General features: G+C 41.8%; 1 protein-coding gene across 1 annotated transcript; it reads right to left on the reverse strand.

Annotated features, from left to right (window-relative positions):
• Positions 1-27,583: 27,583 nt before the first annotated feature.
• On the reverse strand, positions 27,584-52,420 carry ZBTB10 (zinc finger and BTB domain containing 10; the record flags this gene model as incomplete). Its single annotated transcript, XM_079533288.1, has 5 exons — positions 27,584-27,889; positions 30,073-30,248; positions 32,311-32,484; positions 44,172-45,069; positions 51,503-52,420. 5 exons carry the CDS (start codon positions 52,418-52,420, stop codon positions 27,584-27,586), a joined length of 2,472 nt encoding a protein of 823 aa, XP_079389414.1.
• Positions 52,421-72,089: the final 19,669 nt, after the last annotated feature.

Here is a 72,089-nt window from a genome sequence, read left to right on the forward strand (position 1 = left end):
ATATGAAGCAGTAGTATAGGGGGAAAATTAGAATTCCAGACAGGAACTGTAGACGTAGACATAAATACCATTGTCAGTTCTGTCCAGGAGATCACAAGCTTGTTCTGTAAGTAACGTGGAGGTGGCTTTGCTGGCACAGCAAGGCAAGGGCTTGTCAGCTACTGGCTCATAGGCTTTTGTTTTAATCCATGCAAGTGTAGCAATCTTTGACCTTGATTGTACCAGGTTCCTGAAGCCTGCTACTCAGTAGAGGGCCAGCAGAACAAAAGCAGACTAGACAGTTGGTAATACCCCTTTTTCCCTTCCTCAATGAGTTACGGACTGCTGTGTTTGGTCCCTTTTTGGGGGGAGCAGTAAACAAAATATTTGTCATATGAACTCATTTTCTATGGACCTCAGATAGTTTGTATTTAAAAAATGCTTTCCATTTTGTCTTGATAGACAGGCTCTTCCAAATCAATTGAAGCAGAGTATATTGAAAAGCTGGACAAACAAGTCTGCCTACTTTAACTTAAGACATCATCTCTATGTCCTTTTGCAAAATCAAAACTGAAAGCATAGGAACTTCAGAATACTGAAGCACATACGTTCATGTAGGAAAATATACTTCATTCTTTTCTAGGAGAGAAATGATTCACTTGACTTACAGTAGAAAAAGGGGGTGATTTCCTCTGTTTAAGACCCAGCAGAGAATTCCTTATTTGGAAACCGTGTGCAGTTCTCTGTGTTTGGGAGAATCTGTATGTTGTTTCCTGAGGGTGTGATCCTAACTGTGAGAACAGGCTGACTTTCAAGGACTTTCTTCTCACTAGGAAAGCATTCTGACAAACTGCCTCAGCTGCTTCTTTATTCATATGAACGTTTATCTTTCGTTTGGATATTGAAGTTAGTTATCTTTTTGGTGACTATAGATTGAATGGTCATCTTGTTACTATGCCATCTCTGAATCCTAACCTCAAGGTTAGAACAAGCTAATGTAAGTTTTAGTCTTTTAACTGTAAAAAAACAGGAGTCTTGCCTAGGAATATAAAGGACATTAATTGATGAGAAAATGTGCAGCTGGCATAAATTAAAAGTCTCCTTGTGCAAGTCTATATTTACAATAACTCCAAGAGTGTTTTGCATTTGTTCACAAAAGTGACAGCATAGGTATTTGTAGAAAGGAGGTTTAATGCATGGCAAAAAACTGGAAAATGTCCAAATGACTGGGAAAAGTCCTTGGGATTATTTATGTTTTAAGTTGATACTTAGCCAAACTTTGCAGGATAGAACAAGGCAAAATGGTTTCAAATGGGTGTTAGGACAAGAAGAAACAGTTTCAAACTAAAAGAGGGAAGATTTAGGTTGGATATAAGGAAAAATCCTTTTACAGTGAGGGTGGTGAGGCTCTGGAACAAGTTGCCAGAGATATAGTGGAAGTCCTGTCCAGAGGCATTCAAGGTCCAGGCTCTGAGCAGCCTGATTTAGCTGTTGATGTCCCCATTCATTGCAGGGGAGGTGGACTAGATGAACTCTAAAAGTCCCTTCCAATTCTAAAGATTCTACAGTTCTGAAGTGCAACTGATCTGATAGAGTGTTGAAGCACACAGGTCAGATAGCTACTCTGCATTATAATGGTGGTAGTAACATTACAGCACCATCTCTTGGTAGCCTTGTTTTCAAAGCTTGGCTGTAAAATATGCCCTGGGAAACACCTCTTCATTATTCATATTTGTTGTTTAGCTTGAATTGCATTGAATGTTTGTTATTGGTTGAGCATCAGAATTTCTCCTTATGTACTGTGAGATTCCTTGGAAGAGATGTACATGCCCAGTGGCCAAATGGAAACTGAGCAGATCAGTGTAAGTGCAGAAGGAGGACATGCAGATGAGTGGACTAATGCAGTATTTCTCTTACTACAGTCATGGTTGGAAGTCCCCTCCCAGACTGAAAGAGCTGGTGAAACAGAGGAAGAAAAGTTACAGGTCTTCATTTCTTCATTCCATTGTGGAACCACTTTATCGGGGGGGGGGAGGAAGAAAAAAAAAAGGAAGTTATAGGTTTAATGCTTCATTTCCACATTCTAGATGTGGTCAGCAGCTGCATCATAGAAGGACAGTATATGGAAGCCACGCACTGGCTGTGCTATTCTGCATTGGGGTGAGATTCTCCAAGCAAAATAAAGATTCATTCTTGAAACAGCCAGGGACCACGCTGTACTGTCTGTTCCCATGAGGACTGAAGAGGAAATTAGTCATCTGCCAAGGAGCCGTAGGAAGGAAGATGATAAACTCAAGGAAGAAGAGTCACGTGCCTTTTTTTTGTCTTCACTTCTAAACTGGAGCATGCTCTTGACAAAAGTAATACAGCAGCCAGGAGTTCTGAATGCAGGAGGGACATAAGGTGCCTATTATATGTGACCGTTGATCTTACTTCCCTCCTTTCTAATGGAATATTACGTCTTTGTTTTTATGTCTGCACATCAGATCAGGTGAACTAGAGAGCGTATCTGTATAGTGCTGCAGAGAAACGTGAAAAATTAGCTACACCTAACATTGTCTGGAGCCCTTGCTACAGACCCACCCCATAATTTGGCAGCCAAGCAGAGTAGGGCTGTACCCACCCTTGCTAGGGGCACAGTTTCACCATTATAGCTCTGTAGATAAGATATATATTTATTTCCTAGATTATTCCTAACGATAGCAAGAAAATCTCTGAAACTTCACAGGAGCTAAGAGATGCTTAGACTGCTGCTTACACTAGGGCAAGGCCCTTCATTACCGGCTCTTCCATTGTTTCATGCCTTCCCCCAGATTTGGCCCTTTCAATCACTTCTGTATTGTTTGTTGGTTTTTGAATGATAGCTTTGTCGGTTTTATTTTCCTTCTGAAGAAATTGTGTTTATGAATTAAGTGCAAAAATCTCAGTGTAAGTCAGTCTCATGATTCCCATGAGATTGTAGTTTTGGCAGTATTGGTGACTTTGGAAGAGATCAGAGACTCTCAAGTCTTTAATATATAACTGCTAATTAGATACTGCTGCAATTAAATCTAAATGAAGATCTGCTGTCTAAGCTATTTAGCTCCATCAAGACAGTTTAGCCACCAAACAAACCTGCTTTGGTGTTAGACCCAAACAACCACATCACAGAGATTCAAGAATGCTTCTAGGATCATCGCTTCAGCTTTACATCTGAAAAATAAATCTGAATGTGCACTATTCATCCTGTTCTGATGAAATCAGCACGAACCTGAGCAGGCAGCACTTCTCACAGACCAAGAGCTGAATATTTGCTTTCCAGATTTAACAGCACTTCAGACAAAAGTCATTTTTTAAGCAGATAGTTATAATCTGAAGCCAGAAACATGAGATGACGATTAAGGCTGGCTGGAGCACAAGAACAAACATTCTGTCATAATGCTGCTGAAGCACTCCAGAAATAGCCTCCACTCAGATATTTTCGGAGCACATATTTGTGTGTGCTGGTCTGCTACTAATTTGGCCAAAGTTAGCAGTGTTAATTATCTGTCAATTTGGGATGGTAATTTTGACAACTGCTGAACGGTTTCTTCTTCAGCGTCCTTGTGATCATCTTCAATGATCTAATCCAATGTATTGTCTTGAAACTGAAATGCTTCAAGCCAGCACTAACTCCATAAATAAATTCAAAGCAGTAACGTGACGTTTCCTGACAAGTGGTGGCAAAGTTTGCTTTTACAGTTGCTGTCAGAATTAAAGCTCCAGGAAATGAACACGTGTACTGTTATCAGCTGTCAAACTTTTCTCTTTAGTCTCGCACCATGTTTTCTTCCCCTCCCCCATAAAGACTTGTTGAAGTTAAGATTCTGCAAGAATTCCACCTTTTAATTTCTTTGCTGTTATTAGCTCTCATCTTTATGAGGTGATTCTCAGGGCTTATCTCATGACAGTTCTCAAAAAAAAAGTGATTGTAACCCATAAAACATTGGAATGTAGAAATAAAAATCAATGCTTGAAGTTTTCTTAGCTTCTGATGCAGAGAACCTGACTTTTATAACTGTTCACTCTAGCTGGGACTGCACATGACTGCACAGGCACTAAGACGGCAGAGAAGCCAAAGTGGGAAGGAAGATTTCTAGCAATTTTCACAGTTTTCAGTGTTTCTATTCCTCTGTGTGCATTTTTAATAACAGGCATCACTAATTCTTAGTTTAAAATAAAGTGGTTAAAGTTGGAAAAACACGTTCCCAAGAATTCCACAGAAGGTCTGTTTGGCATTTCTAGTCACTTATCTCACAAGCACTCACCTGTGACAGACCACTGTGACTACTAATTTATGTCCCCAGCCTGTTTTACATTAGCTTGTCCTTTTCTGACTCCAATAACAATTGTTTATTTAGCTTGTGGCAGATGAGCCAAGCTTGAGGATTAACAAAATAGAAGTTCCCCCTCCACACATCCTCAGTCAGGTGTCCTGCACTAAGGTCATTTATTCTGAGCAATGTTGTTAGGTTCTTTTATTTGCTTTCTGGTTTCTGAACTTGAGGGTGGACCTGACTCACATTTTCCAAGTACTATATAAGCTGTAGAGCCTATGGTTTCTGTTCTGTTTTATTTTGTTTTTTTTCCTTAGGAAAGTTCTGTTCTATTGCAAGCCCTTGATTCTCTAACTCAAATATTGAGAAGAAATATCAAGAACGAAATGAGCTGTGACAGAAAGCACAGAAGCTAGCACCTTCCCATTGCTCCTTACTTAAACAAGACTGAGAGTCCAGAAGTGGTATGTGGCATTCTGTTTGCTGCAAATTAGAGCAGCAGCTACCCATTTATTTGCTGTATCAAAACATTGAATTCTAGCCAGCAGTAAGAAAATTTTGGTTAGTATACGATTCCAGTTATCACGTGAACTTTGGCAAAAACAAGCCTGTACTGCTCTATGATGAAGCCAACAATTCTTAAACAGTAATTTATAAGGAGAGCTGGCCAAAATGGCCAACCAAAAATCACTGCTCATGCAGAAAATGCCTTGTGGGAGATGAAGGTAGCTGTCCAATCCTAAATATTTACTGCTCCCTCTTGTATTAGATCCCTGAGGTGTGACTCTGCAGCTCGCTGACACTTGGCCTTTTCCTGCCCCAAGAAGTTTGTTCTCCAGCAGCTGGCCTCTGATGCTCTGTGTCCTCCTCCCCAACCAGTTTGACCAGGCAGTACAATCACCTCACTCTCTAGCCTGACTGACCTCATTTATTCAGTAACTGTTACAGTTACTGCCCTTGCAGTTCTGGCTCCAAAGCTATTATTCTGTGAAGAATTCGAGAGTGAAAACTTTGATCCAAGTGCACACAGTGAATTTCCACTCCCTCAGATAAAATAGCCTTGTAGGATTAATTCCCTCCCTTTTCTTGAGGTACGAAGGGGAAAAATATATTGCAACCTTTAGGAAAATTGCTGGAGATGGTAGCAATTTTCCCTCAGTTTGATCCCAAATACGCTTAGTTTCTATTTCAAATGTGACATCATGTGCTTGCTCATAGTGGTTTCAGTGCTTAGAGTGCTCTACCACGGTTTGAAGAAGAGCTCAGTTTTTACCTCCTAACTCCATTTTGACGTGCTGGCTGTCTGAAGTGTTAGCCCAATTTTTGTACAGTGTCAGGCGCTGCGACTCTGAAAAAGAAGGCAGCATTCAAAACTAAGTGAAAGGAGTTGTGCTGCTGGCATAACTAGTGCAGAAAGAAATTGCAGAAATCTTAGTTACATTCAGCTCTTAGACTACAGCACCACTAGGAACATATTGTTTTAAGGCACCTGATATACATCAAAACAGTAGGCACTGAACTCAAAGACATAAACTATCAGAAAAACGTCATAAGAGAACCTTTGGAGATGTAACTGAAGCAGTTATTTTTTTCAGTATGCTACACTGATCTAATTCTATATCGTTTCAAGTATCATTTAAGCTCTTCTTAAGTATAAAGCCACATTAAAAATATAACAAATAACAAATATAACAACCCTATACGATCTGATCTGCACTTAATGTAGAATCATCTAAGCTAGAAAAGGCCGTCAAGATAATCAGGTCCACCCACTAAGCTGTCAGTGCTCTGTGCACACATCTTCCAGGAATAAGGATTCCACCACTTCCCAGCATTACCCTGTGGTTTGGAGCCATACCATTAGCCACATGAGCCCATTTGGCATTTCAAGCAGAAACACCATTCCCTAGAGAAAGGGATGGAAGGTAAAGGTGTACAAACCTTGAAAGTAAGCTGTGTCTCTGTCTATATGCAGAAACATAAAACAGAGAACCACAACACTGAGCAAAAAGCACAAAAATACCTAAAACTAGTTCAGTACAGCCAACCTTTTTGACCTTCCCAGCCACAGCACAAAAATCTTCATACAAATCATTAGCTACAAGCAATGTACCTGTAATGAAAATGCTAAGTCACAGCATGAAACAGTGATTGAGCACCTGGCTAGGAAAGCAGGGCCTACCCAGGGAAGCTCAGCTACATGCAATGCACCTAAGTGACTAGAAGGGGTGGAGTCAGGATCCTCCCCTTCCTAGACCTCATTTAAGGGTTGGCAGTGGAGGTAAGGGTAGCTTATTGGAGATCTCTGCCTTTTTAAGAGGCAGTAGGGTTTTCTTCCCCCTTTTGTTTTTGTATCTACAGCTGTTGTACTTAAGCTTATCCTCACTGTAGCCTAGGACTTTACTACTTTGCTATTTCTGCTGTGCTTTCTGTCACACTGCAGTGTTACAGTACAGTATTTAACTGTGCAATCAGCAGTGAGGGAGCACTAGAAGTGGCTACTAGGGAAGAAGAGATGATGCTGTGGAGTCCCATTATTGCCTTGCGGGAAAAGCCTAGCTGGAGATGCAGGTGGGTTCCCAAGCAGTTCTGTGATGTTGCTCTAACCAGTGTGGCTGGCTCACTCCTTCCTGCAGGTTGTCCAGCAACCTGGATGCCAGCCTGGACCTGATCTATGTTGGAAATATTTGAATTACCACTGGGTTGAGTGGACTGAAGCAGATAAAAGATGTTACCAATAGCATTTTCCTCTACTGCTTTTTTCCTTTTTCAGGGTAAAACTTCAGTCTCTGATTTTCCATCTTTCTGAAAGAATGTAAACCAGAACACATTAACCACTAATGGTTTGGCAGAAGCATTTTCTTGCAGAGGAGCTGCCAGTTTTAACATCATATGTCACATTTATAAGTGTTAGAAAATCCTCAGAGATTCAGATATCCTCCAGGAAAGTATCAGTAAGTTAAATTGCTCATAGGTTAAGAAGTTCTAGCACACTGCAATGCTGACTGTTATATTTTAGTGCTGAAAATACTTAAGAAGTCTGAATAAACAAATAGCAAAAGTAGAGGCAGATGAGTGAAATTGGAAACTATTAATATTCTGAAGTACAGCAACACAGTGCATTAAGTGGTTTAATGTCTGTCAGTGTAAACAGATGAAGAATTAGCTGTGAAAAGAATAAGGTTTTATTGTTTCTGTTTCCAAAGAAATCAAAAATTTAGATGTCTGTGATAATATAAAGGGCAAGACAAGATGCCTCATGCAAATCTTACTCCTCCCTTTTATTCTCCTTCCTTTTAGTGCTAAAAGGGTTTACCCATGTGGTAAACCCTTTGTATGTATAGTGAGATGTTTACAGTGACTGCTTGTTTAAGAAGCTAAAATCTTATTAGCTGGGTCATGATATCTGTGCCTGCCTCAGAGCCACTGCAATGAAACTGAATGAGACTAAAGCATAACTTAGGATCCCTTCATTAATATTTCAAGAGCATCCTGTGATATTTGTGAATAAGTTTTATTTACTTCTACCTGGTTTTTGGACTGAGCAAGTCTCCTTTCAGTGCCTTTTATTCATTGAATAGGTAACAAAAGCAGTGTGTAGTGTAAGCAAAGACTTCAACACATGCATGTTCTCCAAAGAATCCAGAGCATGATGCACAGCTACTAGGTCTGTATGTACTTCACTCTTCTGGTGGAACACAGGCATGCCTAGTGATGTTGTCGACTGCCCCTTTCTTTGAAATGTAGGTCTGTGCTCTAGTGGAGACTTAATGCACCATCAAACTGCCTCTGGGGCATCTTAGTGGATTTAGCAGTTGTTTTATTCTTGTGTCTCCAGAAGTTACTTGTCACCTGTATGGGAACTGCTGAATCGCGGCCTGAACCTCTGTTTGACCACCTGAGGTGAGGAATGAGTCAGCCCTGGGAGCACAGATGAAGGCAATTCACCTGTGCTATTGGAAGAGATGGAGCCTGGCTCCACCTCTCCTAGACCCCATTTAAAAGCTGACTACCAGGGGGGAAGGATCTCTTTTGGAGATCGCTTATCTTGGAGACTTCTCAATGAGCTCAGGATGAGGTTAAGCTTTCCATCCATTCTTCTTTGGTGTGATAACCTGTTTAGCCTAACTTTCCTGTATATTTCTTAATAACATCTGTATATTCATCAGTTATGCATCACCTCTTAATAGAACAATCAGGATAGAATAAATTGTATCTTTTAATTTCTGAGTTCTCTTGCCCACAATACTATTACTTTCTGAATTTGTTCGCATGCTATTTTGTCAAAAGGCAGTTATCTTTTATACAGCTTAAGCTTTCTTCCAAAGCAAACTCTTAGCTCATCAGTAGAATGGATATTGTTCTTTGAGACAGGGACATGATCATTAGGAGACAATAGTGGCGAATGCAAATGTTATGCTATTTTAAACTTGCCATCCTGTTCTGTTTAAATCAGAACATAACTTACAAAATTGAAACAGCAGTACAGAAGAATTTTCTGGTGCAAATAATGACACCAGCCCTATTTCAAGAAGCCTACATAAGGAGCTCCAGTAGGTAAACCTATTTTTTTGTGTGTGTGCATGTTTAATGCATGCATAACACTAGGAAGATTGAGCCCTTTCACCAGGTGGTGATGCAGCCCTTTGTTACTGCTGATACATCTTTATCTCTGTAACTAATCACTTAGGAAGAAACACCAGCACTTCAGATACCGACATTTAAGATGATATTGTGATTTATAGTGCTTTAGCTAAAACTTACAGAGGGAAGTACCCTAGTAGCTTTCAAACTTCTTTGCTCCAATAATGCGTGCATTGTTAAATGCTAAAAGAAAGACTTCACTTTTTCTTTCTTGTTTTTACAAGCACTTGGCAGGTCATAAATAAAGCAGGAGAAAAACGAAGGAAGTAAAATTGTGCCAGCCCCCAAAGCACCTTAAGGTTCATTTAATTGTCAGGACTTTCCCAGTGAAGAGAAATTGCTTGTATAAAGCAAGATGTAAATCACTTGACAGGGGCAGCGTTCAGTTTCCCAATCTATCTTGTCCATTTTCTTTTATTCTACTGTATCTCTCTCTCTCTCTCTCTCTCTCTATATATATATATATAATGTTAGCAGCTGCATACTGGTTAAGTTCAGATTACCTTAGTAATGAATACATCCATAGATATCCCATATTTCTTCCAGTTGCAGGGGGTTAAATGCATTGTAACTGTAGATATAGTTGATAACTTAACACTTCTAATTAAAAAAAATATTTGTGGAACATACCTAATGAGGTTCAGTTGCGCTTGGGTCAGGGCAATCCCAGGTGTTTATACAAACTGGGGGAAGATCTCTGTGAGAGCAGCCCTGTGGAGAAGGACATGGAGATCCTAGTAGATGAAAGATGAACATGAGCCAGCAGTGTGTGCTTGCAGTATGGAAGGCCAACTGTGTTCTGGGTTGCATTAAAAAAGGGGTGGCCAGCAGGGAGAGGGAGGTGATTGTCCCCCTCTATTCAGCTCTTGCAAGGCCCCATCTGCAGTACTGCATCCAGGCCTGGAGACCCCAGCACAAGAAGGATGTGGAGCTCTGGGAGCAGGTCCAGAGCAGGGCCACTAAGATGATCAGAGGGCTGGAGCACCTCTCCTGTGAAGAAACATTGAAGGAGCTGGGCTTGTTTAGCTTGGAGAAGTGAAGGCTCTAGGGAGATCTCATTGTGACCTTCCAGTACTTGAAGGGAGCATATAAACAAGAGGGAGAATGACTGTTTATGAGGGTGGATTGTGATAGGACAAGGGGGAATGGTTTTAAATGGAGACAGGGCAGGTTTAGGTTAGATATTAGGAGGAAGTTTTTCACACAGAGGGTGGTGAGGCACTGGAACAGGCTGCCCAAGGAGGCTGTGGATGCCCCATCCCTGGAGGCATTCAAGGCCAGGCTGGATGTGGCTCTGGGCAGCCTGGGCTGGTGGTTGGGACCCTGCACATAGCAGGGGGGTTGAAACAGGATGATCATTGTGGTTCTTTTCAGCCCAGGCCATTCTATGGTACTGGAGTTCAAAGTTGGGCTAACATGTATTTTGTGAGAGGGCCTTACAGCTTCAGTAAGAACTGTTAAGCATTAGTAGTTTCTCTGGGAGGAGGGGAAAAAAAATAACAGCCTAAGCTTGAGGAACTTTTCATGACCGATGATCTGCACCTGCATTTCTGCATCTGTGATTGTTGTGTTTGTTTTTATTTGCCCACTTCAGTTTTATACAATTTCCTTTCTTTAGTTTGTTCAGATTAAGGGAAATACGCAAAAGACATTTGCAAGAGCCCATTATATTTGTTTATTTGATATTTAGACCTTCACAAGATCATCAATTCCAACCATCATTTGATCTACTGAATCTTGTCAGTAAAGCATGTCACTTAGAGTTCTGTCTGCACATCAGTACCTCCACTGCTGTACTGAGTAGCCTTTTCTTCTCCCTAGTATTTGTTATTGACACTGCCTCACTACAGTATCCTTTCAGGTAGGCATAGAGAGTGGTGAGGCCACCCGTCAGCCTCCTCTTCATCAGATCAAACAGTCCCAGTATCTTCAGTTGCTCCTCTTAGGTCTTGTTTTCTAGTCCCTTCACCTACTATATTGCTTTTCTCTGAATGTATTCTAGAAACAAAATACTCATCTTGCTGTGAGGGGCCCGAGACCAAACGCAGTACTCAAGGTGTGATCTCACCAGAGCGGAGTCCTGCAGCTCACACTATTTCTGGTACAGGTCAGGAGGCTGTTGGCCTTCTTGACCACCTAGGCACACTGCTGGCTTACAGCCAGCCAGCTGTCAACCAGCACTCCCAGGTCTCTTCCTGCTGGGCAGCTTTCCAGCCACTTTTCCTGAAGCCTGTACTGCTATGTGTGGTTGTTACTATATTGGTGCAGTACCCAGCACTAAGCTTTGTTGAATGCCATGCAACTAGATGTGGCCAAAATGATCCAGCCTATCCATATCCAAATGCAGAGCCTTCCTACCCTCAAGAAGATAAACAGTTCTGTCTACCTTGGTATCGTATACAAACCTTCTGGGGGTGCACTTGATCCCCTCACCCAGATCACTAATTAGAGAAAGTGAAACAGAACTGTCCCCAAGACTGAACTCTGAGGTGACCAGCCACCAGCTGGGTTGACATCCACTCTTTGAGCCTGTCCACCTAGCTAGTTCACACAGCAAAGTGTACATCCTTCCAAGCCATGAACAGCTAGTTCATCTAGGAGAATGCCATGGAAAACAGCATCAGACACTACTAAAATCCAGGTAAACAACATTCACGGCCTTTTTGTCATCTACTGAGGAGGTCATTTTGAGAGAGTTGGGCTTGTTTAGCTTGGAGAAGTGAAGGCTCGGAAGAGACCTCATTGCAGCCTTCAAGCACATGAGAGGAGCTTACAAGGAGGAGGAAGACCAGTTTTTTACACAATCTAACAGTGATGGGACAAGGAGGGATAGATTTTTTGTGGTGAATCTGTCGGTGTATCCTCATTCATCATCAGCTCCTCCATGTCTGAGAAATCTGTGAGAGATCTTTGAGATACCTTTGCATTGTGTACAGTATCTTGTGTAAGATCCAAAAGAACCATGTGACAGGACGTAATGTCTACAAATATCTATTTTATCCATGAAACCCTGGGATCTATCTTCTGTCAATGGAACAGAAATGAAACTTACTTAGAAAAAAATCTGAATCCCAATATGCAGCAGTTTTAGTTCCAAGTCTAAAGTTTCTACATAGAAAACCTAAAATGTTTGCACAGTTTTTGGCGAAGTCTGGGTCTACTTTAATAGGTTTTAAGTGCCTTCCTGCCTTTGAAAGATTGGAACTGTAGAAACAGCTTCAATTTGAAAAGGAATTAACAACAAAAAATTGCATGCATTTGTAAAGCTGTAGTTTTTTTAAGGCTGTGCTATTATGGAGCACAGTTCCTAGATAAATGTATGAGACTGTGCATGTGTGAGCTTCTTTATTAAGCATTTTATGAGCAGAAATGACAGACTTGACAATAAATTAATGGCTAAATATAATTTTATAGCTACATGTATTTTTATAGCTTCCTGAAAGTGAAGGTTTGTACAGACTTGCTTTAATTACATAATTATAAAACAATTCATAATGGCAGAAAGCTATCAGCTGACATTATCTGTGTATGTCAGCATCAGTTTGTTTTGCTGAGCTTTTTCTTAACTCATGAGTCCCTCTAATTATTATACTCTGCAAGTCTATCAAAGGTGAATACAGATTCTCACATGATAGATATTCTGATATGTTCTGCATATTATGGTGTTAAGAATGTAATTATAAGAAGCAAGCACTTCTAAGGAAATTCTTATCTAAAGAATTGGATTCCAATCTGAGGATTTCTTTGTCAGATTTAACATTGCCCAACTTTTTCTTGACTCCGTTTGCCATGGCTGACTCATACATTTACTACTTCAAAGTTGCCATACCGCTTCGTTTTTTGAAATGAAGAATAAAGAATAAACAGATTCTCTTTGGCTCTAATTGCTAACAAAAACCTAAAGCTCTCTGGATTGCTGGAGATGATTGTCACTGTCGTTTCCACGCATCCCTCTGTACCTCACAAATCCCATTTCCCTCAACAGAGAACCAGAGGAAGCATCATAATTCACAACATTATTTTTCTAGGCTGTTTTCACAGCAAACTCTGCTCTTTTGCCTCTTAGCCTCAACTTTTCTGCCTCTTGGACATCTAGAAATTGAAGGACACATAAAATGGAATTTGTTACATGATCAAATAAAGACTTTTACTCCAGATTTACTCAAACTTAGCTGTCTACCTATTTAAACTGTCAACAGAGCCTATGGAGTGATTCAGTTTACCCTAAAAGAAGCCCTCATTAACTCATAGGCTAGAAGGAATTCAGCAAACATCTTAGTCCAGACTTCCAATGCAGTCAGGGTAATGACTGGCTTTGTACTGTCTCTCATGCCCTTCCAATACTAGAAGGGAGCAGATAAAAAGGAGGGGGAACGGCTGTTTACGAAGGTGAATAGTGATAGGACAAGGGGAATGGTTTTAAACTGAGATGGGGGGGTTTAAGTTAGATATGAAGAGGAAGTTTTTCACGCAGAGGTCTGGTGGTTGGTGACCCTGCACCATAGCAGGGGGTTGAAACTGGATGATCATTGTGGTCCTTTTCAACCCAGGCCATTCTATGATAATGGCCAGCTTCCTTGGACGCAGATACTTGCATTTGATTTCTTGACATCAAACCAAACTCCAGCCTACAGTATTAATTTAGTCTTTAAAGCTCAAAAAAAGCACCCAAACCCTAAAAATTAAAAAAAAAACAAACCACATAGGACTGGCAGATACCACCTCGGGTCTATGTTACCCACAGCTTTCCTCAACAACAGTTGAAGGTCAAGATTCTCAGAAACATCTGAAACTGCAATAGCCGTGCTGGGGAGCTGAACTGAGCACTAGCTCCACTTGGAACGGGTTTATTTTATAATTAAAAAAAGCGTCTCCTGGGTTAAGCTTATCTTGTTGTACAGTAGTCAAGAGGAACAGATGAGATGAACATAGGCAGTCAGGGTGAGATGAGTCTCTGGTGCTGCCACAAATCCAGCTCATGCCTTTGTTTAAGAGGAAAAGCACGCCTGAGCTAAGGCTAGAGACTATGAATGTTTCATATATGTCTCTGTAAGTTAAGGCTAAGAGCTATATTCCCCAATTCTGATGAAAGTTTACTGTTTTAGTAGAGCATGTAATTCAGTTTCTCTTCCTTTAATTACAAATGCTGCCTGTATACATTTACTTGTTCATTTTACCTCAGTTTATTGGTTGTTAAGAAGGCTGGTCTCTTTCCAGAAGCAAGCTTTGATGTCTCTTCTAAGATGATCAGAGGGCTGAAACACCTCTGCTATGAAAAAAGGTTGAGGCAACTGGGCTTGTTTAGCTTGGAGAAGAGAAGGCTCCAGGGAGACCTCATTGTGGCCTTGAAGGAGTGTATAAACAGGAGCGTGAATGGCTGTTTATGAGGGCAGATAGTTAAAAACTATTCCCCCTTGGCCTATCACTGAAGACAGGGGAGGTTTAGGTTAGATAATAGATGAAATTTTTCACGCAGAAGGTGGTGACACAGTGGAACAGGTTGCCCAAGGAGGTTGTGGATGCCCCATCCCCGGAGGCATTCAAGGCCAGGCTGGATGTGGCTCTGGGCAGCCTGGTCTGGTGGTTGGTGACCCTGCACATAGCAACTTGGTGACCATTGTGGTCCTTTTCAACCCAGACCATTCTGTAATTCCATGATTCTGACTGCACAACTCAGGGAAACAATGAATTTGTACTTCTCATTTCCCCTTCAGCAGTAGCAGTCGTCAGAAATAGGTAACATTCAGCAAGAACTTGGGAAGAGAGATGGCCTTGCAAAGGCTGTAGGTATGGGAAATCAAACCCCATGAGAATGCCTGCAAACTCTGCCATGTGTTTAAACATTGCAGACATGGAGATAACACCTACCGGGTGCTGGCACAACAGCATTCCGTTCAGCAGAGGAGAGGATCATCTTTCTCTTCATGCGTGTGTCTAAGTAAGCTAATTACACGCAGAGAGGTGAAACTGTTTGAGAATAGTTTATCACAAGACAAAACGTTAGAAGGAGCTCAAAATTAGGCTGAGTAGTGTAAGAGTATGGCCCTGCCCAGAGTCGTGCTCTCCAACAGTGACCAAAGGCAGCTGCATGCATAGGAGTGGGGGAGCAACACGGTAGGCACAGCACATCCCTGAAATCAAACAGCACCTCCAGGGCTGGAGAATGGGAGACAGCGCTGAATGTGAGGAACACTGTGATGCAACAATGCAGCTAGCTTGAAAATCAATACTGATATTTGGCAGAAAGTAGGTGAAAGGTAAATGGCCTCTCTTGAAATTTTGTCAAGGTCTTTTATAAAAAATACATTTATTAAAAAAAAAAAAAAAAAAACACAAAGAATTGGGTCTTGCTGTTACTTTGTTTCAACTAATTCCGTGCAAATTCCTGCAAATCAAATCAAATGCACTTGCATCACTTCTTGACAAGGATCTAACACAAACACCTTCTAAGGAAAAACTTAAAAGGGAGTAAGAGTGGGACATCAGGAAGATATTTCATCTCTTAAAAGAATGAATTGTTCAATTACAGCTCAGTCCTAAAAGTGACATAAATTGATGATTAACGTTCTTTAACAGATTCTAATTTAACTGCAAATACTTGACTTTTTACTCCTCACCCTCTCGTTTTCCAAAATGCTATTCAATGCATGAATTTCACAGACAATAATCATTCTTTGTGCCAAACTAAAGAACACATATTAGAATCATAGGATCACAGAATGGCCTGAGTTGAAAAGGACCACAATGATCACCCAGTTTCAATCCCCTGCTGTGTGCAGGGTCACCAACCACCAGACCAGGCTGCCCAGAGCCACATCCAGCCTGGCCTTGAATGCCTCCAGGGATGGGGCATCCACAACCTCCTTGGGCAGCCTGTTCCAGTGCATCAACACCCTCTGTATGAAGAACTTCCTCCTAATATCTAACCTAAATCTCCCGTCTCAGTTTAAAACCATTCCCCCTTGTCCTATCATTAAAAATGTATGCAGCAGGTATCTGGATGACTGGTTATTTTACACAAACACAAGCTGCAGGAAAGTTGCTACTAACGGAAGAAGTTACAAGGCTGAAGGCAGTGGAGAGTTCCATTGATGACATCTCACAAAGAAGAAGAACATGATAGACCCAGCAAGGACTGCATGAAACCACTGCCATCCCTTGGAAAATGAAGTCATGTAATCTTTTCTCCAGAATTGAATTCCTAACCTAGATTGTTATCAGTTGGACGCAGGATGCTCAATCTGAAGTCTTCCAGTCAGCTTAACTAGAAAGCAGAGCAATGGCTTTCTCTGCATTCTTAGACTGTGGAGTTGCTCTGAAAGTAATGCCTCCTATTTGTTTCCATGGAAAATATAACAGATACAAAGAGCATGATAACAGTGTTTGATAGAGCAAATTCTCAGCTACTAACCACTATTTTTCAACAGTCACCATCATGAGTTACGCGTTCTTGGCAGAGATGAACAAGAGCCTGCATGCTGAATTCATAAAAATCTGCACCAGTGGAGGTGTCCCACTGCTTCACAGCTGCTATGACATCAGAAGATGCACAGAAGAATGTTTCTGAATGAGCTTTGCAGAATATAAATTGCTGGGTAAAAATTTACCAACATACCAAATGCTTTTGTTTGTCCTAGGATACAACTTTGCAGCTCCCAGAGCAGAAAGGAAAGTGTCCTGGCTTGAGAAATGGTGCTTTTATGTCTTTTCCCTCAGGAGAAGCCGATGGATGTGCAGCCTCTATTTGCTCTTCCACAGCCTGCAGAACCAGCAGCCAGAAGGCACCTCAGAGCCCTTTCCTAAAGCATTCTCTTTTAGTATAAGTGATTTAATTATGTGAGGAACTGGGCATGGATTATTTTTTATAGAAAAGGAAATGATTTTTGTTATTCTGAAAATAGCTGCCTAAGTACAGTAAGTTCTATACAGCTACAGCTTGGAATAAAAGGAGACTCATCCTTTCCACAACATACATGCCAGTTCTCTCATTTCTTTCTTTTAAATCACCATGACAAGCTCAAATTTTACCTCACTGAGATTTAACGACAGTAGCAAACTGATAAAGCTTAGGAGTAAAGTAGCTTATTAACATTGGCAGCTTAGCAGGCAAACATCATAAAAAGGATTTAAATCAGAAATGTAATCCGTGACCCTTGCTCTTTAGCTGATAACAGCAGAAGATATGAGGCACCAATAAACCTACAATATCAGTCACCAGTGACAAGAAGGAATAGTGGTACAAGTGTGACAAGAGTCTGCAAATCTGCCATCCATATCAGCTATCTCATGTGATCTCTATTAAAAGATAAAGCTTGGTATCAAATGTGATAGAGGCTGAGTGCACGCCATCTCTTGTGACACAGGACTTGCTGAATAACTGAAGTCTCAACACTATCATACTCTTCCTAATGTTACTTAAAGAAGGGTGCAAGTTAAGCAACAGGAATCCTCTTGCCAGAGAGAAGTACAGTGGCTGATATGCACGCATGTGTCCCTCAGGGGGAACGTCAGGAGAAAATGATGCTCTGCAGAAGATGAGTGCTGCTTAGGAAGACGCACGATGGCCAAGACTTCCCTGTTGCAGGGCTGTTGGATGGTCCTTTGCACCTCGGTGCCTGAGCTTCAGAGGTTGATTTATTATTCTACTTCACCTGCCCTGAAGATCTGCTGTACTTCTTGAGATACAGCCACATTGTCTCATGTTTTACTCACACTTACAGTGGTGCCTAAAGACACGCTGTTTGGCATGCAACCATCTGAGACACATGTCCAGGAGCTTTTATTTTAGCATCTGAAAAGCAATGGTTTGGTTAATTTTTCCCTTCTTTTTACCGAAATCGTTTACAGCACAGGCTTCACATGCAGGGTGTCCTTCAAACTGGATTTTCAAAGCAGAAGCAGGTGTGGTGGTGTTTTTCATGTTGTTGTTTCAAATTCAGAATTTAAATCAGGCAATCTGAAGACAATATTCGCCCTTCACATTGCAACAACAGGTTGCAGATAAAGCTACAAGGTGCTAACAAAGCTCTCCAGCACTGTTAAGAGAGATGGGTATAAAAAGCTCAGACTTCTCTGAGCGCCCCAGCACAAAAGTTCAAATTCCAACAGGGCTGACTCAGCTCTTGCACCTTCGGAAGCTGCACACATCCAATCCCATGCAGTTTTACTGGGAAAGGAATTCCTCCAAGCAGGGGTGCTCCTCCCTGCTGTGTGAAGGCTGGGATTCCCTCTCCTGTTGTATTTTCATTGCTTCCTGCTCACCACAGAGCTGACTGGCCGGCTCCATCAGGACCAGCCATCACCTAGGCACACAATGCTCTAAGAGCTCAACACCAACTTACATTAAAATGACTTTCAGAAGTTTACTGTTAGCTCAAAATAGTTCCATTGCAAAGTTACATAAAATCTCAACCTCATTTTAAGATACTTCCCTTACAGTATTTTAGAAGAGTTGCTCAAGAAACCCAACATCAAACCCAAAACTAAAAGGCACTGCTTGCTTACAGGTTATTTATTAAGAGCTCCAGCATGTCAGCTCTCTATAGGATTCACAACATTTGCAGACCATTTTCAGTGAGAGTTGTCCAGTGTCCACAACCACTCCAAACATTCACTGTAACCATCTGACTTTCAGTAGATATGAGAAAAGCAAATAACTCAGCAACAGGAAAAAAGCAAGGCAGCATCAAGGGGGAAAAAAAAAAAAAGCAAAACCCTGGAGCCTAGTAGGAGATACTTGTTTTAAGAATGGCAAAATCCCTTCCATTGTTTATTTCTAGCTCATACTAATTAAATCAATGATTTCTGCAACTGTCAGCTCACTTCAAGCCTCACAGACAGCTCTCCCCAACTCCATGAGGGATTTGTCCTATAGAACTCCTTTCTAGAGCATTCATGTCTCCAGCAAAGGAAGAACGTGGGATCTACATGGGCTTTATTGCCAGCTCACAGAACTTTAAAAAAAATAAATAAATAAATAAATAAAAGATAATTTGGACTTGTTTTGCTCCTAACTGTGAATAGAAATAGAACTATTTGGTGCAAGATAAAGAGGTATGAGTGATATTTAAAGAGCGGTTGTTTGAGATTTTAGCCTGTGATGAGAAATGAGTCACCATCCATCACAATGATGAGACTCTAAAGTTAAACCATTTGATGTGGCAATTTAAAACCACACGTAGTTTTAGATTCTTTTCTAAGCATACATCAAAGAGAAGGAACCTCCAATAATGCTCATTAGATGCCACGTATTTACACAGGTACTCCAACGCTTCAGTTCTTAAGAAATGTTTCTCCCAGTACTTGAGAGTGCTAGAAGGAAGACAGGGACACTGACAGAACCGCATTCAAGTGCAGAGGCGAAAAATTCCCTTGGCCTGCCTGGCTGGCTATAGCAAAACAGGTAACAGGGCTTCTAAAAAGCACTGTCAAATGCTGCAATCAGACTGTAACATTCCAGTAGCTCGTATTATTCAAGCAGCACAAACAGTGACAACTACGGTAAAGCAGCACTGAAACAAGGGCCTATTTACTTACATGGTGCACAAGCACCAAAAACCACTGTATCAACTCAGACTGACTGGGGGTCTCCTTATACTGCCACGCACACTCCGAAATGAATGCTTCAGAGGAACGTGCAGAGCACTGCAGGGGAGAAGCCTACTTTCAGCATGAAGCTCTGTGACTCCTACCAGCTAACCACCTCTTCCCCAGCATACAGCGGGCACCACATCTCTTTCCACATCTTCCTGAAAGGAAGAAACAGCATTTTAGGAAGAACCTAGGGCAGAATAACACATTTTGACAGGAAAAAAGTGATTCCCAGCTGTTTCGGCAACATTACACCTTCATATCCTTCTGTTTCTGCAATGTCAATAGATGATATAAAACTGCGAATTGTGGCAGAGGAACGAAGGTAAAAAGGACCTTGAGATTACAACTGCAGTAGATTTGAAAAAGAGTTGAGTTAAATACAGTAGGAGTAATTTCCGCCAACTTACCCTAATTAGTGGAGTATATCCAGTGCAGTTTATAAATTCCTTGACACATCACAACCTCTGCAAGATTTTAAAGCAAATGTCTACCTAAATTCCAATTAATCACAGATTAAAGGTAAACCTTTCCACCTCCTTTTCCAATTACTGGGATTTCTGGGCAAGAAGATGACAGCCACTGCCTGCACAGACATATTAATACTATATCTTATGACCTTGGCAATCCAATTTCTGAAGTGGCTGCTGAGAATAACTTGCAGAAATGTGGTATGACAACATTAAAAAAAAATCACATGCAGGTCACTCATCAAATGAGTGTTCCATACAAAAATAATTACTTAAATTAAAAGAATCTTCCAATTAAACCAGAACTTAAAAAAAAAAAAAAAAAAAAAAAAAAAATTCTGAATTTCAGCAATGAGAAACACAAGAAAAACATGAAAAACATACCGGGTGGGACTTCTTTCATGACAGTTCTTCACTGATAACTGTCAGATCTACACAGAGAAAAAGGAGCTCAAGGTTTGTTTGAACGCACTGGAACTGTGGGACACAGTATGTAGGGAGAACATAGCACACACTGCTGGCTAACAAGTCTTTCACACTGGAGGCATTTCAGGATATGAGGAATGAGATTTGATTACTGTTTCTTATGAAGTTGCCTGGCTCTAACAGATGACTGAGATGACAAAATGCTCCTTACATCCAAATATGTAAACAATGTATTTTCCATTTTACTCTATGCATAGGAACACAATGCTGTCTGAAGTAATCACTGAAGGAAGTTTTCTGTCATATAGATAGATATAGTCTGTCATACAGATAGTATAGTTTTTTCATATAGAAAAACAAATGTCGCTCCAATATTTGCACTTCAGCCTTCCTTTGGAAGCCACAGATTGAGAACTTGACAGTTGTGACATTCAGTACCAATACAAATCTTACAAGACACCTACAGCTACATCAGGTGCACAGAGCCCCGTTCAGCCTGACCTTGAATGCCGCCAGGGACGGGGCATCCACCACCTCTCTGAGCAACGTGCTCCAGTGCTTCACCACCTCCATTGTAAAAATAAATTCCTCCTTATATTCAATCTAAATCTCTCCTCTTAATTTGAAACCACTTTCCCTTGTCCTATCTCTGCTAACCATCCATTCTTACAGTCGCCCTTTAGATACTGACAGGCCACTCTCAGGTCACCTCACAGCCTTCTCTTCTGTATGCTAAACAGCCCCAGCTCTCTCAGCCTGTCCTCATAGAAGGGTATTTCATCCCTTGGATCATTTTTGTGGCCCTCCTCTGGATGCATTCTAGCAGGTCCACATCACTCCCGTACCAAAAGTTCCACATCTGGACACAGTTCTCCAGGTCTCACCTCCCTCGCACTGCTGGCTGCTCTTCTGATGCAGCCCAGCACATGGTTGGCTCTCTGGGCTGCCAGGGCACACTGCTGGGTCACATTCAGCCCATTTCACTCAAAACTGAGTTTCCATGACCTTCCTACAAACTTTGCAGTCCATTTTCTACCACTTCTGCTGTCCTCATATTCATTTCTATCCAATTGAATTTGCTGAGTTTTCACCTATTTCTTTTTTCACGATGTTCCTTTCTAACTACAAGCACAAAATTAATGCTGTTAAATCTAAAGTTCTTAAACATAAGAATTCATACTTTGGCAAAACATAATAGTTTACATAAATTTAACAAGAAAGCATCATATAATATTACACAGCAGACTTATCTATCCAGGACACAGAACTTAGCATTTTCTCTGCAGGGCAAACAGGACCTTGAAGTTCTCAAGCCCTCCAAAGTACTGACAAAGGGCTGATGGCTTTCTGAACAACTGAGGGAACCCACTTGTGCATAACCTAACAAAAGCAACAGCCATTTAGACAGAAGCCTGAAGCTCAAACACATCCAGCATTAACCACCCCAGCAGCCGTCGAGAAACCCAGGTGAAAGCATTTCTTTAAAGCACCTGAGGTTGGTGTGGCTGGAGAGAAGGAACAGAACACCACGGCAAGTAGGCACACCGCACGATCACTTCTGAAGGGATCCAGTCTTTTCAGCAGCCATCCTTTAAGTCAGCTCAAGATTGAGCTGAAGTTTGCCTAAGATCTCGTTTTAGGTACATACAGCTTTTAGAATGCTTGGAGATATCAGTTATCTTAACACGATCTGCCTTATTAGGAGGGAAGCTTAAATTATAAACTCTGTGTTAGAAGTTATACGCAGGAAGTTGTACATAATCACTTATCCACCCTAAGAAGTCTCTCTGCATCTACTTGCAGAGGGTGAGGAGGCAGAGCACAAGAAACCAGATGGAATTAAATGGTTATGTTTCAAATTTATTTGCAGTACAGGAAGTTAAAGTCTGAGGAACAAATTATTGGAATTCCTGGAACTGTTTATGTATCAATGTGTGAGAAATGATTTATGTCCATGTTCTGGAGCAGCCGATCCAAAACAATTCAGGTAAGCAAAACAAGTCTATCTTAATCTTAATGTTTGTTCAAATTGCAGCAATGTGAAATACAAAGTACTTACAAAATCGGAAAATGAAATTGGCTGAAGTCATAGAAGCCTCCTAATGTATTTTTTTACCTTTTTTTTAACATAAAAATCCTTTTGAAAAACAGTGTATTATATATATATATATATATACATATATACATATATACATATATACATATATACATATATACATATATACATATATACATATATACATATATACATATATACATATATACATATATACATATATACATATATACATATATACATATATACATATATACATATATACATATATACATATATAACCTTCAACACCAACAAGTGTCCAGCTCACCACCTCTCCTGCCCCTGGATTTCAAGCATATATTTTCTTCATTTAAAAAGGGCATATTTTGTTATAAACTTGCTAAAAAACTGTATGAATACCAACTTCTTTTTCAGCATTGAACCTTTACCATCGTGTTCAGTGAAACACACAGTGCTACTAAAACACATGAAAGACAGATCTCAGTTCTAAAGAGTACACATTTATAGAAGGAGAGAACGGACAACAGATTACACCCACAGCGCAGAAGGATGCTACGACTGCAGCGTATGGTTAAAATACCTCCACAAAAACTTCTCAGTGCTATTAGTCTGGAAATGACCAACAAAACCAAAACTGGGATTCTTGCATAGCGTCTTCATCAAAAGGCTGTCATGAAATTGTGCTACAGAGAAATACAGTGAAATGTTTGAAACATTTGAGTAATAAGCAGAACTGTAACAACTCAAAACCAAACTGTTTTCTTATCACACTGTTTCCAAAGTTTTTCTCCTTTTTCACCTTCTTTTGGCAGGGGGAGTGGGGGTGTTGATTATGTTTTCATTTCCCTTACTAGTTGCCAAGCTTATTTAACAACAACAAAATAAAAAGGATAAGCCAATAAGGTACGTAAGGTCTTATGAAAACACCTCTGCATCCACACAGAGTCAGCAGGCTGCAAAAATATTACGGATGAAATACTTGCATCACCAGCCAGCCAAAACCTTAAAGGAACCTATTACAAGCCTTACCAGCGTACAGCTAGGCAAAGAAAGCATCTTCTGCTCAGCAGAATGACTGCAGTGAACCAATAGAAACCTATCAGATGCCACAGCCTCAGACGTCACTTGACTTCTGCTCAGAAGGAACGGGGGCAAGTAATAAATAACTGACAACTGTGCATCTGCAGAAATACACATGCCTGCAGAGTAACTGCATCCTTATTAGGATCCCCAGTTTTTAACTCTTACTTCTTCAGTTGCATTACTGTGCTTACAACCAGACATCATCCTCTCTGGCTTAAAAACTAGTTTCCCTTCAGAAAGTTGTTCAGAAAGGACTGGATGACCCATTGGTTAATGTAAATACGTACGTTTTCTATGCCACTGAAAATAATCCATTTTGCCTGAAAGCTGCACCTGACATTACAACTGAAAAATACGTGCCAGCTAATTCCACTTAGGCACAAAACACATTACTGCCTTCCTGCCGTTACACCTCCCCTGACAGAGACTTTTAATCAAAGTGAATTTACTTAGCGATTCCATTTGGTCTGGCACCTTAATTTCCTGCAAGAAAGTGCTCTGTGCATTTTTTTCTAGAAGGCCATCTCCACTGCTTCAAGTGACCAAAACAAGGCAACCCACTGTCCACAACATGTCTGCCAACAGACAGCCACAGAGGGGGGAGAACTCATTTGTCCATCTCAAATGCACACTGCCCTTTTCAGAAAACTGTTCTTGCACATTGCCCCATATAAGCAACTCTCACTTAGTTTAGAAGGTATCAGGTGTCAAAAGAGAATGGGGCTGGGCTCTTTGGTGGCACCCAGTGACAGGACAAGGGGCAATGGGCACAAATTGGAACACAGAAAGTTCCACGTGAATGAGAGGAAAATCTTCTTTACTGTGAGGGTGACAGAGCACTGGAGCAGGCTGCCCAGAGAGGCTGTAGAGTTTCCTCTGGAGGTATTCAAGACCTGCTTGGATGTTTTCCTGCGTGACCTGCAGTAAGGCTCCTGCTTCAGCAGGGGCACCATCTCCAGAGGTCCCTTTCAAACCCTCTGTTTTGGTATTTTATCAGAAAATAAAATATATTACTGGATATCAAATTAGAACATCTAGAAGGATAAGGGAGACAGTCTAAGGATGGTGTTTAGGTTTTCTTTAATCCTCTGTGATATCTATTACAGCAGAGTGCCAGCATATAAGAGGAAGATGGCTTCCAGTGCAAATTTGTTCCCACCTTTTACACTGGTAAAGGAATTTGAGTAGTCACTTCTGTGGTAATTGTTAGGAAATTCATTTACGCACTGAAAGTAATGTATTTAAAGTAACATCTGATAGCAGCAGAGAGCTGCAGATCACATTCAAACAAATCAATTTGGTTCTCCAGCACAAGACCACCGGATCACCATTAAATGTCTCACCCCACCTGCTGAAGAGTTAGCATCACATTGCAGTGGTCATCCCTCTCCCTTCAGCTCTACCAAGAGCAATTACATGCAACATCTAAGGACAGCTCACCACTACCAAGGAAACAATGATTGTCACAACGCAACAGAACGTTAAGGCCAGTGAGTAATAACCAAATATTTATAAATAACACTGATTTCTATTAAATCCTGCTTTTCCAAATATAACCAGAATAAAGCACAACAATTCTGTAGTGTACCAAGTGTATATTTCAATTTACTGTATGCAGTCTAACAACAAATTTGGTCATAATTTACCAGATATACATAAATGATTTAAGTAGTAAAAGAAGATTCAGTTCCAAGAGAATAAGTTCATACCTCGAGGAAAAAATAAACAAACAAAAAAATCAACAGAAAAAGGAAGATACATTGAGAATGTAGAGCCAGGTCCAGTTTCTAAGCATTAAGTGAGCAGTATTCTAATAAAGCAGATTTAGGTGAATTTCAGATATATATATATATATTTATATATATAGACAGATCTACCAATTGTAAACTATGGTTTTAAAGGGGATAAATGGGATGGAAAAATCTTTATGCTATACTTACATATTCACAAAGCAGAACATTACTTTAACGTTTAAAATACTTTTTCATTCATATCATCTTTGCCCAACTAATTTCTACTTTGGACCCCACCAGAATTACACATTACTTGTTTCAGTATAGAACAATGAGAATAAAGATGTACTCTTCAGTGTAAAAAAAAAAAAAAGAAAAAGAAAAAAAAAGAAAAAAGAAAAAGAAAAAGGCACCCACCCACCCCACCCCGAGAAAACTAATCATGTCAGGTTTACAATAACGTGGAAACTACCAATGAAACAAATTGATGATAAAAAAAAAAGGTATTTTAATTCCCATATAACTGTAGTTCAAACTCAGCTTCAATCAGCAAAAACAATGTCTTCACATCGTGTTACTGTTCTACTGATGGAAAGGACAACAGCAAAGCTCGTCTCTTTCAATACATACCAACTTGGATCAGATGGAGCACCGTTAAGATTCTGTCCATCAAAGCATAGCTCAAGGTTATCACACAACTAGCATAATTTAGTTACCTGATATAAAATAGGAAAAATATACTCCTTTTAAAATGAAACAAAGCTGAAGAATATGGTGACCCTCAATTGGTTTTTATACAGTACTGTCACACTGGCCTAGCTATGTGTTATGGTAAATGCTCTGCATATTTACTCGCTGTGACATAACAGCACATCAGATGGATTGTTCTGATGATTGCCTGAACTCGTTTGTCTTCGGCTAGACAACACACAAGAGTTTAAGATAAAGATGTAATGCCCTCCCCTCCCTACGAAAGAGGCCTGAAAATCATTGGTACAATATTACAAGCTTAAGAAAAAAAATCCACATCGCTACAAAAATTCAAGTTTAAATGCCTTATAGAAAATTTGAAATAAAGAGCATAGGGAGCAGATCATCCTGAAAAGTACACAACTCAAGGAGCGTTGTTTTGCTTTGGACTTTGTTTCGTTTTCCTTTTTTAAAAAAAGAAAATCCAGCAAATTAAGTCAATGTAAAAGAGTTAAATGTAACTGGTTTATATTAAATGCTAGCAATATCCCATTAAATACAAAAGAATAAAAAATAGTTTGTGTTCATTTTAAGTGACGAACGATGGGCACAAGAGCCTAGTGTCCAATTTATATCACATCAACTAGCCAAAAAGCGGACAAGAAATTATATATCAAAAAGTTGTTTAATATGACACTTTCTCCATTCCTTGGACTTTTATTTTGTAGGACTGAGGTATACAGCAGGGAAGTAAAAAATGTGAAGGGGGGGAGCCTTAGAGGGGGAAAGGAGCTTTATTACAGACGCTTTTTAGTATGACTGTCTCTGACTAAGCGGCAGAAGAGCAGCCCATGCTCTGATCAGTCTGTTACTTTGATAACCGGTCATTTCTCCTGCAAGATTGCTCTGGAACTGTTAAGTCAATAGCAACTTTCTTGAAAATTCAAAACTGTGAGGAAATAGACTAAATTAATGCCATTATTAACTTCTCCAGTGCTTATCACCTGTACCACCTGCTGGCTTAAAGCCAAAACTTTTAAAACCAAATTTCAATAAATTCTTGGCATTATCCATGATGCATATTTAAGTAATTGGCTTTCACCTATCAGCATATGGGAGAGGTAAAGTTTGTATGGCAAAGACATGCTTGTGGAAGCAAGCCCACTAGCCCAAATTAGCATTACTGGTTCACTAGAAGTATGAGTGGATTTGGGGATGCTGTCTTTGTACTTCCACACCAAGTTGCAATCTTCATTCATGTTAACAGATACATGAATGTGTAATGTAAGTACAGTTACTATATCTGAATAGGACCCAAGTAGCTATATCCTATAAATAATAAAAAATACATTTTTCTTTTGATAACTGACTGTAGATGTGAGGACTCTGTATAATTCAACCGAACGGTTGTATGCTGTACAGTCCTGTGCAAATATCATAAAAAATTAATAATCCTTTTTTTTGCTATAAGGCTTTGACCCTACATTTTTCACAGCAACTTAACTACCATCCAGCCTGTACCATATTTCACAAGCCTTCAGTCCAAAATTCAAATAGTCAAATAGTCAATCCATACAGTGTCCATCTGCAGCACCCTGAAGTCATATGCTCTCGTCAGTCATCTAAAGGCATACAAACTTCACCAGATTCATCCCATCGAGACTGGTCATTCTGTTCTTCTACGTCATCACCAAGCTCTTCATCACCTTCTCCCACTTCGTTTTCTTCATATTCTTCATCCCTAGGGAAATCTGTGTCCTGCACCTGGTCTGCTCCCTCTTGCCCTCCAGGCTGAGATTTATCTGCACAGTCTACGCAAACTCCATAGCGTCGAGATCCGTGTCTTATTCCAACACTGGCTGCTAGCATGAAGATCTTCTTACACACCATGCATTTATACTTTTTATCCTTTTTATGCACCTATGGAGAAGAAAAATCAACAGCTGAAAACACATACATCACATTAAAATACCACTAATGATAGTTACTAATAAAAAAATCATGTAGTATCAACTCAACATTGTTCAGAGAAAGCACTACTAGAGTCTCATTTCCACTTGAGCTATTCTCACAACCAACCACCACCTTACTGTTCAGCACATAGCTAAACAGCTGCCTGTTCAACAAGCAGTCATTGGCCACTCACTGCTCAAAGCCACCGAATGGCACAGAAGACAACACAAGTTTATGCTGCACGCAGTACCATAACAGACATGCTGTCCATTTAGAAAATTACAATATTAAGCTCCAGAACCACCACAAACAAGAGTTTAAATTCTGTGGGAAATGGAAGAGCACTCCACCTCCCTACTCCCACTAGCCAGTCAAGCAAAGCCAAGTCTAATATCTTTTCACTCCATTTCCACTTTCTTCCTTAGGGTGAGCCTGCACACAAAGTTGAACTACTGTAGACTAACTTGAGGAAAATAAACCTTAATATGTAGCCAATTAAGCAAGTGTTACAACGCTGTGCTTTTAAGAACAGGGAAGAATGAATATCAGACTACGTAACTAAGAGAAGAAGAACATAAAATTAGTCCAAGATACAAATAAGTACTTTAGTCCTTCCTAATCTCTACAGCTGACACAGGATGTATTTTTCTCCAGCACCTAGACTTCTTACCATACTGTTTTACACAAAGTAAAATTCTTTAGATGTTCCTTGTGTGAGGTGGGGGAGGAATTGGTTTTCTGAATCCACTGTGCACTGCAGGTTAAACACAGAACTGAACTGACTCTACAATGATTTTCACCTTGCTTGACTTCATCTTTTCGGGAGGAAACATCTTTACCTCAAGACCTGGTCAGATACTGTAGGACAGAAAACTGAAGTACCACTGTACTGGTCCTGTTACAAGACCTACGGGGTACTGCTGCTACCTCCTGGAGTAAGGCACCTCCACGGTATCACCACCAAGGCAATAGTGACCTTACTTCCCCTACTGAATCACAAAACTGCTCCATGCCATCATCACCTCCATCACCTATACACGATACAGGACAAGGTTCTTCAGACTTGGTAGCCCCTGATGTCCTCCCTTCATGAACTTATGTTTTCACCAAGTTAAAACAGGGGAGCAGGATGAGAGGGAGCAGTTTCATGGTGGAAACATATTTAAGGTGAGAGAATTCAAGTGGAACGTAAGGAACACTGGTTCTAAGATTTACTTCATAACTATTAACATAACGTGCCTACCTGTGGAACAGTTCAAGAAATCTGAAAACTACTATTTATCAGAATCACAGAATGGTCTGGGTTGAAAAGGACCACAATGATCATCCTGTTTCAACCCCCTGCTATGTGCAGGGTCACCAACCACCAGACCAGGCTGCTCAGAGCCACATCCAGCCTGGCCTTGAATGCCTCCAGGGATGGGGCATCCACAACCTCCTTGGGCAATCTGTTCCAGTGCTTCACCACCCTCTGTGTGAAAAACTTCCTCCTAATATCTAACCTAAACCTGCCCTGTCTCCGTTTAAAACCATTCCCCCTTGTCCTATCACTGTCCACCCATGTAAAGTTGTAACCTCTCCTGTTCTTCAATACCTTCTAGAATTACATTCTTATAAGACTCAAGTCATCATTTTAAAAAAGGACTCTTAAGTGACTTTAGAAAAAAATATTACTGATGTACATATAGTATATTCTATGATAACAGGTTAGAAAGGAAAGCTAGGAAGACTTGCAGCTCTTCACTGCATTCAGATAAAACCCTAGAAGCAAGCAGCATTTTCTACTTATTTGGGAATAAGAAGCCAATTGCAAGGAGGCTACAGAGATCTAGAGGAACCTTCACGATGAAGCAGGTTTAAAACATGTTGTAAAACAAGAATTGTTTTTATATTTTACTTTGTACTTTTAAGATGACAGCTTGGAGAAATACCATCATCTTCTCAACAGTAACATGAAATTACTTTGAAATATTCTCTCAGTGTTTTTTGATACTGCATGTTCCCAGAAATAATGAGAGGCAGTTATTAAATAGATAGATATCTTCATCCAATTTATTTACACTATGATGAATGTAAATGAAGACTCCACTTACACACATACACACACACACACACACACACACACACACACACACACTGATGCTACCTACCAAGGAATGTCTCTTGACGTGCTCTCTTCGAGTAAACAGCTTCCCACAGATGTCACAACTGAAAGACCTCACGCCTGTGTGAATGAGCAAGTGTCTCTTTAGTGTTCTTCTGTATTTGGCTACATAATTACAGTGTGGACACTTCAGCTTGTTCATGATTAAAGTAGAGGAATCACCTACAAGAAAACAAGCCATCAGTAGAAAAGATGATGAAACAAGATTTTTTCAGTCTGTTCTGCCTGGTGAACAAAAATAAGCCAATGCCAAAAATGCCAAAACAATAAAGCACCCACGTGAGTTTTCATCAGCCACATTGGGACAATGTCTGCCTGCAGAACACTACAAATACTGGTGGGCCCAGCATGTGTGATCTTGCTAGAAAAAAACACTGATTTGTAAACAAGGAACATTAAGTACAGATCAATTATTTGAAAATAATTATTATTGCATGAGTCAGAGTAAGTGACTAGTTAGCAATATTCCACATTACAGAGGTCAACTATAATCAAAACCACTGTGCTCTGGATTCTGTGGCATTCAGACAGTTAAAACCTTCTCCCAATATTTTTCTTTTAGAACCACGTGCAAGAACCACCCACCTGAAGATACAAATCAGCATCACAATTTTAAAAAGGTATAACCATGTAGAAATGAATGCTGACATTGACAAAAGGATGAGAAAACATGATTCTGAAATAGCTACAAAGGTGATTAGTTCAGATCTTAGCTATTCTGCCCTCCAAATCTAATTCAGTTTAAGCATAGAAGAGAAAACAAGAGCAGAAAAGACTTCTGGAAGTAGCAATATCCCAGTTCTTTCTTATGAAGAGAGTTATTTGTATTGCTTGGACCAGGAACAACACAGCTTACTCAAAGGTTATCTGCAAAACCAAGGTTTACTACAGCTGCTTTTTGCTACGTGAAACAGAAGAGCTTAGGATTCTGTGACAGTTGTGAAAAAGGACACATAGGAATAAAGATTTTGAGAAAAAGATATAGACTGGACTTACTGTGAGACAAGAATTTATGAACATGATTGTAACCATATACAAGGGAAGCATCCAAAAAGCTCAAAGGCCTCATTACTATGTATGAGTGTTTCTAAAATTCACACTGGCAGGAAGAAAGCAAAACTGGCCAGTTACGTGCCTGCCTCTGTGTAAGATGCACACAGTTAAAAAGCATCAGAAACTCATCATGACATCCAAGTTAAATTTTGCTAGCATTCAAAGATGGGCCTTGGTATGTCTGAGTACTCACACAAGCTGTGTGTCACCACGTCATGTAATGGGTTACGTGGAAAAAACAGTTTCTGAGTTGTAGGGCTTTTAACTGCAGTCTTATATACATCAGCAGGGGTCTGGACAGATGGGCATTGGGGCTGTAGGACAGGAACTTAACAGCAGGCAGATCTCAAAAGGCCTGTTTTAATCTTTTGCTCACTAGTAAATTTCACCTCTGATGCCTCTATTTCTTCCCTTGTAAAACTGAAATTCCTTGAAGTAAACCATAAACACAATATCTCAAAGTGCTACAGAGAAGCAGGCATCACTACTGCCTGCTCCTGTAAGTTCCTAAGTTCTTCCTCTTCTTACTACGATACATTTGAAGTATCTAGCAATAACACTTAGATGTGGTGTTTTTGGGATACATTCCAAATGTATTCAGACAAAATAATTACACATAATTGTTCACTTGAATAGGTTAAGGCACAGAAGCTGTATAACCTACTCTTCCACAACACCAATCTGACTGAAGAGGGCTTTAGTTATAGCTGCACTGAGTTCAAAGCATTTACTGTGATTAAATTTTTATTTATATATAGGGAAGAATACTGAGATGCACTTTTATAGACAGATAAAAAGTTGATTAAGCATTCAAAGTCTATTTATCTGCTATTAGCTTACTAAGGAAGGTTAAAAAAAAAAACAACAGAACAAACTAACAACAATCACACCACTGAGGACTTCAGGTACCTAAAATTGAGGCACGATACAAGAGTTAAGTTATATTCTGTTTTCACCCTTCCACATATTTGAGTTTATTTTAGTCTCTCCAGATAAGCAGCTTTATTAACGTTAATCAAAAAGGTAAAAGGAAAGGGGGAAGAATACGTAAACACGTAATCTAATAAATCTCTATGGAAGTTAATCAAATATTACCAGCAGTGACACACAGGTTAAAGCACTTGTAGCAGAAGCAAAAGAAAGCAACCTGCTCTGTATCAGATATACTTGCCATTTTCCCAAGCATCCTTTGGCCAAGATTCTGGCAGCAATCCATACTTGAAATCACTTGAAGTACCCGGCAGCAGTCCATACTTGAAGTCACTTGAAGTACCCGGCAGTAGTCCATACTTGAAGTCACTTGAAGTCCCCGGCAGCAGTCCATACTTGAAGTCACTTGATGTCCCTATTACAGACACAGTACTACTTCAGCTTTCCTGCTTATCATCAGTCAGTTTGTAACTCAAACTCTTTATCTTTCTTGAACCACAACAAAAAAGTTTAGAACGTTAAAACTCTTTCCATAGTCTTTCATAGTGAGATGAATAAAGCTGTATTCCTGATTTAAACGAAATTAGGCCTTTGGATTACTCTCCATGGCATCATTTTTTCTCCCCATCTTGAGAAATATTCAAAGCCTCTTTCATACCACAGGAGCATTTACAGTAAGGATATTTTATTCACTCACTATCATCATGACAGCACTTAAGAAGTTTTCCAGTGGTTTCTCTTCAGAGCTGCTATGTTTAGTGACTTCATCTGGTCTACCACAAACAGAGTACTGGTTGGTACAAACGTACACGTTTTCCATCAGAAGTGTGATTTGCTTTATTGCTTTAAACTATCTCAGTGGTATATAAAGTGCTTTACATACCTTTATTTATATAAAGTCTCCCTACAGCTACATCTAAATCCATTTTTGGATAATCATCCCCATTACTCTATAACCACATCAATTCAAGAGATCATAATTATTAGAAATAAACCAGCTTGAAATACTAGTTTGGGTCTTTAGACAAGCTCTTCATGAAGCCTGTATGGTTTTTGTAGCTTTTTCTCCCTCAGAAGAATAGAATTAGTCAGAAGCAAACAATAGCTTAAAAAGAAAAAGATATTTACTTGATTTTCACTTGTTTGAATTCTACACTTCTGTAATAATCTGCATGAGTGAAAACAGATTACATACAGCACAGAACTACAAATAGTTCACCAAGAATCGCAGTAGGCATTTGACAATCGTGTTTGTAGGTCAAAGACTCTTCTGGCAAGAGAGCAAATCAATCTTACCCCCGATCCTCAAGACAGGAGTTTGCTGGAAAACATGAACTCATAAATCCATTACTTTCCTCACAGGCACATAGTTGTTAAATAAACAAACTGCAATGGAAACTGGCACATTTCCTTTCATTCGTCCGGATGGTGCTGAGATCCCCACCACACTGGATTCCCAAACGTTACTGCTGTCAAAAACCTTGAGAGGGACTTCGCACAGCAAGTACATCTATTTTTTCCTCTCAAGCCTGAGACAGTCGGTTTTAATAGTCCACAGACTTTTTCACTTGTCCCTATACTGCTCATTCCAAGGATTTTTCCAGGAAAGGAAATTCTCTTAGAGGATAAACTACATTTTCATACAGCTAGTGGTAAAAGCAGCACACTGAAACACTTCTGACTTCCAGTTTTACTGGAAAAGAAAGTACAGATTATATATCTTCACAGTATTAGGCACAGACATTAGTCATATTTAAGGCTCAAGCAGTATTACAGTTGGCAGCAGCAATTGCAGCTGCAACACGAGAAGACAACGGTTCAAAAGAAAATAAATGAACAAATAGGAAACGTAGAATTTTACCAGATCTTTCACACAGTGGCAAACGATAAGCAAAGCAACCGCCAAACTACACGGTCAGCATAAAGCTATTCCATCTATCTGAGCTTTTCACAAACTGAGCTGGATTGGACAAAGTAAGAGAAACATCAGTATTTTAATTAATCCACCTTAATATTTTTGATATAAAAAGAAATTCGGGGAGGTATGGGGGAGGTAAGACACACACTCCCTCCACATGATAGTGAGAGCAACAGTTTAATAAAACCCTTTTAAACTACAGACTCTAGTCGTTCTTATGTCCAAAAGAGGCAAGAACTCCTTACGCTAATTTGAAGCTATATACTCCTGCAATGCCAGCTCAACAGCTCAAGCAATAGAACAGATACCCTATGGACATGCCAACTAAACATTCCTTTGAGGTGAGCAGTAAACCTTCCTTCAGCAATGTGCAAGAAATGAAGAAGCACTGCTGTACATCTCTAGGCAACAGCAAAGAGACCTCAGGGCCCAAAGCCTCCAAATTAAAGCAGGCTTTGGGAGCTAACAGAGAAAAACAAAACTGTAGTTTAAAACATCAGACCTTTTATTTATAAGCTGTCTCCCTCTGCCCCAATAGAAATGCCCTGTCTCTTGTTGAAAGCAGAAGATCTACAGTTGAAGTACTTTAATCACTTTCCTCTCCCTTATAAAAGGATTATCTGTAAAATCAACAGACAAGGACTGGACTGCTCACAGGTGTAGCGCACACTGTGCACTGGCATATTACCTTACTTCCTTCTAAACAAGCATACACAAAAGACTGCCAATAAGTAAAGATCGACCAAACCAATCACGTTTATAACACTGATGCTTGGAGAGTTCTTCTGGAACTAAGAGGACACACACTGAATGTCACAAGGATCACTTCTGCTCACGGCTGATATTGAAGTTCGAACAAACTTAAGAGCTCAAATCCCTGGGTAGGTCTAGATCTTAGTCTAAGACACGGCAGAGAGCCAAAGAGACTTAAGACCTATAGTCTAGTGCAGATAAAAAGCTACTAAATCTGTCTGCCTCCAATGCAAAAAGACCTGCTGCAACATGAAAGAACACTGGTACAGATACCACAGGAGATAAGAGGTTGCTGCAGACATTTCAGTCTCTGCAGAATAAACGACTAAGTAAATCCTAATTACACCTAATACTTATTCCTTCTCAAAATAATTGTTGACTTAGAAAGCCTACATTCTAGATAGAATGTATACCCAATGTGTTCAAAACAACTTTGAATGTCCAATGGCTCATTCACACAGGAAAGACACAGAGTGCGACCAGGAAGCACAATGCCTAGCCTCTAGTAGCTGCCAAGGTGGACACAGAGTCTACAGTCAGACAAGCTCCATACTGTTGCTAAGCTAGGCATAAGATGCTATAGGACCCAACAGCTCAGATCAGTCTCTCCCATTACCCTGACCCAGGCTACAGATCCTCTCAAACCTGCCTGCATCTGCAGTCACTGTCTAACTTGTTCCTGCCAAGGTTAACACAGCCCAACTGATTTTGACAGGAGACAGAGGGCAACAGCATAAAGCAGTTGTGCTGGTAGATCAGACAGAGAGGGAGGGGGACACGAGAGAACACGGATAGTAGGGAGGAAAACAAAAAAAGACAAGTAATTAGAAGCAATAATCTTCAGACCAGTTCATCTGTCTACAACCTTATCTTAATCAAAGCATACCTTTTGACAGTGTTGTTCACTTCTAAAAACAGGTGTAAGCTAATAATTCAGATGTCAAATAGCCTCCAACATCCAGCCATACTCGGACTATGCATGGAGAAGAGGTTTCTACCAGCAGTGCCATGTTTAAAAGAGAAACAAAAATCAAAAGAACAAGCCACAAACCGAAATAACAAGAATAAAGCAACACAAACTGATTAACTATCAGCATTAAAACTCTCAAGATGTCAGTCTGAGAAGAGATTAGGACAGTTCCAAATACAATTAAGTGGTTGCGTAGGTTTTTACACAACAGAAAAACTTACAAAAGACTTTTACTCTCTAAAATGTGCTCCTTCTCAGACAAAAGGATAAACTAGATTCAGGCACTGAAGTTTTAAAGGCAAGAGGTGAGGGAGTATCGTCAGAAAGAAAACACGTGAGCAGAAACATCCTTAGCTTGACAGTTCTGCTTTTTCTGCATCCAAAAATCTGCTGAACTTCTGGTAAGGAAAGGAGACACTGGGTGGGAGAAGATTATGTAGATCAATGAGAAGATCAATGATAGAAGCCTTTGAACGGGTCATTACAGAAACGGATACGGAGGTAAAGTGCATGGAAGGACACAAAACTTCACAGGAGATATAGCTGTCTGTAATAAATAACTTCTGTTTTCTAAAAGCCATTCCAAAAGAGGAGGAAAAGGAGTATGGCTTTTCCCTGCAACTTTTCTGACACTTGACTGTTTATTCAGACCAATTTAAAAAAGACAGAAAGTAGATCAGATAAGCGATTAGGCCAGAGCTTTCAAGGATTGTAAGGAGAGCACTGGTAATCTACTGATACAATCTGGCTTGCTATTAGAGCTGGATTTGTTGCTTATGTTAAGTAACATGTGACAGAAAAAAAACAGCACTGCCAAGAGCTACATACTGGCAAGGTGAAGAAAATACATTGTGCTGTTCATTCCCAGCGTATTACTCACTTCTTTAACCTTGCTTCTGAAAAGAGGTCAAAGCAGATTACTTCTGAACTGCCTCTTGCAACAGAACCCTCTGACAAACTTTAGATATTTTGCCAATCCAATCTACTAACACTCCAAATACCACTCCCAATTGCTTGTAATTTTTTTGCTATTTCCCATTCATGAAAACTGGTTTACCGCTTTAACTACGGAAGCAGAACCACTAAATAACTCTGCCAGATAACCACCAACTGCTGCCAAACAATAATCTATTTATTTTATGTTCCTTCCAAAAGTCTGTCATTCACTGTCACTGCTTATAAAGCTAGCTTGCTGATCTCTCCATAAAGGCTACAAAAGTGAAATGTGAGCTACTAAGGGCTGTCCTGATCCACATCATTTATTTGGAGAGGAGCTACTGATCTCAGGGAACAGACTCAAGGAAGAACTTAAATCAGAAGGAATCTCTGAAGGTCACTTAGTTCAACCCAGCTCAAAGCAAGGCTAACTTCAAAGCTGGATTATATCTGGCTTTGAACCTTGCCAAGTGTTAAATGTCTACAAAGACAGAGGTTCCATAAACCCTGTAAGAAATCTGCTCCAACAAAACTGCTTTCACAGTCCAGTCTGCCTACAGGTAGAATTCGCCTTGCTGCAACAGATGCTTTTCAGAGGTGCACAGAGGAAGGCAAGTGTCTGGACTCATATGCTATAAAATCCACTTAAGACAGTGACAGACTGCAGGTATATGCCCCTCCAGCTTCCCTATGCTAAATAAATTCTGTATCCCAGCCTCTCCTCAACATTTCTCCAGTTTTCCAGATTTCCTTAAGTACCCACCCACTGGACTCCCTCCTGCTTAATGATACCTTTCTCATCCTGGGCTGCCCTGAACTGGGCACAGTATTTAAATGTGGTCTTACAAGCCCTGGATTCAGGGAAATTATCCCTTCTCACAGCACACTGGCTACGTTCTAGCTAATTTTGCCAGTATGAGGTTAGCCTTCACTGTTGCTATGATGCATGGCTGACTCGCATTCAACTTGCTGCCCCCAAGGACCCTTGCTTCCTTTCCTCAGTTACTACACAGTCACCCAGTGCTCAGCTGTATGATGCAGAGTTGTAGAAGAAAAGGCATTCAGTAAAAAAGAAAAATCATCAACTTTATGCCCACTTCAGCCCTAACATAAGGGTTCTCCACACAGTAAAGCTGCTCTTTCTGCACTGGTAGGGAGTTGCTATTGCTCCCTATTTATCAGCTACATTTTGTTTTTAGACCATTCAAGAAAGAACTAAATTAAATCAAGACAAATATACTAAGAAAACATGCTTCTCCATTACTATTTATTCTTACATAAAGACACAAGCACAAATACCATTGCTGCCTAGATTGTTGTAGTCAGAACAACTTTCTATGCTAAACAGTTTTAAGAAAACATTCAAGAATGCTTAATTTATGTTAGCTTCTCTTGTAGTAGGCAGTCTTAGAAGTAGCAGCATCCTTGACCAAAATGATTATCTCAGGATCATCCATTCCAGACAGACTTTGCCAAAGCCTGATAAGGACAACCAAAGCACTGCGTCTTTTCATGGAGCTTTGAAGAAAAGCACGGTACAAGACTAAGATGTAAACCTGTAAAAACACATATTTGTACAAAACGAACAAAGAGCACAAATGAAAATCTTCCCAAAGAAATAATATAACCTTGCTATACAACAGTATCCTACTCATAGTATGAAGTTTCTACTATGCAAATACTTCTGATTGTATAAATTTACTGATGCCTGCCAGAAACCGGTACAAGAAAGAAATGCTGCCCATCTCAGTTTCTTCCACCCCATGAAATTACCCTGAGACCTGTGGGAGACAACTTCAGAATTCTCACAATGCACAGAGGACGAATGGCTGTACAGCAAAGAGAATTCAACAGGAGAAACTGAAAATACAGCTGAAAGGAAACATTCCCTGGTCAAACTTAAAGTCAGTTGAAAAGTATAGCCCACTATACTATACCTACAAATGCTGAGGTTGACCAATCCTTTCTCTCAAACAAAACAAACAAAAGCAAAAGAACAACCAAACCCTAAGGCCTGCCAACTCCAAGAAACTGAACAGCAACTGTTCAATTTACACTTCTATAAACTCTTATGATACAAAGCCACTCTAGTGTAAAAGCACTCCAGGCAGTTACAGCAGTTTAACTGAATTGAACAGGTCTGCCAATGAAGAAAATCTGGAAGTTAAACAGGGAACTTATTGCTGTTTTAGTGTCAGTGAAGTCATTATTAAAAGTCCTTTAGCAGACCTCTAGCTGCAATCTAGGAGTAGATATGCATGTGAAGACGAACATGTAGGAAATCAGGGAGCTGTGGCAGAAAAAAAAAAAAAAAAAAAAAAGACTATCTACTTTCTAGAATAATCATTATCAGGAAGAAAATAGTGTTTTTTCTTTTTTTTTTTTATATTAAGTAGTCTGTATTCTAAACACATTCCATTACAGTCAGCAGCAATCCAAGAGGATCTGAAACTTCTCAATCAAAATCACTTTCACTGCTCAGATTTGACTTTCTGAGCTACATTTTTGAGGCACAGAAGGGAACACAGCTGAAAGAATGGCACAGCTAACTTCTGCAGACAGAGTTGCATATCCCAAATGAATCTGAAAGATATGCAGCCTCTGCTTTTCTTTATGGAGTTGCTGCCACTATCCTTACCATTTCTTAAATAGCTGAGGTAATGGAAAGATTAAGTCAGCGCTTCAGACTGATGATTTCTTTAATTCGAAACGCTGCCTGTGTTTTGATTGCATCCCTTAAGATCATAAGATCAGTTGTCTATTCCATCAGAACACGGGAATCTACCTGTATTCAGGATCATCCCTAACAGAGGCAAATTTACTGGGCTGGACTCCTGGTTACTGGACTCTCTCTGGATGTCTTTCAAAATCCACAGGGCCTTTATTTCCTTATTACATAGGAAATGGAGCAAATAGAGAGGTTAAACATTCATTAAACAATTCTAATCCTTCAACCAGGGTACAGTACCAGGAAAGAAGATTGGGGGGAAAAAAAGCTTCCTTTCCTAATGCTGTATTGGTTTTCTTCATATGCGAGACAGTCCAGACAAGCTCAAGCTCATCAGTCTTGATTTCTTCAAGTAGAGAGTTATTTAACTCTACTGTAAAATGTTTATCAAGTTACGACTTGAGGGAGCAACATACGACAAAAACTGTGACTAGCACTACATTTTTTATAAGCAGCTTTAGACACTACTTGTAACATTATGAAAAGTAGTTGCTTTTATAGCCACCTGAATGCAAATCCTTCTCTAGTCTTCTAATCCTTACTACAAACCTACAAATTTATCCAGAACAACTTTTTTCCACAAAAGGCTGTTTTCACCCTGTCCTTGTTTTGTTACCCTTTTGTCAGATGCCCTCCAAACTAACATTACCACATTACGTAGCCTGAAAATCATGCAAACAAATGGCCTGGTGTTAGCTTCACAAAACCAACTGATTACACCATTAAAACGCTCCTAAGAACCAACATGGTCAGCTCTGGAAAGCGTAAGGAATAATAATTCACAGTTTTGTTATGAAGTCTACGAACAGAACGCATATTCCAAAACACAAACTCAAATGGAAAAACAATTCAGTCGTGGTGTAAATTTATAAAATCTACAAATAGACAGTAAAAATATCATTAATTAGAATCGCTGAGCTTTCATGTACTGGAAACTGACTAAAAGATACCGACTGATCGCACTGTTATTTCCTCCATGGTAAATGGTTAATTGCAGGATGCACTCTGGTTGTAAACAGTAAAGGCATTTTTAACAGATTATCAACTAGAAGGGAAACAGCAAGATAGATTGTACAGTTCAGTGAGAAGGAACTCAGCTATTTTATTTCACACAGTTAAACCTGGGGAACATTTGAAAGCATCAGTAGAAGTAGATAAATGAAGCAAAACCAAATTCAATTTCAAACTCATCTCAGCTTCACAAAGTTTTTTGCAGCCCAATGTGCTCCTTACAGGCAAGGTGTTAAATACAAAACCACTGGTAATGCAGAGTGAGAGGAAGGAGAACTGAAGTACCCTCATAGCTATCTGTGGGAAAACTCACATTCACATTTGCTTTGCTGGGCTAAGAGGCAAAAGCATAACTCAAATTTTTACTATGACTTATCTAACACCTTCCTAGTAGTGTCCAATCAGAAACTCCAATTAGTACAGAATTTAATTAAAAGGCTTTGGGCTTCCCCCCACACCCCTCATCTCTGTGCACTGGTTTCCATTTTAAGTTTTCATTCTGAGAGCAGCAGTCCTTAAACTGGCTTCCATTCCACCATGCCATCTACGGTACTTTTTCCCCCCTTTGCAGAAAAGCCAAACAACCTAAAACCATCATCAAGGACACAGCAACTCACTTTGCATGTAATCAGACATCTAATAACCACAGCTGGTGTTAGTTATCCCCATCAGCACACCACAAAGTGTAACTGTAGAAGCTCATTCTTTCTCTTTCAGCAACCAAAGGGACAGCACATGTATTACTTAGCTTGCATCACAAGAATTTACTATTCATTCTTTTTCTTCTAAACACATTGTCTTATGTCTGTTCCAGAAAACATTTTCTCATGAGTTTTTAACTGCCTATTCATTTTGTTAGTTTTTCCATCTTCACAAAAAACTTAATCCACAACTGAAAAGTTATCATGTAACCTGCAAGTTATTCTACAACCCATTCTTGTCATTCTTCCAATTCCCCACTCTTTCTTCTCTCTCTCTCTTGCACCTTTTCTAGGGTCTGGAGGGAAGAACTACAGAGTGTTTTGTAGAACAAATGCACATATCATCTATGGAATCTACCTTAACTTATCCAGCATGCAGTAGAGGAGAAAATACCAGCTACTGAAGCATAATTAAGACTGAAAGTAAGCCGTAGCATGCTCTACCTCCACCATCTCTCACATAAGTTTTTTAAAAGTAAAGGTTTTAGTATAAAGTTATTAAACGAGGTTTCCAAAGTAGTTCTAGTACTGACAGAAATATGTGATTATTTACTTAGTACTGCTCATGTTGCAGTCAAAGTACCAAGGAGATCATTAGTTGACAATACTCCATGTTTTTTTAGTTTACTTACAAAATGAATTCATTTTCTACAATCATAAAGCTTTCCATGATTTTGGACCTGACACCACAGCATAAATTCAATACATTTAATACAGTTATTTGCATCAAGATGTAGCATGAAATATATTTTATGACTTAATTCTGCAGTACAGAACAAGTTCAGTACTTGTTCAGTCATCACTGAACTGCCCCACTATCTGTTACTTCAACAATAAAGCTCCAGCACACCTATTCCAAGTCTGCAGAATGCAAACAAGCATTTACTTCTGTAGCTGAGCACACCATTTGTTAGCTGGATTATTCTCTGTAATGTTTTAAACAGTAAAAAACCATAACTGTCTAACCCAAATAAATCAGAAGTAAAAACCACGCACTAAATTGCGTCAGGAACTCGATATTTGTGCAATTTCTGGCAACTCAGATCCCCATTCCTGCTCCAGACTTTCTGCTGCTCTTCTTAAAGCTGCTGCAGCTAAATGCATGCTAGCAAGTAGTGCCACGCAGCACAAGTAGATCTGTTAATGTGCCTGCTGAAGACCCAACCCTCCTACCATACACATTCAGAGCTGTTTTTACTTCAGGCTCGATCTAACACTGCTGCTGTGGACCCAAGGTCTGTCAGTGGCTGGCATGTAACAAGCACATTTCTGAAACACAGCTTCCATTTTCCTTCCACACAGATGAAACTTTCTGTAGGCCAAGCATGCTTCACAACATTAACAAAAGTACACTAAGAGAAGATCAGGAAATCCACTTTACAAGAGTACTCTCAAGCTAAACTGAAAAGCTTGTGTGGACCTACCCACTGAGTTTGGAGACAAGTAGCCCCACTCAAGCATTCACAGAGCGAGTGTCAGTTCCTCAGCACAGCTGATTTCCCACATCTGCTCGTGTTGTGTCACGCTACTTGCTAACAGCATGTCATCTCCTGTGTTGTCTGCTCCTGCTCTCAACCAAATATAGGTGCCTGTAGCTTCAGTCTGCAGTATTCTCTATCGTCACATGTTGATGTGGTGCTCATGTATATGTGATGCAGCACAGAGATACCACGTGCCATCTGCTGGACTGCTATTCACGTATTGCCTCCTCACACCTCAGCAGCTGCCAGCAACAGAGATAGACTTCTAACACTGTGGGCAAAGGCATCTCGGGGCCCCAGTACAATTGGCTTGGTCACAGCACTCCTGAAAGGATTTCTTTCAGTCTTGTTTTTCAAGAACAAACTAAGGTCACCTCTCCTTCCACCAGAATAAAGACAGGTTTCCTAGACATTCCTGAAAACTCAAGTTGCTTTCAAATCTCCTTTTTTCATCACTGGAATACAATAATATCCACAGAAATACTATGTACCCACAGGTCTCAGTGCTTTTGTTAGACAGTTGAGTTTGGTGGGTTGTTTTTTTTTCTAGCTAGTTAATTTACGTGTGGGTTGTTCCCCACCTCCTGATTCTGCCATTTGAACCTGAAAAGCAAAGGTCATTCACAAGCCTCTGAGATATTTGAAAAAGACATGCATTTTAAAATGCCTCAGAAACATTCATTTAAAGAACTTTGTTCTAGCTACATCTCACATCCGTACTCTATTCAAGAGTCAACTCTGAAACTACAAATATTCACAAGTCATACTTCCAAGGTTGATAATCTACCTAGAAATGATACAGACAAAAAACAGTATTTCAAAAATACATGTTTCAGCTACTCATGCAATATAATAGTAATTAAAAACTACATTACCCCAAATTCTATGTGACAGTATTTACCTAGAACACACTTAACCTTATTCTAGCACTTCTATTAACCAATGATCCTTGAGGAAAAAAAAGAAAACAAAAAAACAAGGCCACGAAGTCAGATCCCAAGATTTGTTTAAAGGACAGTTCAACACAAAGACCTCTCCACTACATGTCATTGTGGTATCTCTTCCCCATCTGCTGCGTAAATCTATCTGCTTTAAGAGTTAACAGGCAGCATTACTTCATCTTGTAGCTTTCCAGATATACACAGAATCAACAGTATTGCAACGTTGATTTCTGCTTCTCGTTGAGACTCAAGGAGATGACCACAAAAATTTTCGCTAGTGAAAGGAAGGAAAGTAATAAGGCCATCTCCATGCAATCAGCATCAGTTATCACGTCTTGATTTTGTGCCCAATTTCAGCTAGAGATTAAAATGTAGACATGAGGATTTTAGCTTCTACTAGCTGATAAGGACCTGCAACCAAACCTCAGTTGTAAAGAACATGTTACATACCACATGAGATGGGTTAGACAGCTCTTTTCTCTAGTTGAAGATGCACTGCTGCAGCACAAGAGGGAGAAGCAGGTTGCTGAATAATGCTAAAGACATGCTGATTTTACTAAAACACCTTACCCACCACCATGCCTGTAAAAAAGTCACGTTGCCACATACTTGATTCAGAAATTTAATTTTCAAATTAAGTGATTGATATTAAGCAATATTTACCTGCTTCTTCTTTAATGAATGACAGATCTTCTTCTGGATATGGGACTGATGGTTGCAACACTGAGCAATCTTCTGAGTTCTCTTCAGTATTAGGCGGTATATTATAAATAAATCTTTTTGCAGTTTGGTTTTTCCTTCTTGCTTTTCCAGGTTCTTGAACTGATTGTCCCTGTGAGCCCATGTCATTCCACACAAAAACTTTTCCCTCACCTTGAGACTCATTTTCGGCCATTTCAGGTGAGCTGTCCTGGACCCAACTGCAGTCATTCATTTGGTAGCTTTCAATTTGGGCCTCATCAATAGAGTAACCATCGTTCTCAGTTTTTATGCTACTTGCCAAGTTGGTAAGGTTTCGTGTTGCCCAGAAGCTGGCAACTTTCTGATCCCTTGGAGACATACCATCCCTACTAACAGACCTCCTGTTATAATCCACGACAACGGTCTCTGGAGCTTCTGATTTTATACTTATGTTTAAGGCATCTTTAATGAAATTGCGGCAAGACTGGACAACCTCCGTCATCTGAAGGTAGCTGGCCACTGACATCACTTCAATGGCATTTTGGCTCGTAAGCACGAGGTTCCCAGAATACAAGAAGTCCAAAATGACAGAAAAACCTTGAACAGCAACAACATCTAAATAGGTAACAGTGGTTTGGTTACGGCTTTCTTTGTTTGTAAAGCAATACAGAGTCTTAAAGAAGCGGCTGCCTGCAACCAGGATGTTCTTGTGAGCTCTGAAGACTCTCCCACTCACCACAATATTGACATCACAAAGAATGCCTTTCTTCCTCTGCTCATTTAGTTCTTGCAGGAGCTGATAGCAGTAAGAGTTCTCATTTGGCCTGCTGTTAAAATCACAGTATCCTTCATTATTCAGTTCTGACGGTAACTCCGACTCCTGGAATTAGAAAGAGAAACAGTTAGCTTTTCACAAATGTTCTCTTTAGTCCTACAACACTACTAAAAGGATAAGAAACTAAAGGTAATGTTATTCCAATTTTTCTTAATTAGAATCTTGGTTATAAATGCAGGCTGGAATGCATGTTTGAAAGAACATTCCCATCATCTAAGAATCACGTTCCCAGACTGCACCCTCCTCCCATATTTGGAACAAAACCACAAGAAAACTGCCATAAGGACAAAGGAAATAAAATTTGGGCCAGAAGTGAAGTAAGATTTAGCCAAGAATGAAGTACTTGACTTTGTTAATCCATACATATCAAAGATTCACAGTCTCTTTCCTAAGATTTATCTGGACAGCTCTCACATGCGCAGTTCATTCTTCCTTGGAAAACTCCACTTCAAGTCAATAGAGAACCTGGATCCAGACTCAACAGTAGCTCATTACATAAAGATGATCAGTTTATCTCCCAACCTGTGTCTAACTGTTCTACATCTTCTAAAGAAACTATAGCATTAGAGTGCTTGTAACAGCAGGTGCACTTCTACAAATTAGGAATTTTTTTTTTTTTTAATTTCCCATTGTAGAGGCCTTAGACTAAATACTGGTAATACAAGGGAACAGAATGCTGCGGGTGCCCAAACAAATGTTAGGCTTTCGTTACACTACTTAGCCAAGACTTCCTTGAATCAAACTACACTGAAACTTCCCAGCAACACCATTTAATTGGTTATCATACATGGACAACACGTACTTATATGCCTCTCCGTGACCTTGTCAAGAAGTGATCTTAAACATAGCTTCAGACATTTCCGAGCAGTAGAATCAGACAATCCAACACCAAGAAATGAATTCCTAAATAATTAGTTCAGGCAGAGCTGGTGAGTAACGAGACGTTTGAAGTAGATTTTACAGTACTTTATAACTGTTGTTTAGACAGTGATGATTCAGACCTGCTACAAGAGAAGCAGCTAGAACAAAGCAGAAAACAACAAAAAAACCCCTCATATTTACATTAATTGATAGGTGACATCAAGAGCATTGACGATGACACCACCTTTTTTTCCACTAGACCTCTAAGAGACCCTTCCTAGCAATTAAGAATAGTTTGGAACTGGCTGGTTCCATTATGATTTTGGATAAGAATAGACTGCATTTTGCAAAATTCTTTCCTCTAATTTTCAGAAGTGACTCACAGACCTAGGAGGTAGGGGGCATTAAAAACTGCACTACCTCAACATTACAGGTCAGCTTCAGTAAGTGGGTTTTCATGAGCTCATGATGTAAACTGGGGCTAGAACGTATCCTGAAAATGAGTACTACCCTTAATCTGGAATTATGGTGGAATTAGCTATATAAAGAAGCCATTTTCCATCATACAGGAATTATTGCCCTAAATCAGCACTTGCTTTAAGTTATAATCCCAGTGCGGATCACTAGAATGACAGCTGAGGTCACAGAATCATGAGGTCAAACTACATACTTCAGAAGAGATTATTTCTATCTCTAAGCAGCAAGCAACGTCCAACATGATCAGAGGAGAAATTTTCCAGCATCTCCTGCAGAGAAAATTCAGTTTGCTGCCACATTCAAGACACTGCTAAACCTCTACCCTTTTTGGAAAAAAAACTTCAGTGGAAAAAAAGAAAAAAAAAGAAAGAAAGCAGCAGCAAGACAAGCAATTAGGCTTTTATGTGAAAATGAGGCACAGATCTTCGTCCAGCCTCAGCTTACTTCTTTCTGCGTGCTCTCTGACAAAGGCAAGCACTCCCTCTGATCAGAGCACTGAAACAGGAAGCACGTCGCAGATGCGACAGCTCAGCCTGCCACCGAGTTCTGAGCATTTCAGAGCCAGGCAGACTTTCTCTTAGTCCACAGTACAGTTTCAAAACTCTGACTACGCTGACTTTGGGTCAGAATAAAACAGAAGTGACGGTATTGAAGTGTCACCACTCTGGTCGCAGCCAAACATCAGTGGCTTGTGTCTTACACACAGTCAGGCACACGCCACAACACCTGATGGAACTTCATTTCCTGAGACCAGGCAACATTGAAAATTACTCTGCAGAAGGCCTTTTCTTTTTATGCTTGACTACACAGAAGCAAGGGAGAAGTATTAGCAATTAACAGAGAGCATACACATCTTTTTTTCCACCTAACTGCAGTACTGAACACAAGAGGTTAACTGCTGTTGGAAGCCAACAACTCCAATGCTGTACCGTGAGCTAAACGAAAGCCCTGACATCAGAACAGTTAACAAGTCTGTGCAAACCAAGTGTGACAGAGTTAGCATTTACTATGGGAAAAATGAAAAAAATGTAATGTCCCTTGGAGACTTTTAAACATCTCTCCTCTCTACAGAGAAAGTATAATACAATTCACTGGGAGGTAAAGTTAAGAAAATAATTACAGGAAAAAAAAAAAAAAAATCAAAGAAAATTTATTTTCAAATTTCTATTACCCACGTTATGCTCATAGCAATCATCACAAGGGAACTGTTTTTCTGATGAGAACCACAAACTACTATTTCCTTAGATGCCAATTATATTTTCAAAATACAAACGAAAATATTCCCCTAACTTAAGTTACCTCACCACCAAACAGCTTTGTCCTTGACAACTGATAAGAAACCCAGAATAGAATGGAAGACTTTCATTCTTGTTTGTGGAATTTCCAGCATCAGCCTGAAAAGCTTCCCTCTATAGGTGAGATTAAGCAGTGGTCTAACAGAACACGAACTGAGCTCCGTTTCAGTTAACTGGTCTCCAAATACACCCAAAGACAAAATGACTCCTCTGTATGTGCAGCTCAGTAGTGAAAGCCGCCTAAAAGCTAACTGTAGCAGAAAGACGATCAGAAGCATTACTAGAAACTTGCTTCCTTTCTCGCCGTGCCACCGGCACGCTCTCCTCCTAAGAGTGAAAGCAGAAGGGAGGTGAAGGAAAGCACTCTGACCACAGATTCCACCCTGGCTGTATGCATATTTAAAGCAGTAAAGCCACATTTTTGCAATCCCTTCCCTACTGCCACACCTTGCTCTACAGCAACTTTTCGATGCCCCCAAATTAATTCTCCTCCTGAAAAATAGATTTCTTACGCAAGTGTGGCTGCAGAGGGAAATCCTCTCAGAAAACAGCCCCATCAGCTGCACGCAGGACGCTCTGCTGCGGCTTCACAAGCCTCAGCATCCCTCAGGAAACTCAGCACTTGGGCACTGCTACACTAAGTGCCCAGCACCCAACCGAGTAGCTCCGGGTCTGGGAAGAGCACTGCATAAATAAATCCACTGTAAGTGACCGTCCTTACTCTGAAGGCCTGACTGCCTCCTCAGCCAGAGTAATTGGAGAAGTTAACTTAGAACACTACAATGCAACTTTACATTTGAAGCACGACTTCTATTCATCAGTGCACACACAAAGCAAACAATTACAGTTCAAATGGAAAAAGTAACACATCAAAGGCCTTCCTCCTTTTGGAGAGCTTCTGCTCTAAACCAACGCGCCTGCTAGGCTGGAGAAAGCTTTTCTGGCACTAATGCCAAAGCTCAGCTTCAAATTATGTCCACATAAAAATGTGTTTTAAGAAGCAGCTTTGAGGATAGGAACCACAAACAGATGATAAATCTGCAACTCGCAGATCTAAATTCATCACAGAACTAAAATGTTTGGCAGTGACTTCCGAGTAAGTCTCAATTCTTTTCAATTAGGAGAGAAATAATTCCTCCACAAGTCTATTAAATAAAAGACTGAAGATACTTTCAGACTGCATTATATCTCTCCTTAAGTTTTACCGTGGCAACACAAACTAGTTTAACTAAAACAGAAAAAAAGAACGGAGATTTTTGTCTTCGAAAGCAGCACCAACCGACAGCTCCATACCCTTGAATTGCAGCAGCTGTAACCACTTCTGTGTTTTGGCATTCTGAATTAAAATTATCCCAAAAATAAACTGAAATCATCACTCACTCCTTCATGAGTGTAATATCCAACAGACCTATAGAAATTTCCACTGCTTTACTGTCTTAACACCTACCATTTCCTTTTTGCACTTAAAGGTGGCACTATGCCATATGTTTATTAGCAGCTGCTAAACATGCCCTGCAGTTGAAAGTTGTCAAGTCAGGAATACATATGCATTGTCTCTAAGACAAAGAGTGAAAGACCTCTCCCAAATTTCATTAAATTTAAAAGGCTTTGCTGCCTCATTATGTACGTTGGAAATACAGTCAGGGTACGAACCACCTACTTTTGTTCCAAGTATCTGGTATCAAGGCATTAAGATAAAAATAGGGCTATTGTTTCGGCATTAGTTAAACATATGGATCAAGAGAAGGAGGAGTGCTTTACAGACGTGAAAGGGGATAATAAGGACACAATAAGTGCAAAGAAAACACCGATTCCTAACCATATTTACAGCAGAGCAAGTGTAACCCACAAGTGCACCACAGAAAAACTACAGTGAGTCTTGAAAAACTGAACTCCTCTCCTTGTAAGAAGTTCCCAACTCAAGTGCAATTGCACAGGGATGCACCCAGCAATGTTTCTACTCAAAATCACCACTCCTACAGCTACCTTACAGAAACTTACTTGGTCCAAGCCTTACCTTTAATATAGTGCAAAAGAGGCACTGACACTTACTGTTTCATTCATTATTACAATCATCATTTTTTTCCCCATAGATTATTAGTGATACAAAGGCAGAGGATCATTTTATAAGGATTCTCACGACAAGGAAAGGTTAACATTCCAATGCAAGTAATACTTGCACTAACTTTTAAGCTACCCCTTTCTCCTCCACATCAATTAGTCTTATGACAAAGCATGGAGCGGAGGACAGAAGGAAAGATTATTACTTTTAGTAAGAAAAAACAGCATGTAGTATGTTTTATTTACACATAGCTAAGGGCAGTAAAAGAAACTTTCACATGTGACACGAAGTAACAATATCTGCTGGGAGGGAGGCTGCACAGTGACAGGACATACCTCTGTGGGGTAATCACCCACAGCAGGATGGCCAGGAACATAACACGCAAACACGAAACAAAAAGAACATTATCGAAATAGACAGAGAATAAATTGCAAATGAGAGATTCAAAATAGAAACTGAAGGTATTTAAGGCAAGATCGGCCAAAATACTGCAGAGTAAATAGCGAACCTCAGACTGCAGGAAACTGATAGTGACCTACCGCCATGAAGCGTGCACAACAGCCGCCTCACAAAGCCAGCGAAAGCACTCACCCAATAGGGAGCATTACTCATCTTAAAGGTGATCGTCGCCTTTATAAATCCCAAACAGCGTCTTGGATGACTGCTATTACTCCACAAATCATAACGTTTGCTTTGCAATCCTGCAGGAGTTTCACACAAAACTTGCGTTCCTTTACAACTAGCTCTAAGAACATCACTCACCTAAGGTATCTGCCATCCTAATGCCCTACCCACAGATTACAGCAGCAGCTCTTGTCCAAGGTATCCTGAGCTCCTTAAGGTGCTCAAACAACACATTCAATGCAAGCACTAAGCTATGAGCTGGATGCCAGTACGTCTGCACAGCCACAGTAGGGGCTTAAAGGAGAGCTCAGTTCTAAACTGGGAGACCACAATGATTGGGGGTCTGAGTGCAGCCAACAGCTCCAGGATGAACCTAACCCACAGCACAGCACACCACAGGCCATTAAGCCCATCTGAGTGGGCTTCAAGCAGCGCAGGCATCCTTTGGAAGGAAGGCTGGTGATTCAATGAGACCATTCCTTAAAACATTTGTGGATGAAAAGCATCGAATTCACCCCGACTCATCCATGAAAGCAGCCAAGAACTCCAGTAATTCTAAGTTCAGCAGGAAACAACAAAGAGCTCGGCCAATCCTAAAACGTTAGAGGAGATGCTGGCGTATTAACGCGGCTTTCAGGAAACCACATGTTTATCTCAAACAAACACCGAGCAATTACACATTTCTGGCTAAGTAACTCGATCTAGAGCAACCCGTTTGGTTAAGATTGAAACGGTGAAGCCCGGCCCGCAGCAAACCGAGCCCGGACCACGGACACCCGTGCGATAGGGCGGCGGAACAACGGCGATTTCACGGCGGTGAGCGCCGGTTTCACAGGCCGGACACTGCCCTGCCTCCGCCAGTACCGCAGGAGGAAGTTGTAACTCGCATTTGTAAATCAGTGCAAGAACACTGCCGTGCATATGCAACTGCCGCCGCTTTAGATAAAGGCAGCCGAGGATGCGGGTCCGCTGAGCTGCGGACGATGCACGGAGCCGTGCGAGAGAGCTCACGCACGTGGGGAAACGGAAGGTGGAAGAGCAAAACAACACAAAAGCCACCAGAAAAAAAAAAAAAAAAAAGAAAAAGAAAGAAAAAAGAAGAAAGAAAGAAAGAAAGAAAACCTGCTAAAAGGGGAGGGGAAGGCTGGCCGCCGCCTACCTGCTCGGCGCTGCCCGGCTCATTGAGGCGATGCTCGGCGGAGAGGTGGTGCCGCAGCAGCAGGGCCCGCTTGTAGTTGCGGGTGCCCTTGCAGAGTTCGTCGTGGCCGCCGGGCACGGGGCCGCCCGCCAGGATCAGCTCGGGCGGGGCGGCGGCGGCGGCCGCGGCGGTGCACCAGGCGCAGGACATGAGGCCGGTCTCCTGGCAGTAGTAGAGCCATGGGAACTCCTTCAGCCAGGAGCCCTGGAAGGAGACGTGCAGCTTCTGCAGCAGCGACTTGGGCCTGGCCAGCGGGAAGTGCCGGACGCTCTCCCCCTCCCCCGCGCCCACGCTGCTGCCCTCCGCCTCGTCCCCGCCGTCGCCCCCGGACCGCCTGCTGCTGCTGCAGCTGCCGCCCTCCGCGCCGCTGCCGTCGCCGAGGCTGCCCCCTTCGCCGTCCTCCTCGTCGTCGCTGCTGTCGCTGAGCGAGCCGCCGTCCTGCGCCAGCTCCTTGCCCTCCAGCAGGCCCTCCGGCTCCAGGCCCTCCGCGCCCTCCAGCTCCATCTCCTCGTCCGCCCCCCGCCCGTCATAGCGCTTCCGCGGCCAGGCCGCCGCCTCGCAGCCATTGTTGGCGCCCGGCGGCGCTCCGCCGCCGCGGAAGGCCAGCGTCCGCCGGTTCCTCTCGGCGGGGGGCGACGCGGCGTCCGGCGGCGGCGGCAGCAGCAGCAGCTCCTTCTCGTCGCCGGCCGCCTCCAGCTCCTCGGCCTCCAGCCCCTCCAGCTCCGCTTCCTCGTCTGCCCCGCGCCCGTTCAGCGCCTCGGGGTCCCGCCGCTCCCAGGCCTCGGCCCCTCCGCCTCCCGCCGCCGCCGCGGCCGCCGCCGCCGCCGCCAAGCCGCCGCCGCGGAACGCCAGCGTCCGCCGGTTCATCTCCGCGAACATGGCGGGTGCGCGCGCCCCCCGCCGCCTCGCGCCCCTCGCCGCTCCCCGCCCGGCCGAGGGCTGCGCCCGCGGGAAGGAGGCGCCGCGGCCGCCCGAAGAGAAGGGCGGGGGGGCGGCGGCCGAGAAAACGCGCGTCCGGGCCCCCCCCCCACCCGGCTCCGGCCTAGATCGCCGCCGCGGGCTGCCCACAATGGATCCGGCCGGGCTCGGCGCCGCTTCCGTCCCGACAGGCCCCGGATCGGGTCGAATGGCAAATGAACAACGGGCGGCTCCCACAATGCACCGGGACGGCCGCCGCAGGGGAGGGGGAGCGCGAGCGGGGGGCGGGCGGCCGGCCGGGCAGGAGGGAGGGGGGAAGCGGGGGGCGGCGGGGCGGGCGCGATGGCTACGACGCGTCACGAGCCCCGCCCCGCCCCGCCCACCGCGCGGCAACCGGAGGGGCGCGCGCCCCCTCGCCCTTCTGTTGTGCCCTCCTCGCGAGGGGCCGCGCTGTCCCCCTCCGCCCGCGCAGGCGCGGGGGGCCCTGCGGCTCTCGGTGGCGGCCCCGGGGCCGGGGACGGCCGTTGGTGCGGTCGGGCTCGGCGGGAGCCGCGAGGGAGCGGCCGGTGGTGGTGGCGGCGGCGGCGCGTGCGGGACCGTTAGGCGCGGCGCGAGCCCGGCACGTGCGGCGCGTCCCGACCCGACCGGCGGCGCTGGTGCCGCTCTCGGCGGGAAGGGCGAAGCGAGGCCGACCGGGCGGGCGGGGGGCGCGGGGCCGTCATCCGCTGCGCTCCTCGGGAGCCCCTCCTTTAGGGCCGTCGTTTTACGCGGCCGTCGGATGGTCGGTTTGTTCAGAAAACCGTCCGTTCTGGCCGCGAGCACGTGAGGTCGGTTGTGGATGAGATCGGAGAGGTCATCCTTGCGCTTTCTCTCCCGGTGGCACGCCGTGCTCGGGGAGAGTTGGCCAACCAGCTGGCCGCGATCAGGGCAGGGTGAAAGCACGGCGGAAAGCAGAACGCGGTGGCCCCGCGGCTGTCCCGGCACAAATACGGGGCTGCGGGTGTCGTGCACTGCGGGCGCACGCCGTCAGGAATAGCAGCGGCACTCGCTCTGTGTCACAGTTCCCGGGAGTTCGCTTTTTTTGTTTTTTTCTTTTTTTTTTTTTTTTCTCCCGAGTCCTAATAGATACTGGGAGAGAAACCTGTGACGAGAGTTTGCAAGAGTTCTGTAAGTGGTGTACGGAACGCTGCACAGGAGAATGCTTTCCTCCTTCCCAAAAACGCCTTGGGAAAAGTAATTTCTCGAGTAATTGGTAATTGCTACCAGGTACTTAGTGAAAATTTATCTTCTCGTGGTTGGGATTAAGAAAATCTTTCTAAAATTCCGGGGGTGGATGGTGAATCTCTGATGGATTAAAAGAGCTGCCTGAGGCAGTGTCACATTTCCAGGAGGAGGGGAGGGGAACAAAAGTGCTCTGGATTTCGGTGAGGATTTGGAGATGGGGAGATGAAGCATCACTAAATTTGCTGTGCCTCAGCGGGGCACGGGGTGGAGATAGCGGTTCAAACCCGGATCCCTCAAAGCAAAGGGTTCCCACGATGCAGCTTCTGTGAAACGCAAAGCGGAGCGGCAGTTCCTATAATACAATTCACTGGTGTGTGAGATCCTCGCCTGTCAGCGTTTGTCAGCTGACTGCTGCCTCGCACTCGTCTGCACTGCAGTTTCTCAACCGTCTGAAAACTGTACTACTTTTAAATGCTTGGCGGTGTAGATTCTTTCATATTGAATCTTTCTTCCTAAACGTTTAAACTAGAACGTGTTGCAGTGAGCTTACATTCCACATGTAAGGAAGGAGACTTGTTGCAGCCAGGAGCGTAGCATTCATCCGGGAATGTTTTAAAGCATGTCTGGGGATGCACTGGGGTACCTTGAAAATGTGTGAAGAATTGCAGGATAAGGAGCCATAGGTCTCTGCAGTAGAATGCAAAGATAATCTGCACTTGAGTGCAGTGGCTAATCTAGAATTGCTAATAAAATTGATAGAGAATCATAAAATAATTTAGATTGGAAGGAACCGCTGGACTTCAAAGCAGGACTGGTCTCCGTTACATTGGGTTGCTCAGGGACAACGTCTCAGCTTCTCCCGGACTGTTTACTCAGCAAACCTTTAGTGACGTAGCTCTTCCCAAATAACCTCACTAATTCCTTGCTTTGTCAGCCCGATACGAGAGATTCCACCTCTGTTCCATGCACTCAGCAAGCAAACTGCTGTGGCTGATTAAAGTGGTCCGTAGTGCCTCTGTGATACCACAGTTTAAGTTGCATGGGTGAATTTGGTTCTTTCTACTGAATGTCTTTGTGAACATAGGTTTCACCTGTTAATTTTCTCTTAACATTTAACACAAAAAAATTTTAAACCTCTTATCTTCATTGCGGAAGTTTTTATTTTCAGACTTCTTTGTTGCAAATGAAGTTTTATGTAAATATTGGGATTAAATATTTGAAAAAAATCATTCTGACATGCTGTGGCAAGAATGTGTTTATAGTAACATTAATTCACTGTTTCTTCATCAGCAGTTTTTTACTTCCCCTGTCAAACCCGCACACCGCTGAGGTTTATAGCTGGAAGTAATCACTGATGTGCAGCTGGTGGTCATTTTTAACATGCGCTTCCCCCTACAATCTCGTGAGAGTCAGTATAGCTTTTACTGCCAAAGTCCATATATTCAGACATTAACATCAACTGCCCAAGGAGGTTGTGGATGCTCCATCCCTGGAGGCATTCAAGTCCAGGCTGGATGTGGCTCTGGGCAGCCTGGTCTGGTGGTTGGTGATCCTGCACATAGCAGGGGGGTTGAAACTACATGATCACTGTGGTCCTTTTCAATCCAGGCCATTCTATGATTCTGTTATTAACGAATATCTATGTCCTTTTCCATGCTTTGACCAGACAGTGCCAGAGAGAGCCCTTCACTGCTTAACTGCCCTGGTCCTGTAGATAGCACAGCTGTTTTATTCAGTCTGAAATCCAATTCTCCAGCTACAGCTTTCAGCTTTCTTGTTTCTCTGATAATCCCTTGGTTCTCTCCACTTCCTTCTCTTCTATTAGAGAAAGACGTACAGATCTCCCACGGTTCATTGACAAAAATTCATAAAGTGATGTAGCTTCCTGTAAATGAAGAGCTCTCATGCCTCACATGAGGGAGTGGAATAAATACTGGATGCTTCACATTACATGTGCTGCTGCAGTGTGGCATTTTGCACCGCATGTAGAATAACGCGCACCTGAGCTGTGCTGTTGCCAGTTGCTGGCCTTGCTTTGTTAAAGGAGAATTAATTGAGCAGGTGAAAAGGAGCATGTATTGCATGGACTCCTGTTTATCACTCTGTGTGCTTATATATACGTACACGAAGAGAATTATTTATAAAACTGCTTAGAGGATGAATATAATTGCTGAAAAATTCCAGACATAATACTATTACAATTCCATGCTATTTAATTCAATGCTATTAAAATTCCATTAAAGCATTTAAATGTGCCTTTGTATGTTCTGCCCAATTCGGGTTTTAGTGAACAATTTGCAAGCTCCTATGAAAAGAATAGGATCTTCTGCTTTTAAATGATAAAACCCATTGTGTGAGACCCTGAGGACTGAATTCCCAACCTTGTGTGATCCATGATGGAGAGTATCCTATTGATGAGGGACAGTATGCAAGCTATGGGGGCAGTGAGCTTTTTGCACATACCCAGAGTTTCCTTTTGTTGGAGCTGAGGAGAGTATTTGAAGTCTGAGGCAACAGAATTCAGTGAGAAACAGATTATTCTATGAGAGATATCTTGCATTTCCAGTGTATTCTGATCATAGCTTTTTCAGCAAGATGCTTCTGATACGAACAGCATGTTATTTCTGGAGACATTTCTGTTTCCAAATTCCTGCTGTGACCTAACAAATACTTTCATGACAAAACTGGCTTTTCCAAGATATCTTCAAAGACTAAGGGGATGTTATCCATTCCAGGAGCATATTTCTGCAATGGATGTTCATAAAATAAAGAAGATTTTCTTTTTAAAAAGGGTTGGAGTTCCACTAACATGTTTTTTGTGTTATTGGAAATATCTATTCCTAGACATGTGAAAGTTTCAGATCAAAAGCTCCTGGATATTAAGGGATTTTTGAAGCTAGAAATTCACTAATAGGAGAGGCTTTTCTATCTCTCAAGTAAAAGCTTGACTCTAGAGAATAGGATTATTTGCTGTGGGAATCACACAACAAAGCGAGTGTGTCTGAATTGGCGCCTTGCTACTGTGGCAGAAGTGAATGCACATATGTCAAAATTGGAAAAACAGATTTTAGCTGAAAACAGTCGGTATAAACAACCTCTTTATGGTGTGGACAGCAGTACTCCACTGAACTAGTACCAAGAAGAGGAAATAATGCTGGAAGCTCACAAGGAAGGAAGGACTTGAAAACCTCAATGCTGTCACTGGCCTGAGGTTATGTCTGTGCTGCACTTCAGGTGCAGCCAAAGTAGAAATACCTGTATAGAGTTTGGCAGCATGAGTTCAGCTGTCTGGGCAGCCCTGGGCGTCCTCAGAAAGAGTGTGTGTGGAATTTCCACTGTGGTACAAGTTGATGTAGGTGCACCTGTTATGTCACAGTCCTTGCTTCCAGATCGCAATTAAAGAAAGCTTTGGAAAGTGTAATTCCCAATAACAGGAACTCACACACATTGTGTTCCAGATCTAACTGTGCCATTTGAAGATCTTGCCACTTTCCATCTTTGATGCTGTGATTGCTGCTGCCATAGCTGCTGATTAAAGTGCCTCTTTAACTTGCTCCAGGCAAAATGAACAGGTTAGTTTAAACCTTTTTCACTGACTAATCCATCTGACTTGTCAGAAGCACATGAAGTAGTGCTCACGTAATTTCTTTTGCCAATAGAGCTGAGTGGGTGGAAACAGTGGAAGCCATCAGCAGAGGAGTGGGAAACAACTGGCAGAACAACCATGTCAACCACTGGCACACCTGTCTGCACTCAGTGCCAGTGTATGACTTAGTCCTGCATGCGTTGTGGGTATTACAACTCTTCTGAACATGTTCGTGCCTTTTCTGTTACACATTCTTGGCTCAGCTCTCGTTTATGCTAAATACTTTTGTACGGCTCCCGCATTGTAAAACAATTTGAAAGTGCTCAAAGATGTAATTTACGCCCTTTTATTTGAAAGTGTTAAAAAAGGTGATTTATACCCCTTGTAAAGCTTTCTTCAGAACAATGTGAAAATTGTCTAAGGGGCGAATAGCAATGACTGTAATCCTGCAGAATTAAATCCACAATATTTTCCCAGAACTTCAACCCCAAATTCAGTATACCCCTCAGCCAAATGGCAGTCCACGTGAGGGCTTGGTATCACGATGATTTTATACCACTGGAGAGAAGCTGGCGTGGAGCTGGTTGCAGTGTTCTTTCCCTGTTTGCACTTCTCACGCTCACTGTGTATGTATGTGACTCCTCTTAGTCCTCAACCTTGATGGGTCCAGTTGTACAGAAACCTCTGAAGTGTCTGCCTGGCTGTAAGCAGCTGTCCTCATCACGGTCTTTCTAGGTTGTCCTTGCTGCCATAGAGTCTTCTCCTCCACAGTACCACCACCTGTATTCCTATGGCTATAGCTGTGGCTAGTTTTGCCTTAAAAAATGCATTCAATTCCTTCTTAGTTCCAGCCCTCATTTAAAGTGACCTATCCCTTTTTTGCCTGCCATCCTTCTCACTGAGATCTTCCTGATCCTTTTGGTCTGCCTTTGGTTAGGCCTCTGCTCTGAGTGTTGGTCAGCTCTTAAAGCCATGGGATCTCACCACGTGCCTGACTGAAAAAATAGTGCCTTCTTGGTACTTCACAACTTTTTTCTTTGATGGCTCTCCTTAGCAGTCCGGTATTTTGCAGTCTGTATCTCGGACAGATGTGCTTCATCAGAGAGTGAATGAGCTGTGAAAGATGCGCTCAAGGAGAGCACAAAGCTCCTATTCTGGGTGTTTAAACAACAGCGCTCTCACTGTGGCTTTGATCAGCGCCTGTTCAGTCAGGGTGCAGCCTCCTCCTCCTAACTTTCTGACTGCTGACTTCAGGTAATCCGATTTGGCCATCTCTTTGTTACAGTATCTGCTTTCCATCTCTTGTTTATCCAGGCAACCTGATACACTTTAGCTTATTTCTAAATCTACCAGCAGGTCAGTGATACTCTTTCTTCATCTTAAATTATCAAAGTTCATAAAACATCATTTAAAAACAAAACAAAACAAAAAAAAAAAAAAAACTTGAGACATGTCTGTCTCAATTAATTTGTCCTCATATTAATTAGTGAGTATTTATTACAGTGATTGTGGACTGCAGAATCTCAACTGAGTGAATTTAGTCTGCGCAGTAATGAACAAGAATGAGATTTGGAAATTTTGCTTTTATTAAAGAGTCCTTGCAGGACATTTGTGAATCGTTGTGTTAGGAGGAGTTAGGGAAACACATTTGTAAACACGTTTGTTGTGGCACATTTTGTTAACTGCAGTTCTGCATAACAGCCATTTGCTGAAAGAAATTCAGGTGGTTCTTAGAAATGCTTTTACAGGGTATTTTTTATCACTCAGAAAATCAAGTTTATTACAAGGTTCCTTAAACAGAGTGAGATCTGCCAGCAAGGATGCTAGTACCAGGTTAGTAAGGAACAGGGTCAGCGCTCTCAAACATGATTAATAATGTACTCATTATAGGATGCTGCAGTCCTACCATTGCAAATTTATGGTCACTGCTAATGCCAGACAGGGTCTTGGAAACCTTTTCATCTGAGTCTTGCAGGTGATGCAGAGGCGTGGCTGCAGCCCAGCCACAGTGTAACATCAGCAAAGAACAAAGGCAAGTGTCTCAACTTGAAGGCTGTCATGGGAAGGAAGGACAACCTCTGCTGAGGCCTCTTGGCAAAGATTTGGGAAGAGCTTTCCCCAGGGCCAGCAGCACTGTCACTAGTGCTGGCCCAGAGCCCAGAAAGCCAAATCCCAGGAGGACAGGAGTGGGCCCACGGCCCTGACGCATGGTTCTGTCCTCACTTAAGCGCTCTTCATACTCACCAGTCATTTGCTGACCCAGCGCTTGCTTCTTTCCCAAAGCAGGCTGGTGCGAGAGGGTGGTAGTGCTGTCCCTAGCAAAACGGACCACCTTTGCACTGTCCTACTGCCAGTCTTCTTCCTAAGGTGTGTTTCCCAACCCCATAAAGGCCTTCAACCATACCAGCTGCTCCTCTTCACATTGAGTGCTGCTACACTTCTACAAATCAGTGCTGGTGACCTTTTGCCTACTGCATTTTCCCATTCAAATTATTACTGCAGTAAGTAATATTTGTAGCCTTCTTAGAGTACACTGTTCAGTGCCTGGCAAAACGTTGCCCATGTATTTGTGGCTGGTTTTTTTGCTATAGTGTGAACCTGGATCATGTCCCAGAAGCATCAGCAGCTCTGAATGCTGATATCCCTTTCTTTTACATCCTGCTGATAGCAGTTGCTGATGCCTGCCTAAAGTATTCTTGCTTAAAACCTTGTTTCCCCCCTTCTCTGTGATGTGGACAGGTGGTTGACCCTAAGCAATTAATCCATGCACCTGAGACTGCAACCTTATGTTGCTATGGGGAACAGTTGTTTTCAGGTGGATTTTTGAGAAAGTCATGTCTATTCTTACTAGGAAGAAAATTCATTTTTAAGTCCTGCCAAAAATGTGACATCTAGTGCTGGGAAAAGTCTGTTTTAATTAGGAAAATTCAAGCTTACTTCAGTGTAGCTACTCAGACTTTTCTGGAAATTGTACGCAAATTGGAAAACATTTGGGTTTTGTGTGAGAATGGATGAGATTACAATACTATGTACACTAAATCAAATTGGCTACTTGACTCTCTAGAAGTTTATTTTGTAAGTGTTCTTACAGATCAGGCATATTTCTTAGCTGAACTAATTTTGTCAATGTAAACAAAAAAACCTTTCAGAGACACACATGGATTTTAAGAGTCATCACTGGTACCTTAGTATTATTGATTTAATTTAGGGACGCATCACTTACAAAACTAGGTGATGATACTAAAGCACTTAGCACTGGTTGCCCAACACGTCAACCCTCTCATTTAGATGGTTTTGTTGGGGCTTTGGGGACATAACATGATGGTGTCAGCCCTTGGATCAGAAGTCTCAGCAGGATGGAAATGGTGTTCACAAACATTTTTTTTTTAAGAATTTACATGCCCATTCTAATTTACTTTGTGGGAACACACAGTCCTACTGTCAGTTCAGTCCACATTTTGGGAGAAATTCTGTTGTGTTTTGTGCTGATGCCCAAATAGGAGATCATAAAGCAGAGCATGTTTAATCATCTCTACTTGGCTGGGAGACCCCCACGCTGACATATCTGTCTTGCCTTTTTTCATATTTTCTCAACTCTACCACTCCTAGGTTGGACAACAGTTCACCGATGTACCTACATGAGATTCCTGGCACCAGGGATATCCATGCAGCATGGGAATGTCACAGCAGCTCTGTACAACAACGGAGTTTCTTTGAAGTATGGTTGACAACTATTTTACATATTGCATTGTCTTGAAGAACACTGACAGAAATGTGATGTTAGCATGTGGTATCATCAGGAAAGCATGATCAAGATAGTGGTATCCAAACTTTTTTGGTTGCACCCTCCATCAGTAAAAAATCTTGAGCACGCATCATCCATAATATACATTCAAACATACATACAAATGTGTATATTTATTTATTAGTGGATTATATCACTTATAGAAGATGGGTGTCATGGTTTTATGACACTGCTGCTGGAGAGAAAGGTCCCACTTGGAGTTTGCGGCAGAGGCCAACCCCTGGGATTTTGGAGTCAGGTGTATGGAGGGTCAGAAGAGGGCTACACTCCAACTGAGAAGGAGATCTTAGCTGCGTATGAGGGGGTTCAGGCTGCTTCCGAAGTAATCAGTACTGAAACAGAGCTCCTTCTGGCACCTCGACTGCCAGTGCTGAACTGGATGTTCAAGGGAAAGGTTCCCTCCACCCATCATGCTACTGATGCCACTTGGAGTAAGTGAACTGCGTTGATTACGCAGCGAGCGCGGATGGGGAACCTCAGCCATCCAGGAATCCTAGAGGTCATCATGGACTGGCCTGAAGGTAAAAAGTTTGGAACATCACCAGCAGAAGAAGTATCACGTGCTAAAGAGGCCCCACCATACAATGAACTACCAGAGGATGAAAAGAAATATGCCCTGTTCACAGATGGATCGTGTCGTATTGTGGGGAAGCATCGCAGATGGAAATCTGCTGTGTGGAGCCCCACACGACAAGTTGCAGAGGCCATGGAAGGGAAAGGAGAATCAAGCCAATTTGCAGAGGTAAAGGCTGTCCAACTGGCCTTAGATGTTGCTGAGTGGGAGAGGTGGCCAATGCTCTATCTCTACACTGACTCATGGATGGTAGCGAATGCCTTATGGGGGTGGTTGCAGCAGTGGGAGCAAAATAACTGGCAAAGAAGGGGAAAACCTATTTGGGCTGCTGAACTGTGGAAAGACATTGCTGACATTTTGCGAACAAAAAATATGGTTATAAAGGTGCATCACATAGATGCCCATATGCCCAAGAGTCGGGCTACTGAAGAACAGCAAAATAAGCATCAGGTAGACTGAGCTGCCAGAATTGAGGTGGCTCAAATAGACCTAGATTGGCAGAACAAGGGTGAATTATTTCTAGCTCGGTGGGCCCTTGAGACCTCAGGCCATCAAGGAAGAGATGTGACATATAAATGAGCTAGAGACCGAGGGGTGGATTTAAGTATGGATGCTATTGCACAGATCATTCATGACTGTGACACATAGAATCATAGAATCATGATGATAAAATCATGCACCACAATTAAATAAGCCAAGAGGATGAAACCTCTCTGGGAGGAAGGGCGATGGCAAAAGTACAAATATGGGGAAGCATGGCAGGTTGATTATATCACCTTGCCACGATCTCGCAATGGTGAATGTTATGTGCTCACCATGGTGGAGGCAACCACTGGGTAGCTTGAAACATATGCAGTACCCCATGCTACCGCCTGAAACACCATATTGGGTCTGGAGAGGCAAATCCTGTGGCAACATGGCACCCCAGAAAGGATTGAGTCAGATACTGGGACTCATTTCAAAAATTCACTTGTGGATACTTGGGCCAGAGAACATGGCATCGAGTGGATTTATCATATCCCCTATCATGCACCAGCCTCTGGTAAGATCGAACGCTACAACGGGTTGTTAAAAACCATGTTGAAAGCAATGGGTGGCGGAACATTTAAACACTGGGAGAAGTATTTGGCAGAAGCCACCTGGCTGGTCAACACCAGAGGGTCGGTCAGTTGTGATGGTCCCACCCAATCCAGCTCCCTACATACTGTAGAGGGAGATAAGGTCCCTGTAGTACATGTGAAGATCATGTTGGGTAAAGCAGTTTGGGTCTTTCCAGCTTCTGGGAAGGGCATACCTGTTCGTGGAACTGTTTTTGCCCAGGCACCTGGCTCCACTTGGTGGGTGATGCAGAGAAACAGAGATGTTCAGTGTGTACCACAAGGGAATTTGATGTTGGGGGAGCGCAGTCAGTAATTCCATGTGTCTATACATAGGTTTGTATATGCGTGCATTTATATTTTGTTTGCATATATTAAGCATGATGTAGTGATGTAGAATAAGGGGTGGAATGTCATGGTGTTATGATTTTTGGTTATCAGTATTCCACACCATAACATCATGTAATGCACTGGGGGTTTGACTGCTGATGCTCAAGTTCTGGGTACCAGTCCGGAGGAGAAGAAGAACTACATTTCCCCAGGAGGCTTTGCGGTCAGCGAGGAGATGTAACTCCTGGCAAGGTCACCTGATGCTCTCTTCTTCACCTTCTCTTCTTTGCCTGCACTTCTCCATCTGCTCTTCTCCATCTGCTCTTCTCCATCTGCTTTTCTTCATCGGCTCAACTGGACTGCACTTCTCACCTCAGTGTTGTGGTGAGGCCTATCCACCTTTTAGACATACACTCTCTCATTATATTTTGCTGATACGATATTTAGTAAATTATTTTGTTCCACTTCAGATCGTTGCTGCTGTTTTCAATTATTTTGCGGTCCCCTGTTTCCCTTTTCTGGAGGCGCGGATCCCTCTTGCCCCTCTGGTCACAGAACCGGGCCGAACCAGCCCATGAACTGTTGAGAATGGGCAAAAACTCAAGACAGATAAGTAAGACAAAAATCAAGGAAAAAAAAAAAAAAAAAGGCTTTACTCTTTAGCCTCAATGTACTCCACTTTGGAGGTTAAAGGCTTTTAAAGCCTGGGCCCAGTATGGAATGAATTCCCTCCGGAGCTGAAGAATATCACAAAGATCATCATCTGAATGTAAACAAGATTTCTTTAACAAGCCTCTATGACATAAATGCATTGCAACATGTACATTAAAGAAAAGCACCCAAATTATCAAAGCAAATCATTCCACAAACCTCTCCCCTGGGGCAGAGGAAGGGAGAGCAAACAACATGTTGCTTAATGCAGTACTGGAAAGAAACTGGGTACTGCGGCAAGAGCGTGAACAGACTTGTGAGTAATAGAAGACTCTGTCTGTAGCCATTTCCACTCAAGATGAAGTATCTACATCAATACGAATGAAATGTTTATTTCTGGTCAACAGGCATTGTGTATTCATTTCTTAATTGGATGCTACTTGTTTAGGATTCTTCTATTGTTTTGTTCCTTCCTCAGTGGGATCCTGACTGTGGAACTGTGAGTAATTTACTATAAATCATTGACTCTAGATGTGTCTGGCTGTAAAACAGGCTAATTTACTGAGCTCAGTTTAAGAGCCTTTTTTGGGTCATATTTCAGTATAGCTAGACTGTTTCGTTGGCACAACTCTAAATGTAAATCAGTCTGTAAATTACTCACCCCCAAAATTTATTCGAAGAAGTATTCTGAGTCAAGTAAGCAGTTAATACACATCTAATCCTGGAGTAAGGTAAGGTAGACCACTGTTTTACTTGAAAGGTGATGTTTGTGTCATCTTCGATGCTTGGCTGACTCTCTTACTCATTGCATGAGTTGGGGTGATCTGGAGTCAAAATTTCTTTGCCCTTTCCCCAAGGGAAAATAGTAGGAAAGACAGGCTGTGTGCTCATTTTACAGCAGCTCATTCGCCCAAGTCCCAGTTTGCAGATGCATGCATGTAGGAATGACAAGAAGGCACTCTAAATTTGAGAAATGATGAGAGCTTGCCAGAAACTTGTGTTTTACATTGGGACATGTGCTTTATTAAAAAACAAAAAAAAAATGGATGGGATTTAAATTATTTTTTTCCCAACTCCTCCATTATGCTGATGTCCCTGTGTTACAGCTCTACTATAGCACTGTGCTCTCCCTCAGACCTCCCTGGCTGATGTGTTACAGAAGATGTGGTATGACCAGCTTGCCACGCCTGTGGCAAAGAACAGGATATCTTTACTCGAAGCAACAAACCCTTTCAAGTTAATGGAGCAATGGGAAATGAAAGTTTAGTATTGAGATTACTGGAAACAAAGATTCTCTATCATTGCATTAATGCGATTCTCCACCGTGAAGTTTCCCAATTAAAAGCTTTGCATTCTGTGCCCTGTTCTTTTCCAGGATGTATCTTTAAAAAGTCAAATGCAGCTACTGGAATCTTTGAGAGTGGGAGAGTAACGGCTGGTGAGAAATACAATTAACTTGGCTGACTAGTGCAATTATCAGTAAAACTGCAGCAGAATTTGCATCTATTGCTGAAATCTGATTCTCAGTGATGAATAAGCAGTGGTTAGCATTGGCTTTATGTAGGAAATGTTGAAATGCCAGCTTTTGAGGGGAGGATAAAGCAGGATGAAAGTGGATACTGACACTTCCTAATTTCCTGGGGGAGTAGTGTTCTGAATTTAACTTGATGTATAAAAACATCTCCCTTGACAAGTTTTACATAAACCTATCACTTGGTTTTTCACAGGTATTATTAAATGCCCCGTCTGAAACTGATCTGACTATGAGGTAAGGCATCTCAGTTGATATTTCTATAACATTTTGAGTAATAGCTCAGTAAGTATGCTAGCAACTTGCCTCTTGTCCAGTCTGTCATAAATAATGCACAGTTTGTATCAAAGCCAATGTTTTAAATCTACAACAGACATAGAAGTCACAAACAAATGTTCATGTGGGAAAACAAAAATGCGAGATGAATTCTGCTCATATGAACAATTTGAGTCTTGAACGTATTAATCCTTGTTTCTGAACAACTGTTAGCTCTGAAAGCAAGAAGCTATCAAACTGAGTTGTGATGGAAGGTACACTGAACAGCTGTGACTAAAAGAAGTACAACATTCTCCTGTTTCTAAAGAAGTATGTCTGAAGAAATCCTGTTTCAATGTTATTAAAGCGCCTGTTGCAGGCGCTTTATTTTTTGTGGTTTTGTTTTGTTATGTTTTTCTGAAATAATTGACTAAAATGTTGCCACTTTCTTGGCTGTGTTTCTCAATTAAGAAATGCACTCAATTAATTTTTCTTTTCTTTTGAATGAATGAATGAAATTCTTGACAGTTGCAATGCTTTGAAAGCAGAACTACCAAATGTGAACTACAGTGACCCATGACTGCTCCTGAAGGTCTAATCGAAATGATGTTTGGCATAACTAATCTGTAAATGGCACTCGAGTGTAATGGGATTTTACACGGTGGAAATTTTGCTTCAGACCTTTGGAAAAGAATCATTGCTGAACGGTTCTGCATATTTATTTTAATTTAGGTTTACTCTCATCTTTAAAAAAGAAAAAAGTCATATTGTCAAGTTATGTAGGAAATTGAAATCATATCACGTTCACTACTCTCGCTCCCTCACCTACTAGCAAAGGTGGTTTCACACTTATTTCCAGAAGGCTTTTGGCCAGTATGTGCTACCCAAAGAACACAGATGTAGACTCACTCCTTTGAACTGAGACCAAATGCAGCTGCTGTCTGTGCTGGAAGCAGTCACAAGAATGTTCTAGTATTACATGGCCTGGAGTGCGTATTACACCAGATGATGCTAATGGGGAGAATTACAGATCCTTTAGCTTCTCCCTGCTTCCCTTCCCCTCCAAATATGTTCATCTCTAGAGATCACTACTACAGCTTCTACTGTTTGTAGTATTACTGGACTGGACTACCATCAAGTTCAGGAGAAATAAAACTGCAAATTTGAGTGTGCTGTTCCAATTAAGCATTCAGTGGCATGAAGCATAGGCAGACTGCACCATCAAAGCCTGCTTTCAGAGATTATTTATCATCGAGGACACGTCCTCTTTAGCATCCCATGTGCCTGATTTAATACCTTACAAGTTTAGGGCTGCTAAATGCAGGAATGGAGCAGCCTCCTCTTCTGCATCATGTAGGACTGCAGTGAAAACAGAGATGGGATGGGATGAGTCTGCAAAGCATGGCAGACTGAGAACCTTGTGCCCAGGGATTGGCAAGGGCACAAGCGAGCTCTCTCACATCTCATAACATACACTAGATAATGCTAGAGAGCATGGGTGTTTTCTCCAGAAATCCCATTAAATGCTGACTTAGAGCAGATGCTAGCTGTTGTGTGGTTCAGTAAGCAGTGATGTTTGTTAGGCTGCCTCCCCCACAAAAAGGATGTTTCCTTGGTCACGTCCTGCTCACAGATGTGTGTAAATGGGTTGTCCTATATGGCGAGAACGCAGGAGCTCAACTGGAAGGAAAATCTCTTCCACTATCCTTTCAAAATGTCCTCAATTATGTTGGTGAAGTATTTTTTATCTGTGGTATTCAGCTTATGCTCTGCACTGAGGTCATGTGGCCTGCAGTGTCACGAACAGAATGCCACATTTCTTCACAGTATTACAGTTTTGGCCACTAAACCAAACCACACTTGGTTGAGCTTCTTTTACATTACACCATGGCTGGAAAATCTTCCCTGCATAATGCTATCAGCTTCATTGCCATAGCATTTCCTGTAACTAACACAGTGATCTGAGGTAGGGAGTGCTTTCCTTGAGCTGGCTGTGGACCTGTGTGTCTTACCTCTGTAGTTCTTTGTCTTCGCTACTCCTGCTTCACGTTCAGGCATCTGGGACGCTTCTTAGCTGTGGCTGGTTTCTGGTTTTCATCTTGCTCACACCTTTGGCTGCTGAATGGCGCTGGAGAAAGTCCAGACTTCTCTCTAGTGCCTAATTCTTCAAATTAAACCCATCTTTGCAGGTTTTGCTTTAGCTTTTATTTTCAGCTAATGACAGTGGTACCAGCCTCGCCCAACTGTGATACTTACCTTTGCAATTTTTTTTTTCCTAATTTTGAGTCTTTTCCAGGCTCTTTTGTTTTACTCTCCTGATGCATAGATGCATTTTGCTGCATTTTTAACTGTTACTTCACTGCCACATCTCTTCTCCTGTTTATGGTCTAAGCCACAGAATTTATCCTTTGTATTTCCCTGTGTTTTCCTGCCACTGTGTGAATAAAGCAGTCAAGAAACAGCTACAGTTTCCTATGAAGTTCTGATAAAATCTTCAGCAGACAGAGTCAGAACAGTGGTCTGTAAAGGTCTAACCCTTGCAAAGGATCTGGCACAAAGACCTTGGCCAGGAAGATGTTCCTGTGTCCCAGCTGCTTAAACAGCAAAGAGGCTTCGCAGATACGTCCTACTCTTTGTGGCAAACTTCCTCACTTCCTTCCTTCTCTCCTTCCCACCTTTCTCCCTCCTTCCCTCTCTTCCTTCCTTTCTGCTTTCCTTCCTTCCTTCCTCAGCTAGACCCTTCCCTGTTTTCAGTCTTTCGTGCCATTTCCTCTTTGAGATCATTTTGAGAAAGACTTTTTCCAAAACCTGTTGCTGAAGAGAAGATGTGATTTCATCTTCTTTATGATTCTTCCTTACATAAATTATGCTTCTCTTTTATTCATATTCTTCTCAGTTGTTCACTCAGTTGTTGTCACAGGTTGACTTATGTCCACTTTTATCTTAGCTAGGCAGTGTTCCCTGTTCTTATAGATCTCATCTTGCATTTCTAACTACTTCTTCTGAATGGCCTGGACAGGCAGCGGGTTCTCTGCATGGTTATGTTGTCTTTCTTTTCCTCCCTTCACACATGTTCCTTTGGTATAACTCACTCCAGATTTTCCTTGGGCTATTTCATAGACCGCTGGCACTTGAGTATTCCTTTCTTTTCTATCGTTAATATGAGCTTTTCTACATCTGCTTAGTTATTCTCCAAACAACATATGGCTTCTCTAAAATCTGCATACTATTATGTCCTTAGATGACTAGCTGGTTTAGAACAACTATAAACAATACATTTATACTGTGAATATCCTTCACTTGAAGTGAAATGTCTGAACGATTTGCAAAGGCATTGTTTTATAAGCCTGTAAGAATCAAGCTGCGGTCCAGTGTAAACCACTGCCATTATTGGTATACTATTTCAGGCAAATACCTTGACTATGACATCAATTATATGCTCATCAGCTGTGTTATATAGTTAGGATATGATAGATAGTAAAACAGAGGCATTATGGCTCTGTTTTCCACACCGTCACAGGACTGCTAAGGTTGGATGACATCTCTGGAGATCTCCAGGTCCAACAGCTGCCCAAAATGGGGGTGCATGTAGCAGATTGCCCAGGACCCCAGAATACACATTCATGATGTGCCTCTTGCTAGGGTTTGTGCCACTGGCCACTGTCCTCTGAGCCAGAGTGGTGGCCATAATTACTAATGCAAGTCTCCTTAGAGCAAACACCTTTTTTTAATGCCTTAGTATACACAGTGGTGAATTGAAGTCTTCGTCCTAACTTTTTCAAATAGCATTTATCCATTTGCTGTTCATCTACTTCTTGTTGTGTGTGTTTTGTTTGTTTTTCCCTGTAATTTCTATATTTTATTTGGTGTTACTTTCTTTAGTCCTCACACACGTGTCTGTCTCCCATGAGTGTTGTGCTAAATAATTTCTAGGGAACGAGATCATTTTGCTGGACACAGGCAGCTGCTACCCAGCGTTTCCTGACTGGCATCATTCTACCAGAGGAGGTTTAGACTGGACTTTAAGAAGAACTTTTTCATGGGAAGGTGCTCAAGCATTGAAACAGGCTGCCCAGAAAACCTAGAGTTAGAGTTCCCATCCCAGGAGGTATCTATGAGAAATGTGGACATGGCTGATAGTTTAGTGATGAGAAAGTTTAGTGATGGGACTTGGTAGGTCAGGCTGATGCTTGCATTTGGTGATTTTGAAGATCTTTTCCCACACTCGTAGTCCTATGGAGCTCAGGACCATCCATATACACTTCAGGGTAAAGCAGAAGGCACTTCAGGTAAAGCAGACCCATGCCCTCCTAAAGTAGCAGGTGAGTTCCAAAAGGACCCCCTAGGGCACCTTGAGGGCAGTAAATAACTTATTTAGGCAACTGAATTGAGTCCCTCTTACTGAGTCCATGTTTTTCAGCCCTTCCCACTAGCTGAGCTGACTTGCTTGTTTTCTTCCTGAAATAACCATTTTTTCCCCACTCTGAAAGGTGAATATCACTGGCCTATATTCCGCATGCCTAGATTGCCTTTGTGAAGTCTGGATTCTAACTGCAGACACCACATCAACCTGTCTGAAGTATTTGCAATGAACAATTTTACTCTTGTAAAAATAGCAACTGTGTGGAGCGGGCTGCTCATGGTCTGAGCTTGCTTCTGGGCCGCAGGCAAGTCTTCATCCTGCTTCTGTCAAAGCTCAATCCTTTGGTTTTTTGAAATCTCTCCCTCAGCTTTCGCTTTTGCTGTATCTGTGTATGCTGTGTATCCATCTGTGGTTTCCCAATTTAAACCGCTGTTTGTTTTTCTTCTTTGTCTTTCAAGAATTTGTTGTTGGTCTTTTGCCAGGATGCAGAACACACATAGCTATTTTGTGGGAGAGAACAAAAAGATTTAAAAAAAATCCAATTTAAAATAAGCAGCTTTTTCTGGGTCTTGATTCCCTCATTGCTATTGCTAAGGATTCCCTAGATCTTCTGACTCTACTTCACCAAAAACTATCTGATCTGTTATAAGTGCCCTGAAAGTGTTTCAGTTTTGCATATATATATATATATATGTATATATAATGAGAGAATATACCGATACATACATATATATATTTTGAAACCACCTGGCCCAGACTGCCTACTTCTCCCACTGTGGAATGCATGGAATATGATGGTCAGCTTCCAGCTGGAGGTTCTGAAGCCTCCAGTGGCCCAGTAAAGTGAAAAACACAGTAGCAAAGCGTAGTAAACATACTTTTCTTTCAGGATGCACATTAGGAAAAATTTCTTCTCAGGAGAAGTGTTAATTCAGTGGCACAGACTGCCCAGGGGAGTGGTGGAGTCACTGTCCCTGGAGGTGTTCAGGAAGAGGGTAGCTGTAGCACTGAGGGATATGGTTAGTTGGCATGGGGGAATGGATCAACAGTTGGACTGGATCATCTTAGAGTCTTTTCCAACCTCTGTGATTCTGTGGTTCTCTGTATTGTAGCTATCAATTATGGAGATCAATCCTCTCCTGGATCCTATGGGAAATTACAGCAGTGTTTTACTGTGAAAAATTTTTGCTGTGAAAATACAGCACTGATGAGCTAACAAGAACTGCTTTGATAGGAAATCAGTTAACAAGCCTGAAGCTGATGCTGGGCTTTCAACAAAATTCAACTGATCCAGGAGCTTTTTGCATATTTGTGTCAGAACAACTCATGTAGCCAAAAAGGAAAAAAAATGCTGGTGTGACCAGCATCCCTTCCTGTGAACAGAAGGGGTAATCGCTTGTAAAATTAGTGCTGAATCTAAGATGTATGTTGGCATATGCAGTGCAAGATGTCTTAGGGGAATAATACATATTTAGTCTAAATCTTTGTTTATGAGAGAGAGAAGTGGAGCACAGGCCTTGCAGGGTCTTCTTACTGGAGCAGATGCTAACAGATGGATAAGGCACAAGTATTCCATTGCCTCCAGAAGCCAAATCTTTTTGCGTCCTCTGAAAGGTGTTGCCTGGCATTTTTGTAACCAAAGGGAGAGTTTCCTGATCTCAACCTGGAAAAGGCACTTTGCAAAGCTCTCCAGCCTGACTTTTCCTTCAAGCCACAGTGACAGCCATGGGGTAGGCTGGCTGAAATGCATAGGCACATTCCTGCTGCAGTTCCCTTGAGCGAGACGGACTGCCTTACAGCCAGGTAGCCAACATGGTGTGGATCACTGAAACCAAGGCTGCATGAATGCTCATTACCATAGGAAAACAAGGCTTTGGTGTTTGGTTTGACTGCTGAGTACAACCACGGTCCTTCTCACTGCAGCTTGCCTGGCAACCTGCTGCAGCCTGTGTGCTCACCAGGGCAGTGCTTCGCTCTCACTCCTGTTGGAGCCAGGAGTGTCGGGCCCGAGAGGAGGAAGGCGCAGGGCTGTGTGCTATTGCTTAGCTCTGAGGGTGACAGCAGAGCCTGGAACACTTCAGTTTCTCTCTGTATATACTGCACGGGTGCCAACCGGAGTCAAAGTGGTCTTTATAAGGTAAGGATTCGCAGCTTGCAATCCTCCATCTTTAGCCTTTGCTGTGGCTACATACTTAGCATGGCAGTGCAGGGCAC

The sequence above is a fragment of the Tetrao urogallus genome (assembly GCF_951394365.1).
Source record: "Tetrao urogallus genome assembly, chromosome: 3".
NCBI classification, from domain to species: Eukaryota; Metazoa; Chordata; class Aves; order Galliformes; family Phasianidae; genus Tetrao; species Tetrao urogallus.